The sequence below is a fragment of the Vanessa cardui genome, chromosome 16, assembly GCF_905220365.1.
Source record: "Vanessa cardui chromosome 16, ilVanCard2.1, whole genome shotgun sequence".
Lineage (NCBI taxonomy): Eukaryota > Metazoa > Arthropoda > Insecta > Lepidoptera > Nymphalidae > Vanessa > Vanessa cardui.
In genome coordinates this window covers 181,933-254,021 of record NC_061138.1, presented here as the reverse complement: position 1 = coordinate 254,021, position 72,089 = coordinate 181,933, and the positions used below count along the sequence as shown (strand labels likewise).

Here is a 72,089-nt window from a genome sequence, read left to right as displayed (position 1 = left end):
TGTATGTAACAGTTTTGACATATTCTTAATTATTCAAACTTATTTTAATACATGTTCTGAAGTAGTAAAAAAATTAAGTCCAACAAATAAGGCTAGTCGATTTATTAACAAATCTACTTCAGATTTTAATGAATAAAACCAAATTAAGATGGCTTTAACGTAGTAAATATATGAGTCTACATTTTCATAAAATAATAGAAATATTTATTTGTAATCTATAGCATCTTAAAGGAAGTTAATATAAAAAGCTTTCAATACTGTCGTCTGGTAGCAATGCGTATGACTTTTGAAACAAATATTTGCTACACGCAGAGCAGTTGTTGGCCGGCGCAGACCAAGTCGCCTTTTATTACGAGCGGAGAATGCAAATACTTTCGCTCTACAAACACACATTATATGACAGCCCGCGGCGACGCGCTCGTTGTGGATCTGTTGCTCGTAGACAACACCTACACAGGCGACTGCATCTACATATTTTCTACTACATCATATCTTCATTTTAGCTCTTACGGGTCGAAAAATAAGTTTTTGGGATTTTTTCGAAGTCTTGAAATTGAAAGAATTTAAAACTGTTTTCTTTTGACTGCACTTTTTCTGATCGTATTGAGTTTCGTGCCTAATTGGACTATGGTAGTAATTGAATAGAGACTCACTTATTCGCTACGATATATCCTACATATTTGGCCTCTCTTGAGAGTTATCCAGATCCAGATCCATTATAATCACCTCTAAATAGTTTTTGTTAAAAACATCAAATAAATATTGGTAGGAAAAATGCAAGAGAAACAAGGTAAGAATTTGTAATAAGTGAGAAAGAATATTGTATTTATTTCAATTTGTTATACTTATAAAAGTTGTAGAAAGGTAAGACTACATGCCTGCGGAAGGCGAGGAGAGACAATCGAGTTATCTTTTCAGATTGGAGGCACTCACCTGCTCGTAATTCAATTACCACTCAACAATATTATGCACACCCTTTGATCGCTTCCGCTTTCAGGAATTTCAATCTTAACGTCACAATAATAAAGTTCAAATCGAAATCCAATCGACTGACTTCTTGCTAGTTAAGCTAACCGGATTATAGTTTTACAAGTTCTTTTTTTGATTGAAGATTATTTTCCATGGCAATAATGTCTGGAATAGTTTTACGTCTAAGTGTGTCTTACAATGAATCCTCAATCAGAAACGTACAACTATATGACAAGGATATTATACAGCAAAATAAAAAAAATGTTTTCACGGAAAATGATTACTCAATAATTAAATTAAATTGTAGTTTTGATAAATATTGATTAGCTAACTGAAACTAAGTAATGACCTCGTCGCTCTTAAATAATATTATTATTAAAATGTTACTATTAATTGATTAACAATATAATATTGTGAGGTTAGGTGACGTCTTTAGGTATACATACAAATGTACCGGTAGGCATAATAAAAATTGAGACATTTCTCTAAAAATTTTTGTTAATGCTAAAATAAAATAAATTCGAGACTTATTTCAGACAATGAACATAAAAATATAAGCGGAGCAGTAATATACCACATCATAATGCTATTCAAAATTTCAGTCAGTCCGGAAGTCGCCGGTCGGAAGCGAAAACGGCCGACAGATGGCGCCTCTCCTCTTATTGCTGACCGCCACAAAGCCTGCTTTATATTAACTCCCGACATTTTTACATTAAAATCACACGAATTTGAACTTTATCCTCTCGTAATTATAAAGAACAAAACTGCATTTACAATATTGTGATGCTTTTAAAATGAACGCAACTAGTTTACAATTCAAATGTATTGCTTTATCCGAATTCCGTTAAAAGAGCTCTTATAGCATTTTAATAAGAGCTACAGGAGTGTGTGTCGGAAATGCGAAATTTGAAAAACGGATTGTTCCGAGCTAATATACTTCCGTGACAATGAAACTTGATCATTTTTGTTTTAATTTTACAAATCTTACGTGTAAAAATGAATGCAAGTCTCTACTCCATTTTAAAAAAGATTCCTTTTTGTTCACCCATTATTCGATAGCGGATGGATGATCCAAACTTTACTCTACATCGGTAGTTTTGTAGATAGTTCCAATACACACACAATACACAAACATTGAAAATAAAAGGGAAATATACATATTGAATAATAATATTGATAGCTTGTGGCGAGTTAATAATACATAAAAATACAGAAACAGTTTTGAAGTAAACCTCAAACATTTAAATAAAAAACCCCGAAAAGTTATCTTTAAACAAGTTATAACGTAAACTTCATTTTTATTTGCATTTATATGTTTCGGTATCGTTAAGTTAACTTTATGAGTTAAGCTAGTTAAATTTATCTAACTTTTTTTGTCACGTTAAAGCCTTCTAGTACCCTTTAAAAGAGGCGTTATAAAACCTATCTGAGAATCGGTAATGTAAACCAAAAACCGTTTATTAATTGAATATGGACAGCATGAAAATTAAATGATATTGAGAAATATCTGTACACAAAATGTAAATTCAACGATGAAGCTAAGCTATTCTTGACGGATCATGTTTATATTTGAGTTTAAAGTTTGTCATTTGTGTCCGAAATAAGATGAAAATTTACACATCGGTGGTAATCACAACGGAAACAGCGGTTATGTTTAAATATAATGTATACTCGTACATGCTCGGTTTTTTCAATTTATTCTATTACAGGTGTGTTGACAAAGGATTCGTCTAAATACTATACAGCATAATTACCTACAGTACAAAATCTTATTATTACTAAGTAAGGCAAAGCAAAAACTACTTTAATTACTGCAAAGATTAATATTAAACTCGTAAATAAAATAACCCAACTTTTAATAGAAGCAAAATCTTAAACGCGTTCCGTTAAACTTTACAAATTAATAATCCGAAGCTGTTACACAAACGTAAATTAAATGTTTACCGAGTAAAACACTTTAATACACTTTCCGTGCGAGTTTCCTACACTTGTGCATGAACATGTACATGTCATATTTCACGCGATGTTTTTCAATGCGCCGTTCCCTCGGGCCGCAGCGCCGCTGCGTAGGCTTTTACGTAGAGCCGCTACGGCACACGAAAACATAATACTATTGAGGTGGCAAAACTTGTATTAAATTTATGTGCCTATTTTTAATAAATGTATTTATTTATTATTTTGTCTACGTCATAAATTATTCTATCGCAAAACAATAATATTCTATACTGGTATAACTATAATATAAGATTTTAAATTAACATGGTTATTTTTATTATTAAAGTTATTCATTTCGGGATATTATCATGTTTTTTATTGTTGTTCGGTGGAGCTCGATATTGCCACATTCTTATAATGAATAATATAATATTATCGCAAACGAAATAAACTGACAGTGTACTGTTAAACTCAACGCGTAAACAATTAAGAAATTCAAAACAATTCTTTCGCCGTCCTGGCCCACCTTCCGTCAGTACTCAAATCTAATACCGAAAGAAAAACGACTACAGATGGCTAAGACAAAAATCAGCTGATAATATTCTCGCGTATACATTGACGACACAAGTTTTTAAAATAAAATACGAGTAAAGTTATGTCGGCATCACACGAGAGTAGTAATTACTCTTAATTATGTTTAATATTCGTTAACATTTTTTAACTCGCATACGAATATCTAAATGATCTTTTAAGGCATGTTTTGAGTAATGCCGCATCTACAAACCACACGCTCACTTCTCACATCCGGGGCGGATGATAGCGCCAGGTAGCACCAATACCTATGATGGAGTACTTGTTACGTGAACAGTCAAGGAAAAACTCGCACGACTTCACTTCTCTGATAAGCCCGCGAGATATTCCTCACTTATCAGCCGGATATTACATTATGTGCTGAAGCCGATAGATAGAGAATACCCTAAGAAACATAATAAGATTTCATGTATTTTATGATGTAATCTTTATAGTTTCGTAGCGAGAGTACGTGGTATCGGAACTTATTTTTATTTATTTCCATCCGAAGATCAATGTTTGAACCTTCGTCTTCATAAAGGTAGTGGTAGTGAGAGAGGTAGACATTGATAGCGGCTATAAAATTACTAGTGCTGTGAAAAGTGATGGCTTTACTTAATAGAGTTTATGAAGTTTTAGGGACACTCCGAACTTCCAGACTCCGGGTAGCTACTGATAATTTGTAAAGCTGATATATTTTTGAAACCTGATGGTAATTATGGATAATTTCTATAACTGATATATTCGATATCTGTTAACTGTCAATGACTAGATCTCATGTACACAATACCTCTGAATCTGCGGCCTTATAAACTAACTACTCGATATTGTTATGTAAGATATATATGAGCTATTTCTCGATACACCACCGGATATACTGGCTCAGTCCTACTTTACGTGGAAACGTAAGAGTATTGCTGTTTGGCGGAAGACAATTAGGGCTAATTTTTTCTAATAATTAAGAAAACCAAATTTGTTTAAACAAAATGTAGTTCAACATTTAATTACTTCTCTATATTCCAACATTACAAACACCTATATAATTTAATATGATTGAGATTCCTTAAGCGCTTTATTGAAACATTAATCATAGTCATGACCAGCAGTATGTAAATCAGCGATACCCTAAATTTGAACTATTTGGCAGCAGCTGTATTCAATATAAAATTAATACTCGCGCAAATTGATTATGAATGACAATGTAGTTTTTTGTACTAATATTATATCATACATCACTTAGCTTAAGGGCAACCGTTCACAGTGCTCGCTTTACAAAGATATACAATTTAATATCAACAAGAATTACTTTTATTTACAGCCTTTTTTTTAGTCTTAAGTAAATTGCCTTATTATTGTTGTACCCGGTTTGAATGGAACGCATATCTTACAGGATTATAGGTTGTTGTTTTCTGTCTTAAGTTTATCAAAGTGAGTTATATGAAACTGATAAAAATATATAGATTAAATGCTTATTTCAATTTCGAATATGGAGTGTGGAATGAATGTGAAGTGGGAAAACAGTGGTTTTTTTTATAAAAATTGTAAAATGATCTTCGTCAAGGAACGGCTGCCTGCTACGCAGTGAGACATCGACCTTAGCGGAGGTGTCGAAGCGTGTGACGTGGGTATAAAGAGCCCTTAGAGTTTGACGGGGAAGCGTCAAAATTCGCGTCTTTACTTACGCGAGCTGCTCGCAACCTTGATGAATGACACGAGCTCGCTTCAATTACCGCGCGTACCGTCTTAGCGAATTAAAGCTCGCGATAGATGCCTCCTACGTGACTTAAATACTTTTAAAATGTTCTGGAATTTTCATCTTATTTTAATACTCTATATACATGACGTAAATGCAGTCAGACTTTTTAATATTGAAAGTTTTGATATCATTTTAATTTGTCGTTTCGTGTCTGTGCTTTAGTAAATACTTATCAATGTTAAAATATTATAGCATTCATCATCATCATCATCATCATCAGCCAGTTTGGTCCACTGCTGGATATAGGCCTCTCCAAGTGCACGCCACTGTGGTCTTTGTCCGGCTACTCGCATCCAGCTCCTGCCTGCCGCTTTGCGTATATCATCACACCACAGTGCCTGAGGACGTCCTATACTACGTTTGCCGAGACGCGGTCTCCAATCTAGAACACGTGTTACCCAACGGTTGTCGGTTCTACGACAAATATGACCAGCCCACTGCCAATTCAGCTTACTATTCCGATTATAGCATTACAAGTATTTATTCTACACAAATTAGTTTATTTTAGTTTCATAATAAAAATTAAAACTCAAATGCAACGAAATCTTTGTATAAGATACACTATATTCATATACATGTATGAAATATGTCTCGTTGATTGGTACCCAAAATATAATTGATGGCATTATTAAATATGTGTCTATATTAACGTTTGCCGTGACTGCTTCATGAATATAAATTGCAGTATCAAATACTAATTTGGTAACAACATACACACGTTTTCATCAAGTCTAATTATTGAGGGAGCCTAGGCGACTTCGCAATATAGACTACCTACTATAAAGTGAAAGTATACTACAGACTACCCACTATAGAGTGAAAGCGAATCCGAATCGCGTGAAAAGAGTTAGAGACTTTCTGAGGCACAGAGTCGTAAACCAAATTCCAGACTATAGGCTGTTTCTTAAAATTTCAAGGCCGAAAGACCCTGGTTAACCTTGGCCGTGGGAATATGCCAAAAAAAAAACAAACAAAAAAAGCCTTAATAAGGCACATATTCGAAAATGATTTCCATCCAAATTAAGCACTCATATGACATACAGAACAAAGTATAGTTCTATATATTCAACCAAGTCGCAGTATCACAAACAAACAGTCATTACAACATAACAAGTAGAAAACTAACTGACCCAGTTGGTTATTATATTTTTATATACATTTTAATAATATATCTACCGTCAAGCAGGAACACTTTTTAATTTTTTGTTCCAGTTTGAGGGTGGGTGAGCCAGTAAAAGAGGCACAAGGGAAATAACATTTCAGTTCCCAAGGCTGTTGCCAGTGTGAGCATGGTTGCTTATTGTTGCGTGATACTTACCTACCACCAGGTCCACTTAATACTAGCGACGAGTAATCATCTACGACATCTAAAGTAAATTTGAATTCCATGCAATACGAGTTACAGAACTATAAAATAAACAAATGAACATACTCAGTGCACCAAAGAAAATACGAGAGAAAAGCCATTTCACGTGAAATTGTCAAGTGTACAAAAAATATTATAAAGTAAAGTCAAAAAGAAAAACGCTCTCGAAACGCAGAGATAAAGGAATGTACAAAACAATGCAAATATTATGTAAATTGTCGCGGAGTTTTTTCGAGTCAGAGCGCCCCAGAGGCACGGATTGCTAACTTCACGTTAATTTCTTACTGCAACTTCAGCCCAGCACGCAGTACGTAATTTTACTTAAGACATTTACATATTAAACACGACACCCGTATTGTTAACTCTGTGGGAATTTAAAAACTTAACCACGGAATGATACGACGAACGAGTCGCTATGTCAGATTTCTGCGAGTCGAATATTATACGAGTATTAAAAGACTAAGGAGGACGAGATGGCCCAGTGGTTAAAACGCGTGCATCTTAACCAATGATTTCGAATTTAAACCCAGGCAAGCACCGCTGATTCATGTCCTTAATTTGTCTTTATAATTCATCTCGTGCTCAGCGGTGAAGGAAAACATCGTGAGGAAACCTGCATGTGACAAATTTCATAGAAATTCTGCCACATGTGTATTCCACCAACCCGCATTGGAACAGCGTGGTGGAAAATGTTCCAAAACCTTCTCCTCAAAGGGAGAGGAGGCCTTTAGCCCAGCAGTGGGAATTTACAGGCTGTTGTTGTTGTTTGTTGTTGTATAAGACTAAATATAATATTTGACTAATTATAAACTTGATTGATCTGCATCAATCATTCAAACACACACAAACACACAAGCACTTTGTAAATTGTGTAATGATCAATTTCATTCATCTTTTATTTATTTCAAGCACATCAGTAATCAAGACAATTAGTAATCAAGATTTAGACATAGACAATTTTTCCATTTTATTTAAAACACAATTTTGTGGAAACATGGGTCCCAACAAGAGCATGTATTATGCTCACTGGAGAGACCCAACCTTAAATATGCTACGTGTACAGCGGTCAAGAATAAACATTTGTTTGGTTTTTTATTTGCTGTTAATCTTTTTGTCACGGGTTACTATTAAGCTTCTTATTCCTCGGTATGTATATTTCGAGTTGGTGTTTACCAGATTTTACCAGATTTTATGTCGTCACCGAACATTGCTAAAGCAATAAACCAAATGGAAACAAACGTATTTTCTCTCTCCCGAAGTACTCACAAAGTTCCACAATTTCGCGGTTATCGGATTATCCTTAACAACTTAACTCGAAAACTGGGATCTCGTCAATTATAACTTCAAAGGTGTGTAAAAAATATTCTCACTAATTACTCTGTTAAGAATTTTCTTACAAATTATCTTTTCCCGGCCTCGAGTTAAAACGAGTTTGTCCTATTCATTTATTCTCTCATTTTCCTTTTATTTATTTGGTTGAAAGCAAGCGATGGAAAGAATATTACGGAAAGGCATTTATAAACTTTTTTTTTTTTTTCAGAAATGTGGACGTTCAAATTGATTAATAATACTTAATATGTCTGCTCTCATGCTCTGTTTCTCCATTACTTACATAGAACATGTACATACATATATTATTCCCGATGTGCCTGTAGTTACACCTGCTCACCCGAAACATAACAAAATCAAAATAAACTTTATTCAAGTAGGCTTTTACAAGCACTTTTGAATCGTCATTTTAAAATTAAGTGAAGCTACCACCGGTTCGGAAAGTAGATTCTATCGAGAAGAACCGGCAAGACACTCAGTAGTTACTCTTTTTCAACATTATTGAAGATTATATATACGTACTATATATATATATATATATATATATATATATATATATATATATATATATATATATATATATATAGTACGAGTGGGTCGTACCTAACCAGGCAGGGTACCAGAACGTCCTACCACAGTGTACAAATATTGTGCATATTATATAACCATATCAATGCGCTCCTATAGATCATTTATATGATACATTTTATACGACTGCTCATAAAAGAAGTGTAATAATTAAGTGTATTTATACCACGATACCATTTAAAGGTTTGAACAGTTTTGCATTGGTTATCGTCACAATCCTCAAAATATCTCGACCAAGAGTATTACCTACTTATATATATTTGAAACTTATCGACTGGCAGTATTTTCAAAAGCCTGTCTTATGGCCGTGGTTTTGTAAATGGTAAGTGTTTAGATTTTTTTTAATTTGAGTTTAATATAAAACGAGCTAGTGTTATTATCGAATATCATCATTTTCATTATGAATGTACATCTTAATCCTGTATAATATAAATTATACAAAATAATACCCTCAGAGAATAATAACTCTGTTTTAACCATTGCATGAATCATTGATATTTGTAATTTAATTATGGTATAAAATTGTCCCATCATTCCAACAAATTGCTGTTAAAATATATTACAAGATCGTCAGTTTCCGTTCATGAAAAAATAATAAAACCTAATCTTTGATGTCAATTTTGTCGTAATTTTGGTAATTTAGCAGCAAGTGTCTGTCACCCTATTGCTTATATCCTTCCAGTGTAAGGTGGTCTCTGGCCCTGGTGTCATGTAACAAGTGCTTCGTCTTAATCCTGTACAATATACTCGTAGCATAGAAATGAAGATGTCCTGTATTGATAGTTATAATAAAAATAAGGTCTTATTTGTTGTTTTTTTCTTATTTGTTTAGTATGCTTTAACTTGTTTCAGGTAAATCGACGTAAATATACAACTGTTGGTAAGGTGAGACCAACATATCTAATTTGTATATACACACAACAATAATTTAAATAAAAATAAATTTAGTTGTAATAAAGTAAATTTAATGTTATAATTGCAGAAAGGATTTCCCAATTTAAAATGCCTGTAAGTTTTAATTTGTAAAATTCTCCTTAAGCAAAAAAAGCTTAAAAACTTAAAACAAAGCGCAGTGAAATTTGTCTTTCTTATATTCTAATGAAACGAAATCTGAAATCCAGGGGAGGCCAACCCTGAGTGGATTATAGCATCAGTGGCATCCGGCAGGGGTGACCAACCGCTCTGCAGGCTGCACACGTGCGCTGCAATTTCGAGGGACGACTAATGAAGTGGGGTTGCGCGCCCCTGAGCGGACCGGGCTCTAGTTGTAATAGGAAAGCGACGATTTTACTTTTCTAATAATATAATATTCTAGCGACCCGCCGTCATGTCTGACTGACTTTTTGAAGTCCTTTAAAACGTGTACGATACTGTTCTTTTGATCTATCTCGTAGAGTTTGCAATGTAAGAGCAAAGGATGTGTTTATTTACGGCATCAGCGGTAAGCGACTTTGTTTTATACTACATATGTAATGGTAATGATGAGTTTTTTTGTATTCATATGAAACATTTTTTTACGTAAGAAGCACTCACACTCGAACAAACGTTCCAAGTTTACTTCTGTATCTTTCATTCATCAGTATAACTAATAAAAGGCAATACTTACTTTATTGCTAATATTATCGCTCGCAGTAGTACGCCTGCTTTATTCTGTAACAGAAATACAATATCGTTACTTTACATTTGAATTGAAAAAAAAAACGCGCATGACTTCACATAGGTTGCGAAAACAAATTCATCTTAATTCAAGCAACTATTGTTATTGTAACAAATATATATTCAACGCTTGAAATGAAACGAAGTGTGAGGAAAAATGAAAGCCTAAATAAATACAGTGAAATTATGATTCATTGAAAAGGTAATTTTATATATCGCTTCCGTCATAAAACCTAACAATAAAGACGCGGTGGCGTCGTTTAAAATGGAACCACAGAAAATCGCTTAGTCCCTGACCCACCACTACAATACTGCACTATCACAAAAAAGTAATTCATTACGTGTTAATAAAGGACAGCACACAGTGAATCAATAAGTAAGGAGTCAATGGATGTACACAGAATAAGTAATTTCATCACGATATAACTTCGTTGGTAGTAGTTTGGAGTCGGTGAGGCTGCGAGGTATAAAACGATTCAATTCCCGAGTATGATAAAGTTTGAACGAGACGTTCTGACGCGAGCTATTTACAAGTCTTTGGCGTAAATTTCAAACAACACTTCGCGTGATCACTATTCCTTGGAAATAATTCCAATAAAGTAAGAAAGTGTTTTCATTTACAAATACAAATAAAATATATAAACGTATCAGATACATCATTAAAGAAAAGTTATACTTGGATTATATCACTGGAAATTATTATATAAATAATAATTAATGTTATGCCTTTATTTGTATTTGTGATATTAGTGAAATAAAACTTATGTTATTGTTAATAAATATGCATTTAACGTAATGAGTAAGTACTTTTATTGTTTATCAAAAACCATAGAGTATTATACTGAGAATAAAGAAATGAAAAAGAAGAATAATACAAAAAGCAGTCTAATCGCTATGAAAGCGCTGACTTCTAGACAACCTTTGAACAAGAATATGAGGCTGAATAAAACTCTAAGAATTACAGCTAACGTTAATGAAGACTTGCTTATTTTGATTACGGGCATAACTTTCGAGTAAAATTTATGACGTTCGAATTAACGGCTTTACTTTTAATAGTTTTAGGCTAAAATTCATTAAATAAGGCTGTATCAAATTTTTTGTATTGTGTCATCTGGTGGTAGGTGGTATCCACCGCCTGTAGACTTTGTAAAAAAAAAATTAATCATTCCTAACATCTCCCTTGCGCCACCAACTAGGGAAATTAAGTTATTATGTCCCTCATACCTGTTGTTACCTCATCCATTAAATTACATAAAAAAAAATTGTAAATACCTATTGCTGTTTGGCGGTAGAATATTTTATGAGTGATTGACATAAAATTAATGATGACTACACATATCAACAACGTATGAAGCTGATATATTTATTACTTAAAAATATTCTAGCTCGATAGTATTTTTAGAGAGTAGGTAGCTAACAAAGAACCAACCCGATTAACTAATCGAGCTGGTTCGTATTGTCTTATATTGTCATCTGCAACAAACACTCAGCTGCTGAAAATCTATCAGAGAAACCTTATACGTGTTATGCTTGCACCCTTTGATAGCTTGAGATCACTTTGAGATCAGATCAATAAGAATTTTCTTCTTGAACGAATAATAAAGCATTAAATAGAAACCATTATAGAAGTCGTATTTTTGTAAACAAGAAAACTATCAACGATTATGTTTATATATATATAAGAAAACTGTCAAATTAGACACCTGACGGTTTACGGTCACCATCGGCCATGGCGGTTAGTACACAAAGGGCCTCGGATAAGTTATACCATCAATATGATGAGAAGAACCGACAGAGAAATTAGGTTATTTTACAACTCCAAATGATCTGCCTAATTGTAAATAAAATTTAACGTCCTCCGAGCAGCCGCCTGACGGAGTCCTCGGATGGAACTCAAGAAGCATTGTAATGTAATATGCTCAATAATTGGTAACAATGGAGTGAAAACAAAGGAAACGCGTAATTCAGTTACCGAGCCCGCTCATCGCGAATTGCATTTAAAATAGCTCGAAGAAAAACCGCCAAAAAGACAACCTCTCTCGGAGGTCAGTTTAAACAATAATGGCTTATTGTCCGCCGCGGGCTCGTTATAACAATCGCTTGTTTAATTAAGCGACCCCGAGATCTGAACAAAGGATCTCTTGTTTTTCTTGCAGACGTATACTTTTTTTTCACTCAACTGTATACAAACAGCCACTAATACTCTAAATGGAAAAGTGTCAACGGTTTGAGGATAATGTCATTTATATTTGCGTTATTCGCCTCATAGTCTTTACTTAATGATTCTCAATTTGAATTTGGTAGAATTAGAAGAGGTTCTTGTAGTTCTTTTAAGAAACAAAGAACGCACAAAGGCAATGTGTGTATTATGATTGTTCTACTTTGTTTTATTCCAGCTTTGTATTCTTACACACATTTTGTTTAAAAAAATAGTTTATATTTATAGTGTATATTGCGTGTGTAGTTTCGACCATTGTCCAGTTACAATATATCATAAGTGAAACTATAAAATTATACCATAAGAAACAAATAGAACTATTTAAAAGTTTCTGGATGCACAGTAGTGCCCCGCCAAGACGTGCCATTTAATTATTCTTTTAAACGGTTTTTCAAACTGGTTGAGAGAAGCGGGCAGTGATGTCTCAATTTAAATTTATAATTGATGTTGCAATATTTCTTAATCAGGTACGTCGTTCGATTGTGCTTCATCGATAAACATATTGTTTAGTGGCGTAAGATATGATTACCTCATGGTTAATAATATAATTTTGCATTCATGATTTTCAGACCTCATTTTCCGTCTGTAATCATTTTTAATAAACACAAATATATTTGTCGCTCAATTTATTAAGCAATATTCATTGATTAGCTTAAACTTACAGAAAATAGTAATTTAACAGGCATAAAATTAAATTTATTTTTAATTGTGTATACACTTTAATATGTACTGAAGGAAACTAAAACTAGTTGAAATATTGTCACTTTATGAGGTAATAACCATCTCTCACATCATCAATGCACGGCAGTCTCGAAAACTAAGATGGTATGTCCCTGTTACAAATATTCAATAATGACAGCTCTACCGGTAAAATAAATATTATTTGTATTGGTTATACAATCAATAAAAGTGTATATCGCACTCGTCGCGGACAGCGCCGTCGCTTTGCGCGAGTCGAGCTCCTCAGTCCGTCGTGTATATCATTGCAAAGTCAATTGAGTCGTTGGCGATGCGCCAGACTAGCGGCTCCCATTGATAACTTCACCCTTTTATAGCTCTCGGCTTATTTTATCTTACGCTTCCTTTTGCGACATAAATACAAATATTTTATGAAAATTCCACTCAATACGAAATTTAATGACCTTTGAAATAAAACGAAACCATCAATATCTGCTTCAATCAAATTAAGACATTCAGTTCGAATCATTTTTAAATTTATAAATACTGTGATTGTAAAATACTAAAAAATTATGTACAATTCTTTAACAAACACTATAGAAAAAGCGTAGACGTCTGATTCTACTGGTCATCCAGACAAATTCGTTGTGAATATATTATATTAAGTTTAGTGAAATAAAACTAGCTATAACGGATTTGAATCGCGTATATTAATTATTTTTAACATCCCGACGTTTCGAGCACTTTACAGCGTCCGTGGTCACGGGTAGACTAAGGTGACATTTGTCTATTTGAAGAACAAAGGAAATATTATTTACAACTACCGCCAACGATTCCTCTTTCTATTTTTTCATTAATAATAATCTACAAACAATATTCCGTGTCTTTGGATCTGATTCATGATTTTTTTTTAGTCTAGTCTAATCTTATATGACTTGTAAGATTTAATATTTTCAACTAATTTCACTAGTTTAATTAGTCAAATTGTAAAAAAAATCACTGTTTGTCATATACTTATATAATTAACACATAAAAATATGTTTTAATCGTTTCATATTTATCTCTTTCAGCAATTCAAGTGAAGCAGTGTTGGCTTATCTCATAAGTCAACACATAGAAATCCTCGACTGCGGAAAACTATTCTCAAGGGGATCCTCAAAAATACTTTCGTGCTCACTTGTTCAAGCTCTTCGCGCAGTTTGTTCGTAATGTACATCCGCTATTAAGTTACCGATAGAGACGGATATTATTTACAAAAACACAAACCTTTAATCAACAAAAGAAAAGTTATTTAAAAAAACCTTTAATACGCATTTTAATGAACTCTTTTTTTTTACAAATAAAACCTAACAAAAAAATCTCATTTAAAAACACGAAAATCGTAAGAAAACTATTCCGCAGACGATTTACGGATTCATTAAAGTTCCTATACAAAAGGTTTACAGTCTGAGGGACAGTCATTAAAAATTCGAAATCCACAACAAAAAATAGAAGACTCCTTAATTAAAACAAATTTCTGCTGTAAGGGCTAGTTTAGACTGCGTTTCTCGAGGCGGTGAGGTGAGGCGAGGCGGAGGGGGATCTTTTAATTAATGTCGTTGTAAAGTAATTGCGAGCCGTCGCTTTGCGGCCGCGGACTCACGCCTCGCGTCTTGTTCTTATGCTTGAGATAAAGCCAGCGAATTATACTAACATGCCTTGCATTTATTCAAATGCATACTGGGTAAATATGTATGGACTTTTAATTACAGAATCTTTGTCACCGCAAACTCCTTACTAATGAATACCCATAGATAGACTACATTTAGTAAGTAACACCAAGAGGCTGATTTTATATACCGAGGAACTCTTATTTTAGTAACCTCTTTAATTTTCCCTTTATTTACTTTATTTTTTACCAGGGTACACGCGTCATATATACGTTAAGATGTAGGTACAGAAACTACATAAAAATTTTTTTTTAGTAAGAACCTTTTAAACCGGTGAGTATCGATATATTTACACTAAACTTTAAATATCTGTGGCGTATTTTGGACTTTTTTTTTAATAATAAAAACAGCTCCTGAATAACTGCGTAACTTAAACTAATCAAGTGTGATAAAACTTACGTAAACAATCGTCATTGAAATGTCCAATGACTGGTCACGGCATTCTGTCCTCTTAAAAAGAAGGTTTTTAACATTTACACACTGCTCTAACACATGAGTAAAGATAAAATAATTAATAAATAAATGTTGGACAACATCACATACATTACTCTGACCCCAATGTAAGTAGCTAAAGCACTCGTGTTATGGAAAATCAGAAGTAACGACGATACCACATATACCCAGACCCAGGGCAACATAGAAACTAATGAATTTTCTACATCGACTCGGCGGGGAATCGAACACGGGACCTCGGAATGGCGTACCCATGAAAACCGGTGTACACACTAGGTACTCAACCACAGAGGTTAAAGATATGTACATGACAAGAATTTCTTGTCACAAACACGTTCCGCACATTATTTTTCTTAAACGCCGAGTGCTTTATTCATTATAAGCATAAGTTTAAGTAATACAAAGTTTACTTAACGCTGACCATGTTACTTAACGGTCATCGAATTCGCAATTTCTGATTGACCTCTTGTTTTGCACTTTAAATGACCACATCTTTTAATAATGCTATATGATTAATTATATAAAGAAGTTACATGCGTGTAAAGTTAAACGATAAGATTAGAAGACGGAGGCTAAAGATGCAGTCAAATTAATAGTAAAAAACTAAGAGTAAACACAATAATATTATGGATATATTATGTTATTACTTTATATTATTATATTCAAGTTTGAAATAAAGTCGCTTTACGCATCTGAAAGATTTCATAACACCATTTATGTTCTTTTTAAAAAATATTTATTTTATTATATTTATTTATTTTACAAAAAAAAATCGTGTGTTAAAAATCAGAACTGGTGCAAAAGTGATTTAGTATCATATGAAAATAATACAGAATAAAAATCCTGCGTTATCATTTCTATTGTATGATGAATCTACAACTAAGCTATTTCACAGCTCTGGGGTCGTATTGACGCACGTGACAGATTTTAACTTTTAACGTTTTAACGTTTTCACCTCAGTTTAGGCATTTACCGATGTGATTTATACATTAGTATTGTTATTAAAAAGGAATTTAACAAGTCAGTAAAGGTGCTTTTTATTGTATTGTTAACTAATTCGTAAGACATGCTACTAATATTATATTGATCGTAGGCCGTTACCGAAAAGGATTATAAAGGAAACAATTTTTGTACCTAAATTAGTATGTATACAAAATGTCTCGTAAACAGACAAACGGTTTCATAATATGCTACGATTAACACTTCGTCCTCTTGTCAAGTGCATGAGATATACACAATCTAGATGTACGTACGTATCTATGTATATAGAAGTTTGCAGCTTTGTCAACTTCGGTTTTTTATACTTTGCAATTATTGTTACTTCTTAACAGTATACTGAAAACATAGATACTAGAATTGAATGTGTCACTTACGTTATTTGTGTTCTAGACAGATTACAAATTGAATATTTAGTAACTCGTTATATTTATTAAACGGAAACGAACTAATATGAAAAGGAAGCTGAACGCTTAATTTAAAACAGCTCACAGCGTAGGTTCAGGCGCATGAACGTATTGCGTAATTTGTATATTACATTAAAAGCATTAGTAATTAAAAATTAAAAACTCGCAACCTTAGCGCACGAAAACCTGAATTTCACTCTTGAAAGAGTAAAGGTTTTTGTAGTGCATCTCACTTCACACGCGGCGAGGCGGCGAGGCGGCGAGGCGGAGAGGCGGAGAGGTGAGGCGAGGCGGCGGCAAATAAGCCCGTGTGTAATTAGGCTTACAAGAAATTAACGCGACACTTCGTCGAATATGAGTTTAATAAAAAAACGTGCAAACGGTAAACGTCGCTACGGAATTTTTATTTTTTTTTCTATGAGAAACTGGAAGTGAGGCAAGAAAGATCGTGGGTGTAATTAATATTGAATGAGCCCTACAGCATTTTAAAAATATCCACACATACGCTCTGAGTAACTATCCATTTATAAATAGTTGTATTCTGCAGACCTGCTCCTGTAAAAGCTAACTTCTTATCTTACGACTTACAGTAACACGTTATTTTATTTCGAATATTTTATGGACTTGTTCTGCGCTTAAATTCGAGTTTTTTCCTACAAACTATAACTACAATTATTACGCAGCTACGCTCCGTAGACCGCGCTACATCCATAAGAAAACAGACATAATATTTGAATTACAAATTATACCCCTTGAAAAAAGGGACATCAAAACTAAACTTAAATATTTATTTTAAAAATAGCAATAAAGTGTTACAAATAAAATTCTCGCTTATGTTGAGATGTGTGAAATCATATTACATGGTTTTTTTTAGACAAAAAAAAATAAAATAGACTTTTAAAATATATAATTGTGTCCACTAGCAGGTATGTAGGTAGCTTGTTAATTATTTTGCACAATCGGAATTGCGATTTAACAGAAATATGCTTCTAGCATTCTTGACATTATTTCATGCGATCGTAATTTGTAGAGGACATATTTTTAGTTTTGATTCGTAGATAGTTAAGTGTAAGTAATGGTTTTATTCGGTTAATATTGCACCGTGACGTATAAAAGAGATTACACATATAAATGCATATAATTATATAGAGTCGATATAGTCTAAGTGCTAGAACACATGAATCCTAATCGACGACGACGAAAAGACTACCAAATTTACAAGTATTTATCTGTTGGTGAATTTTAATCACGTGGTAAACATTTTAAATTAAGCTGCAAACTGTTGAAGCCTTTACCCAGCAGTAGAACAGATACTGGTTGGCTATATATTTAACTCTTATTCACCTTCGTCTTGTATTCGCTTATTTGTTATGTCTACAGTTTGCGCAAAATAATAATGCTTTGTTTATTACACAGTGTATTATTCTCGTGTAATCCGTTTCGACCTGTCTCGTCTACATTCCGATCTCGTGCACGCGACTGCTTTCCACGTAAACAAAGGCAACCGACTACAATTTAATGACTTGTCCGACTTAATTAAAAATACTTGAAAAAATTCACAAAAACCATAATCTCCGAGCAAAGAAAATTTAGATCTTGAACCGAAAGAAACAAGTGAAAGAAGGAATATTGAAGAGTCGAATAAATATTTATTTCCTCGTTTGCGGAACGAGTAGCCTTGATTAAAACAAAGCAACGTCGAGGCCGACCGAGTGTTATGAAGTAAGTTGTGTCTAATTAATAAAGATCGCTGAGCCGAAGCCTCGAAATGCAATCATAAATTAACGGTTAAGCCACGGAGTACGCGATCGGCGTCTGCGCTGGAGTAAGCTCGCAGCTGCTGCCACATTCTGGGGATTTATGCTCTGCCCGTTTGTCTCTGGACCATTGAGCAATGCTAATGCTATCTTGGCGTTCGTTCAGTGTAAGGTTATCGGTTTAATTGTAATTTATTTTGCCAGTAATTGACACGAGCGTACGTGGATGTGACTAAAAATTACAACTTCAAATTCGGACATAAATCATGTGATATGTAACGTACTTGGTTTGTGTTCATAATCGCTTTAAAACTTGGAGTCAATTATACGTGATATGAATATCAACACGCCTTGAAAATCATGACAGTTTCAAATTATTGTCTTAAGAAAAAAGGCCTTACTCCGGCTCCGAGATATTTACGGGGTATTAGTAAGACGTACGAGGTTTATAAGTATCATTACTTTATTTTAATTGATAAATTCAAACAATCAGTTCAATGAACAGATAAATGAACTGACGGTGTCGTGCGTGGAAATTGGAACATACGTAATCAATATGCATTAAATGGTATTCCGTTCATCGGTTGTGTGCCGCCAGCATACCGGCTCGCTCACCTGTCAGAACACGAGTAATATTACTATGTTGCCTCCTTACGACTGAGCTTGCGAAGGGTAGCACGAAGCAATTATTTTAATGAACTAGGAACATACATAGTGTATGTTTTCGTTACGAAAGAAGACTCTTGTACCTATATTTTTTTTATGGTATAGGTTGGCGGACGAGCATATGGGCCACCTGATGGTAAGTGGTCACCATCACCCATAGAAAATGAAGCTGTAAGAAATATTAACTATCCTTACATCGTCAATGTGCCACCAACCTTGGGAACTAAGATGTTATGTCCCTTGTGCCTGTAGTTACACTGGCTCACTCACCCTTCAAACCGGAACACAACAATACTGAGTACTGTTATTTGGCGGTAGAATAACTGATGAGTAGGTGGTACCTACAGGCTTGCACAAAGCCCTACCACCAAGTAAATGTATATGATTCTGGACTACATTTTTGAATGAAGTTGAGAAATGAGATGATCACAATACATTAGTATTGTATATATCCCAATAATCCAGTCCCATTTTACGATTATAAAACCCTACCTGAATTATTGTGTTTAAGAAAATTATTATTATAAATTATGTTATCGTAATTTGTTGTGTACATAGAATTTACGACACGGCTTTACATATAAAGCCTAACATAAAGTAAATTAAATTAAATAATGTTATATCAACCTAAGTTTGAATACTTGGAACACACTATGCCTTGGTGACCACTCGAGGGAGTTAAGCGGTGTACACGCAGCTGATAAAGTTGTTACATCGAGAGCCTTGTCAACTGGCTGACACTTGTGGAGACACAACTGCGTGATAATGCCAGGATAACGCTGAGTGGGGCGGGAAAAGAAAACTCAACGAGAATATACAAAGTCGCATAGCTGACGGTAATGGTGTTATATATTATAGTAAGTTTTATTATTCTTTTAGATTTTATTATTATATTTTTTTTTGTTTGCTTGCGATGACATCAAGCAAAACTTTGACAAAACAATTTGTTCTATATCATATTATATCAGCACGCGTAAAGTTTTGTACTAAATAAAAAAAATTATTTAATTTTGATTTAAATACTACAGAACCATTTGGAGCCTTCCAAATCGTTTCTCAATCGAGCCTCTATTTAGTATTTTAGCTCTGTTGTCCATTTTATTATTTATTAGACCTGTACAAAACGTAGAAACGACTCTACGCCATTATAAGAAACAAAAATATGTATAAAATTACCTCCATCATGAGTGCAAATACATAATGAATATGTTTTTCAGCATTGCGTGTGTTTCGCGAATATTATACAATAATTATAAGAAAAATGTGACGTTCGTCGTATTTGCATAGATAGAGATTGCGTGTTGACTTTCATACGGCTTTCCTAATTGGTCCTAAAGGTGTTTCGATGCGTATAACGAAACAGTGCCGATAAGAAAATGGGAAATCGTTATTGATATGGAAATAATAATACGACGTGGATAAGTACGTCTGTGCCAAGTACTACGGCATATTGCGTTTCGAAGGCAGGATGTCTAATGATGAATAAACTAAGATTCACATCCATACATATGATATCATATCCAATGCGATTTGCGAAAAACTGCATCTATATTAAACACATCAAATGGTTCTTAATTTTTAATATGGATACATTACCACTACTGATATGATAGCATTTCTAATATTCTTCGACGAATCACAATAACTAGTACCATAGATTTTTAAGAGACATTAAAACTATTTATCATCTATAGTGTAAGCCTAAAAGTATTTTAAATATAATATTTATAAATAATCATTAAGGGTTGTATAACTTCTAGCTGTTGAGTTATATTCAGTCACAGAATTATATACATGTAATTGTTATTATATAAATAAAAGTAAAAATATAATATTATTGAATTTGACATGGGAATTGTTAATCCGGGTTTAAATACAGAAGATGATGGATGATTGTAGAGAAAACTGTAAAAATAAATATTGTAAACCATATTAAATATTGTTAATTATTTGATGTTCCTGTATATCTGAAGCTGGGTCTACAATAGCTATTAGATGATATCTGATATTGGCTTCCGATTCTAAAAAGAGTGAAGTTAACTATTTAGAACTTATATCATGACGTTATTGGAGAATAATGTATTTAAATAATCAGTAGTACTCATAAAACAGAATACAGCGAGTGTATTTATATTTTACAAGTCAAACAAACGCAGTGCAAAGGGCCGTTCAACTGGAAAGTCTGGCATAGTTTCTTGCGTAAAACGCTTGAACAATACAATGTAATAAATCTGTATCATACGAGTGTATTTAAACTTTAACAAATTCGAAATTATTATTTATATTGACAAGAAATTACAAAAATGTAGAGACACTTCTAAATAAAAAAAAATAGAAAAACATGAAAAATTACACGCCAGTTCATTTCAACTATAATAAATTAGTAATATTGATTATATATTCGCTGCATATTTGTACATTTTTATCGAAACAAAGTTCGTATGAAAGTATGTCGCTCAGAATGTAAATTTGAAATTGTCTCGTATGTATACAGCTTTATATTCGAACTGCATTCATGACTCAGCTTTTGTTAATGCGATTGAGACATTAAAGGGAATTAACTTAGTAAGGTTGATATCCTTTGAAAATGTATATTTGTATTATTAACACTTCTGTTTATAACTGAATTATAGCCTCATATAATAGAAAACGCATACACATCCATAAAATAATGAATTAAGGATTGTGATACATTATTATATTTCTTTATTTTTTACTTTTAGTGACAAATCTGATGCTCCAATTAAACAACATCAACCTAAGCCATTACAAAACCCTCATCACAACGACTCGTAAAATTGAATTATTTTTAGCAGTAAAGTATTAAAGAAACCGTTGTCTCAATCTGTCGCTGGCTTTACTCAGATCTGTAAATATATTAGAATTGCGACCCGCCCCGGCTTTGCACGGGTACAATACTGATTCTAAATGTACGATAGAATTTGTTTAATTACGACATCACTTTAGAAACTTCTCAAATTATCAGTGTTTCTTTACTATATTACCATGTATTATATACAAAAACCTTCCTCTCGAATCATTCTATCTATTAAAAAAACCGCATCAAAATCCATTGTGTAGTTTTACAGATTTAAGCATACAAAGGGACATAGAGACAGAGAAAGCGTATTTGTTTTATACGATACAAGATTTTGTAGATGATAAAAAAGCGTGGAATTAATACCTGTTGACTTCCAGGCAGGATATATTAATTTAATAATTGTATTAACTTAAAAATTAACTAACATGACTGTATTTTTTTAAATGTTGAAAAAGAGTAACTACTGAGTTTCTTGCCGGTTCTTCTCGGTAGAATCTACTTTCCGAACCGGTGGTAGCTTCACTTAATTGTTAAATGACGATTCAAAAGTGCTTGTAAAAGCCCACTTGAATAAAGTATACTTTGATTTTGATTTTTGACTATTTAGTGATGAGGAAAGCGCACATGAATAATTTTAAAAGATAGAATTGACAAATTCTTACAAGTATGGATAACTCGTCGCGGTAAAGCCGCCCCACTCGCAGTAACAAGGCACTTCGTGGAAGTAACGCGAGCCGAGAATGTTAGGTGTGAAGCAATACACATTACCACCCCTCGGCCACCGCGATCAATGTTACCGATTGCACCCACTTCGCACCCCGACCGACGGCGGAGCCGCGTGTGCATAAGCGGGACCGTCCGACTCTTTCAAATAAGTAAAGTATAATGTTTATTACCTTTTAGTTAACCCAAAAAGATAAAAATAATTAAGTCAATATCTCCTACAACCTATTCAAAATGAAGAAGTAAATCATTTATATGTTTAACTAGCCGCCCTTCCCGGCTTCGAACGGGTGGACATGAGTTTTTTTTTTTCATATTTTTACGTTCTAATTAAATATTTTTGTTGTTATTTTCCGACATTAACAATTGTCGTTCTATTTCAACGTATTTACACAAAAACCTTAATAAATTATATACTTAAACCTTCCTTATGAACCCTTCTGTCTATCAGTGAAAACCGTATGAAAATGCGCTCAGTAGTTTTAGAGTTTATGGCGAACATACAAAGAGACGCGGCCAGGGGACTTTGTTTTATAATATGTAATGATTTTGTCTTTAATAATAATAATCTTATATACTTGTCTACCACACATGTCATGTCAATGAAAAAAATTTTCTTGTCAATTTTCTAAAGGCATACTAATTCCCATGAGTTAGTCTGCCCATGGTAAGCTCTTGAAAAGTGGTAATATCGATTGTGTCCTTTCGATGCAACGTCAATGCAGATATCCGTAATTACACTGTCACTCACCCCTTAAGCTGAACTAGAGTTAGATTATTGCCACAGGCTCGGAAAAGCAATACCAGTAAAGTTTCACAGCACTTGAATACAGAATAAAATTAGTTTATCTTAAATGAAATAACGTGTTATGCAAATACTCGTACAGCTCTCAACTTGCTAGTGTGCCATCTGCATCCTTTATATGAAATTTCGGCAAACATGGGAAACTGTTTTAATTTGTTTTGTAATCAAAACTAATTGAATTGGCCTAAGATATCCTACAAAAATACGAATGCGAAAAAGTTAGTGTGGACCAACCTTAGGAACTAAGTCAATATATCCATTAAGCCTGAAGTTCCACTGTCTTACTCACCCTTTAAACCGGAACACAACATCTAAGTATTGCTTGTGGAGGTGGAATATATAACAAGTGGTTGACCCAAACGAGCTTGCACAAAGCTCTACCACATAGTAACTTTTAATTATTTTTTAATATAATAATTTTTAATTTTAAATTAATTGACATATTTATCGACAATCCATTTAGACGCTTCAGATTCTATACCATTTCTCTAAATCACGTCCCGATATTCTTTTTTCAAATTCCTGATACATATTGCATTAACCTTGCCACAATGAGTCAGCGCTTATGTTTTACAAAGCTAATAAGATTGGATCAGAAGTAGACAAATGTTCAGTGCGATATTACAGGGTTATCTTTAAATAAAGCGCTGCAAAAACTAGGGACATAATTTATAGAGCGCTTGTGGCTTAGTGCGGTCATCCTAGACTTTATTTATAGTTCGTTTACAGCGCACTGCGCTGAATCAGCTCTATTTTATTTTATATTGCACCCTATCGTCGCATAAAGGCATAGCAAGGATATCCCTATATATTTCACACAAGGGCGAATAATGATCAAAGTACACGAAGGACTTTATAATGGGAAAAACGACGGAAGTGCTGTTTCTTTAAAAGCTTAAGACAGTAAAACAACTATTAATTATTAAACCGACTTAAGGTACGTGCCGATTTTGTTTTACAAAAGACCTAGAGAAAATATATTTTTTTCATGATTTTTCCTCACTCTTTTAAGGCCTGTCATTAATTGGTGAATTCGAATAAATATTAATTTACTCACATTTTTTTACCGAAAACCACGAGATATTTAAAACATTATGGGAGAACTTGACTTGTCAATATCCATGATAAAACCACTGGGCTATCTCGGCACTAAAAAAAACGATTTTAAAAACTTTAAAGAAATTATATAAGATTTTAAATTAACATGGTTATTTTTATTCCTAAAGTTATTTATGACATTCGTAAATAATGTCGGAATATCGAGCTCCACCGAATAAAAATAAAAAACCTGGTAAATATCCCGCAATTAATAACTTTAAAGAAATTTCATTATATTTATAAAATAATTTAATTATTCTTAAAGCTTACCATTTAAATTCGTCTCTATTTCGCGTTAAAAAGACACGAACACGAAAGAAAACCGAGCCGGTAATCCCAAGGTGTGAAGCAATAGACACATTACGGCCCACGGCTCCGGTTACCGATCAATTGCACACGCGGCGCCCCTCGCTCGCTACATAAAAATGTTTAAAGTAGGGGCGGATGAGGCTTCATAATTAATAAACTAAGTTCGTAATACGTTTTCAGAAATTACTAAATAGTTCTAGTTGTTTCTTCATAAGAGATGTGATAGTTATCACGGGCGTAGTGTTATATAGTGTTACAGTATCAAATTAATAAATTGAGTTGTATTCCTCTGGATTTGAACTGGCGCTCCTCCATCCGATCTCTATTCTCGATACTATAACCATAGATGTATGTATTTAGACTATAATCTTAAAGCACTACCCCGCTATAATATTAGTATTAAGTCTTGAGTTATCACGCTGAGATTTTACTTTTATATAACAAATTAAATCCTGGTCAAAAATTATCTTTCCTGTTTTCTCGTAGAAGATTACAAATTTAATTTACCGCGCTACTTACTGTTGGTCGAATTTTCCGGAGCTTTATCAAGCTGTAATTTATTACAGAGTATTGGATTAAACATAAATTGAAAACATTAGAAATTCACTTGTGTGAAGCTACGTTCGCGATCTCGGGTTGCCATGTGATAACAAATGCGATAATAACGTCTTTACCGATTTTGTCAGAGCTGTTATTCTCGATTCTCGGTATCAAATGCCAATGTGTGTACAAGAACAAAAAAACTCTATTCCCTTACTCAAAAACGCTTCATGTATACTTTACTTGAATACAATTGACTTGGTTTGATATGATTACAATTATAATAAGATCGCATGACGCAAAATCCAACAAGTGCTTTCCGAGGCAACTGTTAGTTTCCAACTACAAAAGCAAATTTTCAGAAAATAACACTAAAACCAGTATTCGAACTCAACACTTATAGCAACTATAATAACTTAACTTCTATATGGGTATAACATTTCAGCTCGAAAAACATTGCAGTATTTAAAAGTTATTATGGCATTTAGCAGGGCCTTATCAAATGTACTCAAACTAATGATGGATTTAGTTTTGCCGATAAATCAAACCAGACATTAGCATTGTACTTACCTTATCTACGTACTGATATATTATATATTATCTATATTGCGCAATTGATAGCGTGATCCTCTCTACACGGGGGATTTGAATTTCGTTCAAATCCCTTGCTTAATTTTTCGCAGAAATAATTTATGCTACGACACCTGAATTTATGAGAACGTCCAACTAAGCTGAAATCATTTGAGTGTGATCTGAATGTCAAAAATGAGCTTGCGCTGAGCCAGAATGTGAGCCTGAACCTAAAGTTAGTCATCGGTTTAAAAGTTAGATGTTTTAAACACAACAAATTGGCTTAGCAAGCGAGTTCCTATGACAGAGAAGAGGATACCACCCGTGATACCGCAAACATCTTCAACAATATTTTCTGCGCAGATGACTTGTCTTCGAGACTGGTCGCCATAGCTAAATTCGGTCAGGAGGATATTGTATATTTCAAATAACAAGACGTTATAAACACAGTTTGCAATATGAAACGGCTTCCAAAATACTTAACAGGTTGCCTTCACAATAACTCTTATTTAAAGTATTCACCCTCACGTATTAAAATAAAAGTTATGATAAGTAAAGGGTGCGTCTCGTGAGGGGTAAGGTGTCGGAGAGATATTAAGAATACCGCAAGTGGCTCCGTCGGTTCGCGTCTGTGACTTAACCTGTCATTGTAAGGACAGCCTTGCGCTAAATCATTTCTTGAACTTTATAATCATTATTTTATTAGTAAATGACATACGGCGCCGAAACATGAAGCGCGATACACGTATAGAGCGAGCTATTCTTGGAGTATTTTTAAAAAATACAATTATATATTTTTTATGGCATAGGTGGCAAATAAGCAGGAGGCTCAGTTGATTGAAAGTGACTACCACCGCCCATGGACATCTGCAACACCAGGGGGCTTGCAGATGCGTTGCCAGACTTTAAGAAAGGTGTACACTCTTTTCTTGAAGGTTCAAATATTATCCGGGGATCTTGAGAAGCAAGGGACACCAATATATCTTGTAAAATTAGGAAATTAAACGGGTCGAGACGACGACGACGAGTCAAAGAGTAGAACCTGTGGATCGTCGCCAAACAAAGCGTGAGGCGCCCAGCGACGTGGGCCGATGACCTAACAGGCTGATATGTCTTTAGCGAACGCTAGAACATGTGATTCGTAACCGAAAGCTGCGGGGTCAAGCTCAGGCAAGGACTACTTCTTCAGTTCACTTCTACTTCAGTTGCTCAACGCCATAAGATAGCATGTAGAGGAAACTTGGACGATTTGAAAGGAGAAGATACCTTCATAAAACTTAACTATACATAACAGTATTATAATATCGCATAAAACTTTCCCAATATTGGTACACAATCAATTATATGTATACAGCCGTAAAGCTTAAAAATAAAAACCTTTACATTGTTGTAAAATGAAACAATTGTGCGGACCGTTGTCGTTTAGTATAAAATATTAGTACAGACAATGTTATGAATTACAATGAAAAAGTGAAACTTTTACACACAAACATACACTCACACACCTACAGTCACACAACTTAGAATTGTTACGAGCTGGCATCGCAATACTATCTATGGTTTAAGTAGAACTGTGTATTACGAAACATTCTTTATTGTATGATGTTTACAAACTGTTAAATATGTATACCTCTATTAGTAGCATAACAAAAGGAACTAAGAATAAATTTAATACTTTATTGAAGTATGTATGGAAGCGATATTAATCGCTTATTGCTATTAAATGTAGGTAAGTATAAATTTATACCCAGTGAGGCACCCTAAAGTAATTGCAGAAATAAGCCCCATTTCAGGGACGAGGCCTCTACGCTGGCCGCCGTTACCATAGCGACGGGGTCAACGACCCACGCTTCACCTGAACCTAATGCACATCACTTTCATAATAAACAGTTTATGTCTTTATCGGAGTAGAAACTTATACTTAACATAATACTCACCTTTAGTTTTATACTCTCCTAGTTCTATATTTGTTTTTTCTTATAATATTTCAAAGTATTGTTGATTATAGCTAGTATTTATTATTATAAACTTTATTAATAAAAGTTTTCTAAAGTTAATATATCGTATACAAGTAACAGGCCACCGATAAAATTAGTTCCCAACACTGTAAACAAAAACTATTTGCACTATTGTCACACGGAAAACACTGGCCACTCCATTTCTATCAGTTCAAAAAGTCAACGTCACATTAAAAAAAACTAATATTCGAAAAAAGAATGAAACAAAAACATTCGCGTGCCGGTACATGTCAACGAATGCGGCCGGCGGCTTGTGTTCCAAGCGTGCAAAGCAACACTTTCAAATTGCACCATTAAAATCATACCTTTGACAAATATAACCCTTATTTCAAAGGCCATAAATGTAAACACAAGACGAAGGAAAGCAACGGTAACGTGGCTTTGGTTTTCAGTTGAATTCCATTTTCAAATTCTGCCGCGGAAAACTGGCTTTTCTACTCTCGATGTAAATGCCAATTTCCTTTCAACAGTTCCTGATCAAATAAAATTCAACTTTAGGAATATGTGTTTAGATTTTAAATTATATTTCGGTGTGGGTTCAGACAATGCGCCACGCAATGACGTTTCCACTGTAAGGGACAGAAGTATGTTTTCTTATGAATGAAAAAGAGACGGACAATCCCGAGGGAAGGTAACACTAGGGGTGCATTTGCGCGTCTGAAACGTCAGGGAAGCTATAAAGAATCGATCTTGAAGACGCTTTGCTAAAATTTGTAGAAGTAGTTATTGTAAAATTTATAGTTGTTTGATAGTTTTTAGTGGCCGTTATAAGTTTTATGGGGGACATGTAGTATAAATAAGGGGTTATGGATTTATTGGTTTAATTAAATTTTGTAAGTGTGAAGAGGTTCTTATAATAACAATAAAATTGTAAGGTTCATTTTGTCGCCTTGGTGAAGCTGCTACATACTTATGTATATACGTTATGTTATGTTACTCACTGCCTCGTTGGTAGCGGTTAGCGGTTAGTATACAGCCGCAAATCCCGAGGTCCTGGGTTTCAAACCCAGTCATTCTCACTATCAATCTTGAAATTGGAATTGAGAATAAGACACAGGATACCTCGGAAAGCGCGTGAAGCCGTTGCACTTGCGTCTTAACTGTTACCGTCTTGAATTTGCCGATACATCGTATTATTTCGAGAATTAGAGGAAAAAGAGTGCCCTATATGATCCAAGAAGACAAGACAAGTCTCTTGAGATTGGCCACCGAGGCCGAAATTGTACGGATAGACCTCAACTTCGTAGTCAATAAGAATAGATTATATTCTAAGTTTGTTGAATTGTACTAACGACTATTACGTGATCGTGTATATTTATCAAATGATCATTTTGAACATAAGATTTAAAGTTAATAATCGACAAATTACAAATGAGAATCATTTGGTTTCGGAGTTCTTCATACAATAAAATGTACTACGACCTCTAAGCGTCGGCCTCTGTGCCACGCGCCCGCAGTCGATGCTAAGACGCAGGCAAAGGGAATGCTAGATGAAGCAATCGCCGTATCTTCCCTGAAATTCACTAGCGGAATGCAAACAGTGATTTTTCAGCTCATATCACGTTATTTACTCGCGCCCTTTTAGCTTATGACTTGCCTTAGTCTTTTTGGATTGGTACTAACACTAAAAACATCATTACTTATGATCTATTTATTATCGAGTCATTGGGATAAGTATAATGTTTTATCAATTGTTTTAAATTATGTCATGATGGATGAAAAACTTGATCAAAAATTTATATTTACCAACTAAAAATACAATCTGCTTTATAGAAGAGAATTGAGCCCAGCAATGGGATTTAAATGCCTCACTTCCGCAGTAAAGTAAACTCGTAACCTTTGCACTTTATACAAATATAAGCTTTAGAAATGGTCGTCATATCTAATAACAAACAGCAATTCTTAGAACCATTAAGCTATAGTTACAAGGGTGGGTGACCCAGTGTAGCTGCAGGTACAAACTACAAGAGGCATCATATCACAGCAGTCACCAAGATGATGATGTGCATTCGCGCTGTGAGCTATAAGTTCATATTTCTTACAGTGTCTTTGGGTGGTGGTGGTCTAATCAGATGCCAGTCTGCCAAAACATTTTCGATGAAAAAGATACATTCTGAGATGCAAATGTATATATTTACAAAATGTATGGTTGCGAAAACACATAGTTTTAAGACTTTTGGTATGAAATATTTCCTCGCGCATATGTTAACATATTTGAGTGTTGATGGCGTGTACATACGGTCTCCACATCATTTTCCACACACAAAGGATACTCTGACAGGTTCTGGAATCCCGATCGCATTGACTCGTTGGGTCGGAAAGATCTCATCAGATGACACGCGCCTTAAGGGATACGCGAGTAATTGTGTTTTACTATATTTCTAAAACTATTTATTTTTTGTAATCATAATATTACTTTTATTTCAACATTTTGTATTCGATATATCACTAAAAATCATCATTATAAATGAAAAATATTATATAATTCTACCCGAAAATTACAGTTACGCGTAGTTTCGAGTCGACTCATTTCTTAGAAATCTTTCTGTATAAAAAATACAACGGAGTAATATGTACAACAGCAAATATACTCTGCAAGCGTTAGCGTTGGCAAAGTTTTTGGTCATGACAAATCAATCCTAAGCTAATTTATTTTAAAAATAATTTTAAAAAAATTGTATTAGTATTTTAATGTATGAGCAATCTATCCGCCCCTATTGTGCTTATTCATATCACTTGTTAACATTTTACTAATATTTTATACTAAAATAAAAGAGAACATACACATCACATAGTATATTTATTTTACACAACACATTCTAAACATTAATACATTTTAACTAAATACAACGAACATTACATATTTATGTATGATACATATTATTTATTTTTAAATAGCTTACACGCTAAACAACTCGTATCGTAGTTTTCTTAGTAAAACTTGTAAACTAGGGAAATCAATTATATTTATACACAGGTCATTTAAATTAATTTTATTGTTATCAAATTGAATTATTCTGTAACTAAATATTAGACCAGCTAGTTTTTTTGGAATGAAAAAAAAATGTTTAAAAAATCACTGTACTACATATAAATGAGAATATATTATTTAATATTATGAGAATATATTATATAATATATTATTTAATATTAATATTTAGGTGCCACTGACGATAAAATTGTTTAATATTTAATAATTTAGAAGGAATATGTTCATGCAATAGACTAGAAAAATAAATGAGGGTACACACCAAATTTCCAGTTACCAGCATCATCATCTGGACACAATCAAACAGGAAACTGCAGCTCCCGAAATCCCTGTCCGTACGACGTACCTCCTGCAACACAAAATAAACAGGTTCAATAATTACGTTATTAACCAAAAAATGAAAAATAAGCATGATTTTAAATTGTAAATCCTAAACTCCTACTCTGAAAACTTAAAGTAACGTGAATCATTAAAATGGGTTAACAAATACTGTAAACCACACAAATTTAACATGACATCGACTTTCAGAATTCCTAACTATGGCTTAATAAGTACTTCAAGTAAAAACAAAAATTAAAGACTTACTTTTTTATAGATCGGTCGGAACACATTATATTCGTTCTATTCGGATAACTCACCGATTACTCACTCACATAACTAACTCACTCAGTATATCGAATTTAAAATTTGAATTCAGTGCTAAGCCGCCGATAGAAACCTTTTTGCATTTTTAGAACTTTGAAAGGGGATAGTGAGTATGACCAATGTCACTACAATAATACCCTCACAAAAGAATTTAAGATATATTTCTATATTTTTGTCTACATTTTAAATATATATATAGATATATATATATATATATCTATATATATATGCAGTAATTAATTATAGAAATAGCCACTTAAGTACCTAAGGCAAAATAAATCAGTCAATAAATATTTAAAATAAATTTTAATTCAAATACTAATCCCTATACTGAAAGACAAGTAATAAATTGATATGAAAAAAAAAATGTATACAAGAATTTTTTAATGTATCAACGTCTTAACGACAAATAATAACTTAGATAAACTTGTAATAAACTTGTAAAGCGTGTTTTAAGTAAATGTGCCTACAAGATTGATGCATACATAGTATAATAAAAAAGTTATATAATATATACATGCTTGGACATTAAATTCAGAGCAAATAATCATAAAAATTAAGAAACCTAATATAACCCGGACGCACGTTTGGATAAATTAATCCATACTAAAAATAATCAACAAATTCAAACATAAGATATCCTGATCTAATTGTACTTGTGATGGTACTTCATATTTGCTAATAAACATAAGAGATGTGCTCTCCTTGAGGTCTCTTGTTATCACACGCCCTTCAAACAAGAACACAATAATACAAGCATACGATAGAATAAATACTCTCTACTAAAATAATACACAGTCTGTCTGCGATTTTGTACGCGATTATTTTAATATATACACTAATTGTCATCCGTGGCTTTATTTATGTTTTAGGGTTTAATCTTTAAGTATTACTATTAGTCCTAAGGGTTTAAGCTTGCTTATTTCATCAAATTGTTTCAAGCGTTCACAGATTTCGCATTTACTAAAAGTTCTAAGAGACAAAAAAACTCTCATTAAAATTATACTACGATTCGTGGACAAATGAAATAGTAACGTCACAGCTGTACGATGAGATCAAATACAATCGTAATCACAACGAGGAATACTGAGACAAACTGCCGGCTTCGATACAACAGGTATCAAAGACCGCCTTCACAAAGGTCTAGCTAATTACCACGTGAAATCCAAACCTATCCCAGCTAATTAACAACATGGCCTGCCTGCAAGTGGATTGGTACATCATTATCGTTCGACTACTAATGTCGAGATCATAAGTTTTGTTTGTTAGGTTGTTTTCTGTGACGATTTATGTACAGTTTCATGATAATCTAAACTACAAATATATGTGTGCTAGTTACATAATAAAAATAATCATTATTTCAATATATGGAAAATTTTAAGTATGAATATCACATAGATAAATTTGTAAACTTTTAAACTATAAAAGAAATGACAAAACTGTTTTTGCAGTTCGAGCGTATTGAAATAATGATTAAAACGGTGTAACAATCGATGAATATAAAAAAACACAGCGACTTTAGCAGGAGCAACGACGATATGAATATCTTCATATTATTAATGGTCGAAATTCTTCACTTTTTTTAATAATTAGTGTGATACTATTACTGTAGGTGCAATCTCTAAATTATTATTTTTATTTTCAACCACGCTGTTCCAATGCGTGTTGGTGGAATACACATGTAGTAGAATTTTTATGACATTAGACAGATGCGGGTTTTGATGTTTTCCTTCACCGCCGAGCACGAGATTAATTATAAACACAAATTAAGCACGTGAATATTCAGTGGTGCTTGCCTGGGTTTGAACCCGCAATCGATGTTTAAAATGCACGCGTTCTAACTACTGGGCCATTTTGGCTCTTTTAATCTATGTCGCTTATTTTTTTTAAAGTATATTTACAACATGCATCATATGCTCAGCTGAAGAGCTATTTTAATGATAATTGTATTATTTGCAAAACAAACATTTAAACTCGACTGCATTTAAAAAAAAAAGTAATTTACCTGGTCATCACTGTAAGCCAAAAGCCTCTCTCGTAAAAAAAAGCATTTTGCAACGCTACAACAAATAAAATAAATTCCTTGTAAAGTATAGTAACTTAAGGGCGCGACAAAGTTTTTTTATCAGAAAATTTAATTTTCATGTCAGTAATAGTTAAAAATCCTTTGTTACAATTTTAGTTTACTTTACGAATATTTAATGACAATAGAAGTATATTTTATGCTATTATTATAAATATGATTCCTTAAGGGAATATAATATGACATGCTATTATGTACATAGACTTATTAATTAAATTTAACGTATCATTCATTAGAATACTATTTATTATACTCTATAGCTTTTACAACTAGTTTTCGCTTTTTCATATTGAATATTTTATTCTTTATTGGTTTTATGATTTCTGAAAGTCAATATGAATAAATATTTTTCATTTTAATTAATTTAATAAAAACAAATGTTGTACTTAAAATAACTAACTGATTGCGAAGTACCTTCTATTCTACAATAACTATCTTATAAATTAAATGAAATCAATAAAAAATGTGTTCATTTAAGTTGTAAAATCTCTTTGCAAAAAAAAGTAAAAAAATGTCTATAGCCAAAGAGCTCGGCAATAGTTTTAAGTGGCCAGTCGAAACGCAGGCAGAGCGGCGCACATCAAAGGACCGAGTAATGGCTTTTAAGCGGGGCGAGGGGTGGGGGGTTCAACTTGAAGTAGTTAGGGCGAATTGTTGCGTACACTCGTTTTTGTTTCGGGGCTTGTTGTCTAATGAAAGTCACTCGTGTGTAGTGCCGCCGATGAGAAAGGGACAGACCGTTTGACATCGGCGACGTCGCAGGACTTGAACTGCCAGGAGTATACTCACAGTTCGACGTTAATTTCCTTTTCAACTTGCAAATGTTTCTATAATGGATGGAATCGGATGCGTGTGTGTATCGCTGTGGAGGACTGTTTGAGTTTACATAAATATTGTTTGTTTTTAATACATAAAAAAACGCTAAGTTCCATTAGACGGAGAGGCTTCTTGTTCGCTCAAGGAAAGGGCTTGGAGAGAGTCTATTCCATCAGACTGCTCTAATGCGCATCGGAAGATACACATTTGACATTATTTCTTTGAAATTTCAGGTTTTCTCGCGATATTTCACTTCACCGGCAAGCATGATGTAATCAGCAAGTCAAAATCAATGACGCTTGTCTAAAATCAAAGCTCTGATCTTCAGTCATATCTAAAATAAAAATGTGTTTTAAATTCTCGAATTGTAAACGGTTAATGTGAGCGCTTCTGACACAGGTAGTTTAAAATATCAAAGGAGGCTGTATAAAGTTGGTGGAAACGGATTCCAGAGCGCCCTGCCGGTTATTTGCGCGCACAAATTATACTCTCAAAGGGCTGAGTCCGAGAACAGTACTTATTCTGGAAACCGCCCTCAAGACGATCGCAATTTTTTCTCGAGCCTTTAGTTTTCTTTCCTTAAACGGTGGAAGGTTGTGTAATTTCGGAAAAAGTGCTCGAAACTTCATCTTAAAACGTCGAGCGTTTTGATTGTGCTGTAAGTGTGAAATGCGTTTGCATTTTAAACTCGTTACGCCTACAATTGTTGCTGGAAAATAAATTATATTCAAATCTGAATTTTTATTTATGTTATATATAAACAGTAATCATTTGAAACTTGATGAAAGATATAATACCAATTTTCATAAGAGATTTATTTCAACATATAAAAGAGCTTGCTTAAGAGACCACATAGGAAACTTTCTTCTGTATATCCTCTGCTCTCTGTACGATCCATCTTTATGTAAGCCAATTTGCAATTACATTTCGTGATTAAATAGACGGTAACTAAAAATAAGAGCGCTTAATCGCTCCACTTATGGATACTGTGTTTCCTAATATGAGGATGACTCCATTGGTCACATTTAATCTTCTTCGTGATGTTTATCAAAAATTAATTCTGCGCTCGAAAAATGTATAAGAAATCAACGCTATTTTCCTTAATTCGAGACCATGATTTTCAGTTATTTCAAAAAGTTCACTCAATAAAATACACACGTTTAAATAGCTCATTACATCCGAGCCCATCGCGGAAGCCAGCAGAACGTGTAGAAACAATTTCGGCGTGTCTCAACGAAACCCCCTCCATGAAGGATTTATTGACAATCCAATTAAAACTATTTTATCGTCGAGAGCCGATGGCCTCGACCGGAATTATTAATTGGATGACTTTCGTATTTATTATTATGCCGAAAAATCATAAACCACCTGACGGTTTTTGCTGTTTAAATTGCTTGGAACGAGGACCGTCCTTGCCTCTCGTCGATGCTTTGAAAAATGCCAAATATTAAAATACTTATTTGTTTAACAGGTCTAAGAGCCGTTATTTTTATTGGGGTTTTAACCACTGCACTTTTTCCTTTAGTTCCGTATAATACAATTTATGATTATTTTTTCATTGAAAATGTACCACACATTTATTGATTCTCAATCAGTAAAGAGTTTTAAATACGTGATATAATAATGTTTCCTTACTTATACATATACTTTTTATACTTATATTAACGTAGAAGATATCACAATACACAAGTATAGAAACCAATGGAACGGCAGGCTACTATCACAAGAAAGAGATCAATCACAGCCCTATGTTTTGTTTCAAGCATGAGTGTTATCATTTTTCAGTGGCGTAGCTAGGTGAGGAAGGGCCCCGGTGCATAGAAAAATAATCGGGCCTCTCTTGAAGAAATCTTGCGAGCAGGGTCGTGATTTTCTAGCTTCAGAAGCTTAAGGTTTAGTTTAGGGGGCCCCCTGAACTCCGGGGTCCTGGTGCACTGCACCACCTGGCCCTACGATAGCTACGCTTTATCGTAGGTCATTTTTCAAGCTTCGGATTGTTATTGAGAATTTCTTCACAATTAAACTCAATACCAATTACAACTTGTTATTAAAATACCTTAGACGCACAATAGACATAATCCTCGGGATTTTAATTTATTAGACGTTCTCGATAGGGGTTACTCGTCGATAAAACGATAGTTTATAAAATGTTTATGATTTATTTTTTTACATTTTTATTTACTTCTCGTATCAATTTACTTTTTCTTTATTAAACTCACTACGAACCAGTGTTATCCTGAAAACAGAACATTACGTACAAAATATTATGCAACACACTCTGCTGCGACTATCGATGTGAGTAAGTATAATCTAATTTGCATTTTTTTTTTCATTTTATTCTTACATAGTCTCACGCACACAAACACATCAAGTACAAGCGTCAACTCAAGCGGTAATTTAACGTGGAGGGGCGCGCCTTCGCGAGTGAATTGATTGATTCGGATATCGGTAAGGGACACCGAGTGAGGCACTGAGCACAACATAAATTAATTTTATCAATACTTCTGCCTATTAGTGAAAACTTATGAAAATCTAGACAGACTAATATTCTAAACCTTATCAAATAAATTATCTTATTACTGTTTAACAGTACATCAAAATCTATAACTTAGTCTCGCTGAAACAGAAATAACGATAATACGGAGAGTTGCGGAGAGCGACGTTATTTTATATTATTTATATATCTATTATGAGGATTCTCTTGCATTTCAGTGATTATTCATCAAGTGTTAGACATAATAAGTAACCTATTTCCTTTCTTGCTTCATACCAAATTTCACCAAACTCCGTTCAATGGCTTGGTCGTAAAAGAACAAAAGATAGGTTATATTACTTACGCATTTATAATATTAGAACACTTTAGTATAGATTTATACGTCTGGGTAAGTACGCATTAGTAGTACGGCTTGAATGTTTATGTAAAGCAAGGAATCTCGTATAATTTCCCCGTCGTAATATTGCCGACTTGATCAGAATACGTTCCCGCGTCGGCGTCGACGGCGGCGACCTACATCCTTTCAGCTCATTTGTGCTATCGCTGTTTGTCGTCGCAATCCCGCGACTCATTCGTTCTGAAGAAAACCGTCCCATGTTACTTGTGTGAGCTGCAAAGCGAATCGACGCACTTCATAACTCATTACACTACGGATCTTATATATTTAAACGAATTTTGTTATATCAGTTTGCAAATAAGTTACTTCGGCACGTTTTGACAGATTAAAATTCAAATATGTTTGTATACTATTCATTTTGTATCAACTCGCCACTTGCGATCACATTTTCAATATGTATGCACATATTAATCGCTAAATCCAGCCTTAAATACAAAATTAAAATATGCGCCCAACTGTTAATTTCTATTATAACATAACCAAACTTATGTTAATTATTTTGTATGCCTTTTAATGAGACGGACTGGATTGGGCCACCTAATCACCCTATTGTATATATATATATTTTATGACATAGGTGGCAAACGAGCGGGAGGCTCACCTGATGGAAAGTGACTACCACCGCCCATGGACATCTGCAACACCAGGGGATTGCCGGCCTTTAAGGAAGGAGTACATTCCTTTCGTGAAGATTCCCATGTACGTATCGGTTCGAAAAAACCGCCAGCGAAAGCTGGTTCAAAAAAGTGGTTGTGCGAGGCAGAAAATGTCTAAGAAATCGGAATATTGTAATGAAAAATCAAAAATGTTTACAGGATCGTTCCTGTAATCGACATCGAGTAACCGTTTACTCGATCAAAGTCTTGGTAATTTAGTTAAATTAGTTATATTATTGTTATGTATTTATATTAATATAGTAAACAGCCTTAGCATACATGAGAATTACTCTTGTTACGTTTTTCTCATGAAATAGGACAGTAAACAATAGTCGTAATAACGCAGCGAGTATTCTGTCCATCTCTTCTGAGGGGGCGTATCGTAAAGGAGGCACTCTCGTGTCCACATTTGATATATTGACTTCTATTCCCTTTCGCATTACCTACATAAATATTGAGTTAGGCATTCAGCCTCCGGTAAGGCTGATTCTATACTGAATTAATAGCTAGATCTTCGAAGAGATTTGTTTAAATATATGTAGAATACCTTATTAAAAATCAACAATAAGAAAATACTGCGAGTATATTAAAAAATTACTAATAATACTACTAAGTCGAAAGGAACAGAAATATAAGTAACTTTTAACGTATAACGTAGTAACTTTGACCTATTCGTAATTCTGTCCCCAATTCGTGATGCAGCCTCTTAAGCACAACAAGTGCATGAACGCCAATAGTGTTCTATCGCCAGAACAATACCTGACCCGATATTTGCACACGACGATGTTCCACTTACCATTCTTATGACCGGCAATAATTAAATCCACGTTTTTAGAGTTCAACTTGTGATTACCATCATCATTTCGTCAATCTAAAAAAAATGGAAATTAAGACATATCAGTATATATATCTACATATCTCAGGTAAGTGTACCTCATTTTAAGATTAATTATATATTCCATAGGTATGACATGTACCTATGGAATATATAATTAATCTTAAAATTGAATTTTGCGAAATATGACAAAAATACAATTTGGAATTTAAGCTGTCGTTGTACGTTAAGTTTTTTTACTGTCGGTTTTCTTAATAATATTAATATCTGTTGTTGTCTTGTGTTAGGCAAAAAAAGTAGCCTTGTCCTTTCTTAAAGTTCATGTTTGCTTCATACCAAATTTCATGAAATTCTGTCAGCGGTTTTGTCGTGATAAAACGAGAGACAGATAGACAGACAGATAATAAAGATTTAATTGCTAAAAATATACTGTTCGGAGCTATGTAGTGTCAACACTGGACAGGAAGCCTTAAGCAAAATACAGTACAATTACATAGGAAACTATTAATTTTATCACCATCTAATTTCACGCTATTATGCGTCTTATATCATCGAGATAAGGGTGTTTGCGTTGAGCAAATGAAGCGTGTGTTAGTTCGCGATATTGACAGAAAATACAATTTCCGGTGGAGCGTGGGTAAGCAAACAGTTCTTCTGCACAATTTGCGTCTAATTGCTATCGTTTTCGAGCCCCCGTTCGCGGTGGAGGAATTGATGATGTTTATTAAACAATTTGTAAACATTCATTTACAATCATAGTTAAAAAGTATATGCATATTTTTTTCCAAATTTAATCCTTTAACCTATCTGACTGTAAATACAATATTTATAGTACACACAGTACAAATATAATTATTAGAACAAACTTTTTTAAAGATTTTAAATTTTGTGTGTATCTGTGGATGATCGATTTATCGCCAAGACTAAACGTGGGTACAAAATGTGTTACAAGTTGCATGACATAATGATCATTATGCGAATAAAATAATTAAAAAAATATCAATTTCCTAGTTATGGTTTACGTTTCGTAGTCTATACGCATAAAATGATCCCATTTCTAAATATTGTTCTACCGCTGCAGGGTGAACGTGGAACCTTAAAGATTTGATAAAACGAATACTCCAATGTATCCCACATTTCAGTATTCATTTTATGAAATGGATGCATGAGACAAAATTTTATTTTATCACGAGCTGATTTCCTCACAACGTTTTCTTACCGCTGAACAAATCATTTATAAACACTAACAAAGTACATTAAAATCGAAGCCGCAATTTTCGGTTAACATTTAGGTACGAGTTTTAACCTCTCTATTAAATTATATTTCAAAATAATAAGTGATATATGCATATGATCCTTAAGTAAGTTACATAATATTTATTAGTGTCATAAACAGTCTGAATACAGATAAATAATAACTTTAATTATATCACAATATAAGCCTATTATGTTAATCTACATGTTCTCCGCTTATAATGAACACAAACCCGTATCGCATCCTTTGTCTACAAAATATATAGTCACAACTCACAATAAACAGTTACGATGTGCCGGAGGGGTAGAAATGCGAAACGATGAATTATCTCAGTGATTCGCTTTCAAGGATGTTCAAACACTGTATTAGGGAACTGTTCAGAGATTGGTTTTCAAGTGTTTCTTTTTAATTTACGGCGAAATAGATAAATTATGTTGTTTGATTTTACGTTAATAAACTAGTCGCGCCATCTATTGGTGAGTTGCGAAAATAATAGTAATTCCAATTCGACATCGATAATGTATAAATTGACATGACATTTCTAAGTAATATATTCATTTAGCATGTTTTATTTGTTTCATTGGTTATTAATTCACTTAATAGAAATTCTTACTAAAAACAAAAGTGATTTACATAAAAAACATTGAAATAAACAAACTTTTACATTACGATTTATATATACATATTATATAGTAGATAACGTTAAAAAACTTATTCTACTTATATACTTAAAGTACTCATCATCATCGACAAATAATTTGATAAAGAGAAAAAATATACAAAAAGTGTGCGTTGGCCGGGAATCGAACCCGGATCAACTGCTTGGAAGGCAACTATGCTGACCATTACACCACCAACGCAGCTGACAGAGGCGGCGAAATTTATTGTCATTTTTTAAGTTTTAATTATATAGCATTATTATATTTTAACTAAATAATTGAGCATTTCTACATAATTATAATTATTGTATTCAAATTATTACAATTATTATTTTAGTCACAACTGACGCATCCGTATTAAACTTGATGTGGTTTCATTTTTAATATAAGTGAAATTTTCGAATAAGATTGCTATGTACAAGACTTTCATTCACAAACAGGTACATGAATCATAACATTGTCTATCTAACGGAACGGCATATTTACCGGCTCATAACATGAGACAGGGCTCTTGAGCCTAACGGCTCTTAGTTCAAAGCTACCTGTAATACCAAGCTAAAAACCTCAAAAAACTCACAGAGCTAATTAAACTTGCAATGGCTCTAGAGCGCATCTTAACCCGTTGGATACGCGGGAGACAATGCGCGCGACGCGTTCGGGGTGAGAGAGACCCTCCAGCGACGCTGTAATCAGGGCTAATAGAAGCTCGTGTGCTTTGATCTGCGGCTCAAAGGGCGCCGACGACCTCAACAACCGATAGAAACGGCCCGCCTTAATAATAAATTATTAAACAAATCAGTATTTTAATGTTAAGAAATCATTTGTAGTTGACTAGAATGATATATTGTCTCACACATACAATAAAAAAACCGTTATTTACGTATTTGTACATATATACACGTTTTGCTATAAAGAGTAAGTATAGGTATTCAACTCCTATTATATACACATATTGATTGGTAAATTAAATGTGTAAAAGGCCTTCATTAAGTACTTTACTATATAGATCAAATGAAAATATAGTAAATGGCATATCTTGTAACATATTTAGATTATCTATTACTGCGGTCTCTAGCCCTGCATAGGGCTACGTCGCAAGGTGCACAGAGAATCGTGAAGAGGCGAAACGCGGGAGCGATATTGTTTTCTTTCTGCTTTGCGCGACGCGGAGGCAGGCGCGGCGGGTAATTGATTCCTTTGTGGGGTAACCGCGGGCAGATCGCATCGGTCATGTAGACCCGCACTAAGTATTCAAGGGTTAAGCCATGTTTGTAATGTTATTGTTTCCGTGATTGGCTGGTCTTTCGTATTCAGCAGCGATTCAAAAACAGTTTTCGCTTAGAACTAAGGATTATGGTAATCTTGTATAACGGAATAAATATCTTCCAAACTAAACGATTACAAACAGTAATGATGCTCATAACTTCTTTGATAAACTTACCTGAGTTTTATCAAAATCAAATATATAACTAAAGTAAATCTTAATGTTGATATCAGTATAAAATTGATTTGTTGTAACTTTTAAACGGATTTCCGATTAGCTGCCGCTTATCTCGTTCTAATATTTACTCGAACGCCAAAAAACACGATTCGACGTCTTTGATTTCTGTTTTAGGTTTAATAAGTACAAGTTGAAATTCAATTGAAGTACATATATTTTACACAATAGAAAACCAGCTTAGATCGTACATATATGTACTACTATGATTTAAGCTATATCATAGTATACATATATGGATAGATTGTCTTTTTTTTTTAAGAATACTGTTGTATTAAGATGACCTGTGCATCTCGTACCTAAAGGCATTATAATCGGCTTGTGAAAAGATTTATCGAATGTGATATGATTTATCCATAAATAATTGCGTTTACGTTGGAAATCAACGCTTAACTATAACGTAACGCTTAGACTGTTTCTTAAGTGAACGCAATATTAATAAACCCAGTAAGGTTTGAAAAAGTGCTTATTATCTATAGATTGTTCAGCCCTGTTCACAATCAAAAAAACTTCTCATCGATACCAAGTGAACGTTATCTAATAAACGATTACAATTCTTAAACATTCCTCCAAACGCTCGAACAAAACTCGGCTCAGAGTCGGTCGCGCCACAGATAGTGAATATCGGTAGTACCTCCTTATCGGTACATTGGGTACACGTGTTAGCAAACAGACGGCCTAAAAAGGAAATAATCCCTCTATTAAACGTCTGGATTATCAAATGTAAATACTATTTTTATCGTCACTTCGGACATTGATTGATTGGACGAATATTTGCCTCGCACATACGATCGGTTGGGATCGAGTTCATATCGGACATGTATTCGCAGCCGCTTCGTAAAAAAACTTGAATTAGATATGTATATTTAGCGAAATACGTAGTTTGTACAAAATAAGAAGCCTCGGTAACCATACAATGTATCAAATGATTGATAATGATAATAACGTTCAAATGATGATATAATAATAATAATAACAAATTCAAAAGTGCTTTTAAAAGCCTACTTGAATAAAGTTTATTTTGATTTGATTTGAACAGTTTTAATTATTACATTCAATCGTAGTGATTGTCTATGACCCAAACTGGTATAATACAGATTATAAAACTAATATTATAATAATAATATTATATAATTCACTGAGAAGAACAGCTGCATGTGGTGGTTATAATTAATAAATATTATTTGGGGATGGTTATAAAAAATGACATCAGAATTTTAACCGTTTATATTTATATATTTTTATATGCATTGTTGTCATGACACTTTTCGATCACAATCGAATATATATTATTTACGCACTATACACTCTATATTTTTATAGTTTTTAAGCTAATATAGATCAAGTTTGATGGTGTATACGGTTAATTGAATCACGACTGATTCATTAGAAAATCGTATCTTAGCACGATATGTCATAATATTTTTCGAGACTAAGGTATTCATTATGACAGTTCACATAACAATATATTTACTGTTTCTTTAGCAGTTAATCATTACAGATTATAATAAATACGAAGGTACCTATAATGTTGGAAAAAAAAAGTTTTATATAGATGTTTTGTGCATGTCTCTCTACGTAGGTACCACCCACTCATCTTATAACCTACCGTCAAACAACAATACTGAGAAATATTGTGCAGAATTTGTGTGTAGTCACCATCAGGTGCCATTTGCATGGCATAAAAAACCAATGAAGATAAATGTGAGTAAGGTAAAGGAAAATATCAATTAACATATTATGTAACAACGCTCGTTTACTAAATATTGTACAAAGGCGAGAGCCAAACCATAGAATCAATAGTATATCACAGCACAGGCTATGCGTGTATGAGCGAGGTATGACAGTATAAATAAATATTAACATGATAACTTTACGTTAAAATAACGATAGATATTAACCTTGGTCCATAAAAACAAATGAGATAGTATACCATTAGCGCGTCATCGAGGCTGCAAGCTGCGCCGGCGCAGTAATAACAAATGGAAGGAATTATTGTCCAAACTGTTTCCCGTTATTTAGTGAAAGCCAATAATGTATTGTGACGTTCACGAAAACCAGACCGTACGGACCGATCGGCGACCATAATGCTGTCAGTGAGCCAGTTCCTAAGCAATGAGCATCTGAACAAACAAACACACTAAAGTATGATTGCCTAACTAAATATGTTCATACAATTATCTACTCTAACTGGATGTGTTAAGGTATATATTCCGGTAAAATTGTTCGTTTTCGTTTAATTCTAACACTTATTTATGATACATAAACGCGATATAACTTACGTTTCTTAGGCAATTTGTTTGATTAATGTATTTCAAAGTAATAACTTTTTATAAAGAATTCGCTGATTCTATTATTATTTTGTACAATAATAGATGTAAATCTCTAACATGTCAGATTATAGAATATTCTTACCTACATAATACGGTTTTTATATTTAAACCGTCATTGTAAATTTAAACAATTAAACTGGTTGTCAAATGATATACTTTGTTGTCTGTTACTTAAGTAGTGAAAACTGTTTGAAACTTTCCCTTTTTTAATCTAATAAAGAAATTTAATTGAACTGTGTAACGAAATTAAATATGCGTCATATTGCACAAACTTAAAGCAATATGGCCGATGTTCGGAAACTCGCACCGGCATCGTTCTATACTGACGGCGTCTGCAATTTCCGAACTGTCACTCACTGGTCGCTTCCTATCACTAATCTAACTTGAAGTATAGCTTTGGATTGTATAATATTGTGGTATTTAAAACTTGTATCTGTATCATGCTCACGACAGCTGAAATAAATAAAAATATATTTCTTGAAATACGGTCTTGAGGTACGGCTTAAGGCTCCTATATATTTTTTTTTATTTTACAAGATTTTTAAACTTATCACTTGTGTAAAAAAAAACTATTAAATTGAATAGTAATATAGTTATATATATAAAAGGTTTTTATTAAATTTAATTCTAACATATTCAAATTACCGATGTCATATTTTGGCGCCACTTTATCATTTTCTAATTGTTGCATTTTTTTGCCAAGCCCAAAGAATTTACCACGATGAATCACTTATAAAATCAAATTCGTTTAACGGAATAAAATTATAATTAATTGCGTGAGAATTATAATTTTTGAATAATAATAAAATAAAGTTGCGAGTAGTTGAAAAACGTGATACCTATGTGTAATTTTGATTTCAATAGTTTCTACGAGTTTACTTTGAAATATTACAATTTTAATTATTTTTAAACAAGTTTTAATTGTATTGAATGCCTTGTGTATTGTATGCCCCAGAAATAATGTATGGTGGGCTTGATAACATCAATGAAATATAAAAATATTTGTCAATGATAAATAATACTTGATTTGAGGATGATAAGAGCAATTTGAAGATTCTTTCGGAAAATAACTACAATCCCATAAATTGTTTTGAAAAGACCTATTAATATCAGACCATTAAGATCACTATCAATATACATACATATTTTGTAACGTTTTAAATTAATATAAAATATTCTTTTAAAAATAACTGACTTTTCTATTTCTTTTTTTTTTATGAATTTAAAGTTTTAGCGAAACTGATTAAACGCTATAAATAAAAAAATATAAAATTAAGAATAAAAATAATCGCCCCCGGGTGGGCTCGAACCACCAACCTTTCGGTTAACAGCCGAACGCGCTAGCCGATTGCGCCACGGAGGCTCTTGTGAATGCAGCGAAAAATAATAGTCATTATCTGTTGCTTCATAAAAGACAGAGATAGATATATCTTTGTAATCTACCTGGACAAAACATAAACCTGTTCTGTCTTTACAACCGTTTTCAATACCGAGACACAGAGAAAACGTATATACACAGAGACGAATATTGCTAAAAACATCTAAGGCACAATGCATAGTTGGAATAGCGTGCGTCAAATTGAAGCTTAGTATGAGAAGCTACGGTAACTTTAAGGTTATGTTGACAAGTTAGCTTGTTGTAAGCTTTTAAGGAAAAAATAAATAAAACGCCTTTAAAGTACTATGACAGATTAATTTGACTTTTTTAAAGTGTAAATTTCGATAATTTGTGCTGGGATTCTTTTGTAGTTCGGTATTAAAACCGCTTCGAGAAGTTTGTGTTTAATTAACTTTACGTGTTATTATTTGTGATGTAACGTTACTGTGATAAGATCGTATTGAGTGATAATGGTTCAAAATAAATAATAACAGTATTCTCGCTAACGTACCTTCATAATTCAAAGAATAAAATATAAAACTTAATAAAACTTGTTGAAAATTATACATAATTTCGTAATTATATGTCAAAAAGGCTAAATCCCTGGACTTGTGAACTGTGACAATGGCTAACAGAGTGACCGGGACTTGCTGCACTGCTTCCGTAGAGCGGGCTGGGCTGCCGGGTCTTCTACGAGATCTGCAGCGACTCTCCGAAGACCAGGACTCAGCTGACATCGTGTTCATACTGGGAACGGCTGAGGAGAAGGTCTATGCACACAAGATAATCTTGATAGCCAGGTGAAAAACCCTTTTGCATATATACTTTTCTATATATTTTAAATATAATAATAACAATATACTTTCTACAATTTTAATAGACTAACATTATGTTTACTTTCATATTTTGATTAAAGTCTATTTTAATGATGGAAACACGACAATATTATATTTTTTGCTGTCATTTGTTTTGTTTATTTGACACACTTATTGCTACTTTAATGACGTGCAGTCTCCCAGTCATGTTGCATTACATGAAATATAAAAATTGGAATATCTATTCAATTACGAAGGCTCTCCCCTCCACTTTAAATTGTTGTCGGCTTGCATTAGGCTGAGTGTGACCGTTTTTAATAAACACTATCGTAAGTCGACTAAAAGTAAAGATAGCGAAAAATGCAAATCGTATTATATTGAAATATATTTTATACGTAAATAGATAAGTTAACGTGGAGGGATCTTTGTGAATGAATACATTATAACGTAATCTAGTAAATTAGACTTGCCTAAATTCGCCACATAAGAGCAAACTGAACGGTCACTATGTGTATTACTTATTCACTTTGGTAGGTTATACACAATATTTTTTATTCGTTCAATTTGAATTTCATATATAATGTTCTAATTAAGTCATAATTAAATTCATCAAATTTTGCAGCGCAAGAGTTAAAAGGAGAAAACAATTAAATGATTAGCGCCATCTATTGTTGAGTTCTTGAAATTAAAATGATTTCCATAGATGGCGTGACTTTCAGTAGTATTATGAATTTAATAGGAAATAACTCTTGTATCTAGTCCGTTCTATAGCCATAATGGTAAACACAAGCACATATTATAACCATTATTACAATATTAATTCTAAGAAAATAAAATATATAATATTTTAAATATACTTTTCAAAAGTTTAAAATCATTTAAATAAAAAAAACGAACATATTTATAAAACCAGAACTTTATAATATGAACATATTAAAATTATCTTTATCCGTTCCCACTTATTAAACTGGTTATATTTGTGTCTAATGATTATTACATAACATTTTTGATAAGTACATAAAAAGAAAACAAAACATTTTTCTTAATTTGTTTAGTTTAGTTCAGTTTAGATTGTATATTTCAATTATTTTTCCAATGATATAAGTAACAACATTATTGTAGTAGGTACCCACTGTGTCTCCGGTAATAGATTACTTATAACAAAATATAATACTTTGCAAAAAAATATGAATGAATAAGATACTTACTAGGTACTTCTAGAACTATTTTTGCCATAATACTACAATTTATGTTCTTAATAAAAGACATACTTACTAAGTACATAAACACAATAACAAAAGAAATAATTTATCTCATAGAATACAGTATGCTAATACAGAGTCTGGTCCGTGCTTCGAAATTATTCAGTCCGTAACGAAAATATTATTGTCCAAGATGGTCGCAAAAACCTCCTAAGCGATTTGCATCAAAATGGCCGCTCAGTTTCAAAACATGTGGTGTTGTTAGGGTAACCATGTTTTGTATTTTCCAAAGATATTTTCTTTGTTCGAACATTTCTAAACAAACATTTCTAAAAGAAATCGTATAACTTTTAAATATTTTCCTGCTTGAGTATTCTTTTATTTTCCAAAACAGGATATGTTATATGCAAACATTAAGAGAATTAATCCTCAACATTGATAAAAAATATATATTTCTGTTTCATTATGAAATAAAAATAGACTGAGATTAATTAACTAGATATTATAGTGGTCTGATGTCATGCAAAACATAGGGTCACTCTCTATTCCCCTACTCTTATAAGCCGATGGTAAAGCAAATTAGAGACGACCGTAAAGAAAAAGGCTCAGGCTCAAAGACCGTGTTTCCAGGGGTTGAGGAATGGGAGAATAAGAACTACGAACTTCCAGAATCCGACTGCTACTGCAGAGTCCGACTCGATTCGTACCAAAGTTATCTGGATCAATAACCTAATAAACTTGCTACTAGAACAACTAGGCATTCCGTTTTTATTTAATTTTTTTTTTTAAGTATTTTAGTAAATACTATTTTCAAGTCATAGAAGTGGTTACCGTTTCCTTTAAGATAAGGTCAGTGGAGAGCAGAAAAATGGTACGATATAATTCGACAAACTGAATAAAGTTATGCGGGAACTTAGGAGACTGCCTATTTGTACAGAGATATTGGAAAAATAACTCGGTATTCCTTTCCGCTTCTATTCTACTATGCGTGATATATGATGTTAGTTTTATTACGTGCTGTTTGGCTGTGATTTGTGAGGTTTTTTTGTTAAGCAAGACATAGATTATTTACTTATACTTCGTAGGTTAATAAATCTTTTCTACATGTTATTTTCCAGAAAACTCCATAATTTACTTAATGTATTTAGTATCTAAGAGCTTAAACGAGTGCCTACTTATGTTTCAATAAAAAATCATGTTCAAGTATTTCATTTTTACTATTTAATTCATTCAGATTAAATAGTAAAAACAGTCTGTAAAACATATTGCTCATCTGAAAATTAGTATTTCTCTCTAAATTATTGGAATAGCTAAAATACTTTTCTTAATGGTAATATGATTATATGAAATAAAGTCATGCTGCATACCTGTTAAACGTACTAGAATCTTCGTGTTATAATAATAATTGTAGGATAACTCACCGGATCTAGTTATGTAGTTATATCTAGTATTATTATATGGTTTTTAATTATTTTTTTTTTGATAGATTTTATTAAATACTAGCTATTGAGATTATAAACGAGTATATATGAAGTTATTTAAAATTTTAATAATATATTGCATTAACATCCTTACCTATTTTGTATGCAATTTATAAATTACGTTTAAATTCGATACTTTTGCTGTAGATTTTAATGAAGAACCCTCAAAAATAACGAAAAGAGTAAGGTTGGCTTTAGACAAAGAAGTAAGATAAAGAGGTATGTTGCGATTACAAAATATGGATACCATGGATGAATAAAATGGCCATATCAATTTTAATCTTATAAAATGTTAGGGTCTTATTATCTTAGTCGCTCAAACTACACAACATATTTATTATCGATAATTTATTTTAAATTATTATATTTGCATTTGGTGGCATTTAGTGTGTTAATTTTAATTAAAGACACCTACTATTTTTTATAATATAATTATTCATCTGACAACATCCCTTCTTTCTCGTACCCGTTGTTTAGAGTCAAAACAAGAACAATATTATTAATCAAAATAAATATTAATAAAAAAAATCTGTTGAGGTAACAATATATTTGTAGATTATAGTTTATGATTAAAATATTGTATATTTCCGCTTCATTAAAACAATTTATCTAAATCTACATATAGTATAAGTCGGCGACAAAGACTTCTAATTAACTACTAAAATTGAAGTTCACCTTCTGTATATACATATTTATATGGTAATTTTATATGAATTATTTTCATTTTTAATTTGCTTTGCAGGATATTTATGTGTTATTATTACTTAAAAAGCCTGGAACGGTACGGATGATACGATATTTACGTGTTGTTTATTTAAGAAAATAAACAACACGTAAACGTTATACAGTTGTGTTAAAGCCTGCTCTTCTGTTAAAAAGAAGATTTGGGGCTTACTGCACCACACTGCTCCAGCAAGGGCTGGAGGAAACACATGTGGCAGAATTTAATCCTGCATGTGTAATGTAGTTTTCCAGACGACATATTGCTTTACCACAGAAGACTTCAAACGTTGTATTTAAATAAAAAAATATCTATAACCTAGTAACTAAGTAGTTATACAAGTATGTGGTTTTCGGATAAAATTAACATAATTTATTCACCATTCTATTTAAGCTCTTACTTAACATATTGTTTTAGTAATGACTCAAATCTGTTTACTGATGAGAAACATTTTTATAAAGTCGGCTAAAAAATCAATGATAAATAGTATAAAACCGCAACCGGCAATAGAACTTTATGTTTGTACATGTATCATAAATATCTCCGTTATAATAAAACAAAGTTTAAATGCATTAACTGTACTATTAGTTTTAACAAGCGATGTAAATCATTTTTTCCATTATTTACTGTAAAACAGGTGCACTTATTTGCTGTACATAATGTATGTTACATTGTTAACCGCAACACAACGTGCGGGAAACGGCAGCTGCGGCCGTGCTCTTGCGAGATGATAAATTTATAAAGTTTCGTGCCTACCAGCTATCAATCTTTGTGATATGCGGCTTTTATTAATATAATACTTTGTTGTCTCTACTTAACCCAAACTTTGGCATGTTTTAATTATTATTGTATTTACATGCGGATTATTAAAAAAAATGAAAAATAAACGTAATGTCCTGTATTTTAAATGTTAATTCGACTTAAGACTAAACAAATTTGAAAGGCATTAGTTAAAATTAATATTTCTAAAACGATGATACGCCTATGGTAAAATTTATTTCACAGTGTAGATGATCCTGATTTGATATATCAGTATAAAAATTCAGGAAAGCTCGCGATGTTGTAACATTTATAACTCGTCTGAAAATTTGCTAATGGCATGTAATTTTCCACGATCCTGAAACTACATAATTTCGTGTCTAAACTTAGAGTGGAGGTTATAAATTCGCTAAGCGGCCGTGCGTTGATCGCGATACCATCAATCAACACCCCTCCTCCGTGCCCTACCGCCTCCCTCCACTTCTGTAATTAAGTCTCGTATTATCTGCTATAGCAGAGTATGTACGGTGCGGGATTACAGGGAACATTATGAAGTTGCTAATTAGTTCATAATCATGAAAGTCATCAGCGGGTCTCTTTGAATCGGCTGCAAATTGCAAATAGACTGAGCCCATTGAAGAGGCTGAGTCGAGACTATTCTGTAAACATAAATTAACTTGTATTCAAAGCTCCAGAGTTCGGCTACCGGAAATACTTGGAAGACACTTGTGAATGCCGTACTAATATTGTGTTATCAGTTATTGAATGTATTATCAGTTCCTTCGATATATTGTTCACCAACCATTATTTACATATATTGTTTATATTGAAACCTCAGGGTCATTTCTAGCGAATTCTATAAACGAAATAACGAAACAGTGCGCATTACCAAGTTAAATGAAAACGTTCATACATAGTAACGCTCCCCACGTTATTGTGACGATAAAAGTAACAGTCTAGCGAGTTTTATTTTTAAATCCCGCAGCCGACATCATTGACAACAATTTACAATACAAATAACACGTCGGATTACCGAAGCAAGTTGTACAATTGTTGGGTTAAATGAGAAAAGTTGGAGCGCACAAAAACAATGCGTGACGTGCTGCGCCGCGCCCGCGATTGTAAAAACAAACTCACGTGTAATTACAACTTTACGTACATGCGAACACCTCTTCCAGGGTGACCACGCTACTGTAATTGCATTTTACATGGAATTTCTATTGCGATTCTGACGGCTCAACCTAATGGACAAAAACTTGTACCACGGTTCGTTTTATAAATGAAAATTGCTAATGCGTATTTAAGTAAATAAATGATTATTAAAGTACAATGACCTGTAAAGAAACATTATTTTTTGTATCATGGCAAGGACTACGTACATTTATGCAAGAATATTTATAGCAAAAAGCAAACATGCAATCACGATCCACAAACAATTACAAAAGTTCTTGAACATTTGACGAACAACAAAAAGCGAGCTATTTGAAGCACATTTCAGGCAATTTGCATAAATATTTCTTGATAAGTCTACTGGAGCCAGCGATTTGCATGCCGAAACCAGCGGCTTGCAACAGCTGCTCACCGAAAATGGATTATCTCACGTTTGCAAGAATTTTAAGTTGCATTTTCATTTTCAGAAACATAACTTTTTTCGTTCATAGTTAAAATTTTCATATTTCATTTATTATGAATCTTAACAGTTATTCGCTTCGTTATTTTGTAGATATGTATTTAATATATTTAATAAGTAGATATTCATAAGTAATTGCATTTAAATAACTTCTCAACTTCAATCTCGAAAATCAATGGAAAGGTTTATGATCGGATATTTCCTGCGAGATCTAAGTAGAAACGATAAAATCCAAAGGCGAACCAAATTAACTGACATAGTTTCTTTTTTTTCTATTGAAGTGGTAGTGGCGGGTTATGTCGCTAGCATAACTGGGGGCTCCTGGGACCGAGACTTATCCGAATAGCGACCACGAACTGGAAGACGCAGTGTGGGTAGACTAACTTGTAGCATGCAGATAGCACAAGACAGGCTATCGTGAAAATCCTTAGAGGAAAACTTTGTCAAACAGAAGACTTATTCCGGCTGATACGAAGATGATAATCATCATAAATAATATCCAGTTCTAATCTACATATATTTTAACATAAATAACTTGTTGTTTTTAATCTAACAGTGCTCATTTGTAAATAAGAAAACTATATAAAACTTAGACTAGCCAAACTATTTTTAAATTACTATCTTAAGGCAAGTATACCCAAAGGTGAGTTCTTCATAAATCTAGCTTTAATAAAAGTTCTCGTAAACCTGGTTTCATCTCCAAATAAAGCAATCTCGTGCGATATTGGTACTTTCCTGTGATATCCTATATTTTAAGATCGCAGTCGTATTAGATATTTTCCTCAAAGGTAAAATTGTCTTCGATTTACTTTGGTATTTTAAATCAAAACCTAACTACTTTTACTCTTGCTTTCTGATGTTTTAGAATTAATTTTGTTTTATTTATAAAAATGCAAGTAAGAAAATCATGAAATAAACAAAATCATAATACCATCAATGATGGGCAAGCCATAAAAGATTTTATTTCCTTTATGTAGGCTGTATTCGAAGACACAGTTTATCAAACTAAATAATTAAAAAAAAATTAAAACTACGAAATTGAAATTTCGTTGTGACGTGAAATGTGTAAGGATTTTAAGCGAAGGAAATTTTAAGAAAACGTTCGTTCGAGATTCCTTTGTTACGAACCGTAAATTGGATCTGCACTGCGCCCGACGTCTTATTAAAAGCACACGTTGGGTTTACTTTAAGAAAACCGCATAAGAACTGTTATAAAATCATTATACTTTTATGTTATTATTCTCTAAAATATATTACTCTATATTAACCATCAATTTGAAATTTAAATTAACGTATTAATCTCTAATACACATTAATCGTTGTCACCCTATTATATGTGACAAGTCATAAATAATTGTGTTAAATTAATTAAAAAGAGTCAAATTAATTTTTGTAGTAGTTGCATTAAGCTGAAAATAATATTCAAAATGACTATGATTTTGATCTTGGAAAACAAATACTATAAATATTTATCGTACTGTATCGCTTGTAAGGCAGTAAGGCGTTGTCCACACTACGCTTAGACGTCTATTCAATCTCATGGAGGTCTGAGTTTCCATCAGACATGAATTACAATTATTGACTATCTAGACTGGCTTGACAATATAGCAAACCCGTCGGAAGCCCATCATGTTGAGGAAATTTGGAATAATTAATAACTTGCTTAATAAGATGAATATCGTAAAGAAACTTGTGTATCAGATGAAATTCTGCCACATGTGTGCCTATCAGTATTGGAGCAGCATCGTGCTGTAAGTCTTCACCTCATAAAGAGGCGGCCTTAGTAGTACTCATACTATTATGGATTGTTCGACAGTCATAAGCTATGTTATACAAAGAAAGTTTAACTAGACAATTTTACAGGAATATTGTTTTTAATAAATTTTATCGCGAACACATTTATCCAATAATAAGTTGAGTGCGGAATGATTCTCTGTACGGTAGATACCGTACACGTTTCTCCGCAAATACAGGGTACAGGATGTTTGAGGTATCCGCAAAGGTTTGAGCAAATAAAGACCTAACCACCTTAATTTCGAATATTATTTTCAATAATTCACTAGTATTGTTATACAATAAAGTAAAAAAAAAAAGTAAAGTAACAGCCTGTAAATTTTCCACTGCTGAGATATGCTGCTGTTTGGAACATATTCCACAACGCTGTTCCAATGCGGGTTGGTGGAATGCACATGTGGCAGAATTTCGATGAAATTAGACAAATGCAGGTTTCCTCACGATATTTTTCTTCATCGCCGATCACGATGAATTTTAAAAACAAATTAAGCACATATATATAGTGGTGCTTGCCTGGGTCTGAACCCGTAAACATCGGTTATGATGCACGCGTTCTAACCACTGGGCCATCTCAGCTCAGTTATACAATAGCTTGACCAAAATTTTCAGTACATTTACATAATTTCGACAAGGATAATTCCGAAGACCGGCGTCACTATCGTGCCGTCTTGCAATGGAAAAATCTCTATTGTCGGTTACCGCAAATTGTGTTTCTCGCCTGCTCCTGACGTCTCATTAGCTAACGTCATGTTATATTTATATAATACTAGCGAATAAACCAGACCAGACATTATCCCACGTATGATATTTTAATAAAATCGACATGTGTGGATACATCGCAGTTATTAACTTACTTGTATTAATTACCTACCAAGTATGGGATACAGAAAAATTACGTTCTTAAATCTTTTTAAAGACTAAATCGTTTAGGTTTAAAGATTTAACCAGATATAAATTGATGATTTAATATTCATTTTCATTATTATATTCAGATAAATTATATTTATCAAAGGGAATGCTTAGCTCATGTCTGTCAATACGATTAATGTTACAGATAATTTAACTAATTTTCGTTTTTGTCAACAAATGTCAAATCACAGATAAATCACAATTAAATACCTATGTTCAAATTAAAATTATAATACAAAAAAGCATAGCAAATATTATCTATTATTTTACGATATTTTTATTACGATTGTTTAATTTTTATTTCGTATTATTTATATTGAAAAGAAAAATAACGTGTTAATTGAAAGCTTAAAATTACAGCCGTAATTATAACGGCAATACAAACGTAGAGAATTAAAGGAAGCTGAAAATATAGAGGGTTATTCATTATCAACACAGGGCTCTAATTCAAGGCGCCATCCGATGTGCCTTGAATGGCGGCAAACTAGAATGTTGCCAGTCGCCTATAGATTAACCGTTATTGAAGTTGGCCATACTGAATGCCGAACACGATTAAATTAATAGAGCTCCATGATGGTAGGTTTGAAGATTCTATTCAGAATTATTTCATGATAAAGCTGGGGAGAAATTGCCTCTAACTTATTTATTTTTATATAGAGTAAACGTAACTTCATAACGTAAAGTTGTAGTCGGATAGATAAACATGTACATATTAAAAAAATACTTCATAATAATTATGAATGTTAAATAGCCACAAAATTTTTTTCACTTGCCGCTTGTATTTCAGTGTATAATAATAGTTAAAATTAGTTGTATAGTACGAGTAGTTACATACATATATACATGTACGTGAAACTTACTAAAGCAACGAAATGGTCTTGAATATATATCGTCGATCAAAATTTGATTGACAAAAGCTTCAGTCAAGTAAAACATAAACGATCAACTAATATTCTAAATATCGTAAAAAATTGAGAAGACGATTAATCGTTGTCACAGGCTGTACCGCAGACGCGGCAGGCGCCATTAATCGCGATAATGCAGATTGCGTGGTGCGGCGCTACCGCGACAGCGCCGCGCGGGTGTCGCCTGCGTCATCAATCATGGCCGCCCGCTGCGACCGCTGATACAAATTACGTTTAGCATCCTTGAGTAATTACCTGTTGACTAACTATCGTGTAATCGAAATTGAAGAAATATTTAGCTTTATCGTATTTATTTTTGCTTTATATCATTACTATACATAGTACATACATACATTTCAAAACAATAATCTGTTTTCTGAAAGGCTCGAGCGATAAAAAAAGTAGATATATTACAATGTTTCTGAGTGTGGCAGTATGTAATAAAAACGCACTAATATAAAATTATAAATACAATTCTAGTGTAATTGTTAGTGCATTACATCCCTTCCGATTACAAAATAATTTCAATCTATCGTCAAGTAAATGATAATTGGATATTCGAGAAGCAGGAATGGCAACACTATTAAAACTTGTCGTGTTGCCGTCAGCTGCAATGGCGGGAAGCCGCATCATTATAAATCTGTTTTGAACACCAACTTTATAACTCCTTGTAACATGCCATGCTTACATGATTGGATCTTAATAACATGACTCTTCGATATTTGATTGAAATATTCACGACAAAATCAATTTATTGGCATAAATTAAAATCGAGCACTTACCTAACATCAGATGCGAATCTCATTCCTATATTATGTAGTTTTGATATCGTCTAATAGACTCAGAGCTGAGATGGCGCTGTGGTTAGAACGCGTGCATCTTAACCGATGATTGCGTGTTCAAACCCAGGCAAGCACCACTTCGTATTCGCACATATTCATATGCTTCGTGCTCGGCGGTGAAGGGAAACATCGAGAGGAAACCTAATTTCATCGAAATTCTGCCACATGTGCATTACACCAACCCACATTGGAACAGTGTGAGGGAATATATTCTAAATCCTCTCCTTAATGAGAGAGGAGGCCTTATCCCAGCAGTGGGAAATTTACAGGCTGTTACTGTTACTTACTTAACTTTACTAATATTTTATACTTTGATTTGATTTGATTTAATAAGCTCTCGGCTTACTGTAATTTTATCACATTGAATTTATTACTTCAGCTTCAGTTGGTAGTAATATTTTTTATTTCGAAGTATTATGAAACTATTATGAACGAGATGTCTGTTCATACAAGCCTTTTGTGATTATCGTTTTATTCGTAATAATATTAATAATTCGTCATATCACCAATGTGCCAACATTGCCCTTGTGTCACTCACCTATCAAACTGAAACACAGCAATAATGAATATTGCTTTTTGGCGGTAGATTATATGAGTGGACCTACCCTGCACCTAACCAGACGAGCTTGTACAATCTAAGCTTTTTGGGCTATTGAGATTATGTTTTATAAAGAAGTGTATGAATTTAATCCGCTGTAATAAAATAATATAATCCATCGGCAGATGCTGGATGAAGTTCTCAATTATGATTCGGCTTGGCTGATAGATCGTGACGACAAACAGCATTATGTTGTCTTTAATGAAACACACGTAATTAAAAATATTTGTAACGTAAACAATACAGCAAGGAACGTCTCGATGGTAGTGTGACAAAATTAATCACCGCCGGAGATAAAATCTCGAATGATTAATGCTGTTGTCAAACATCGGGCTCGCCGTGATTACACCGCCAGCTCGATTAATTATCTAAAACCTTCGTCCCGTTTCATTACTCTTCTGTCTAGAGGTGGATCAGACTAAGACGTGTTCCTAAGAACAGTTTTAATAGTCCAGTTTAGCGTATAGGATTAGAATATCAACACTTCATATCATCACGTAATTGTTATCAGGATTGTGTTGGTGGTGTAGTATTTTGTTGATAAAGCCCCAGAGTTTCATAAACAACGATTTAAATAGGTAATTTTTAACGTTAATATAGCCCAATTATTTAATTCCATGAAAAAATACTACATATGGACACATAGTTACAATGAGTATACCGCGGAATGTCTAAACCGGAAAAATAATTCCTGAAATGTTTAGTCACCTTTGTTAGGATCCTACAGCGACGACGAGGAAAATAATTCCGGCGAAATTACAAACTACATAACATGCACGTTTTCTTACAATGGGCCAAAGCTGAAGAAGTGGTAAATTAATTATATGTACAAGTCAAACTCGTAAAAACCCAGTTATGCCTTTCGATTATCTTCCACTTGCTCAATCCTGGATGACTGATGAGGATTACTTGGCATAAATTTGAGTAAATACAATATATGTTCGAATAACAACAGCCTGTCTATTTCACCACGCTGTTCCAATGTGGGTTGGTGGAATACACATGTGGTAGAATTTATATGAAATTCGATACATGCAGGTATACTCTCGATGTTTTCCTTCAACGCCAAGCACGAGATTAATTATAAACACAAATTAAACTCATGAATATTCAGTGATTATTGCCTGAACCCATGTGCTGAACCACTGGGCCGTCTAAGCTTATGTTCGAATGTTTGAAAAATATTAATGAACTTGGAGAAAAGAAGACCGCCGCAAATTGAGTATCAAATACAAACACAAGATCATTACAACAACTACTACAAACAACTACACAACGAGACAAAAAAAAACCCTTACGTCCTTCTTTTCGGTTCGGGTATTTTCTTTCCCGAACCCGCTGTTATTTATTTTAAGTTTGTACTATGACTATGGCTATCATGCTATGTGCAAACGCTGCCACTCATAATAATGCTTTCTCCACCCGCTTAATTTTAATATAATTATTGCCAAAATATCGTACCTAATCTTTTTTTGACGAATTTACTCAAGAGACAGGTGCCAGGTAAGCAAGATGCAATTAAAAAATATGCTAAATTCTGAATAATTATGCTGATTAGTAATTATGCAATTAACGAGTTCGTAAACACATAACGTTTTTTTCAAAGTTCGTATAAAATTCTTTCACTTTATAAATTGGTTCAAAGTTTTCAGTTAACGATGAAGTATTTATTTAAAACGTTCTGGTGGTGTCATTACAGGATAAAAATAGCCTTTTTTACTTAAACAAATTTAGTGATTTCAAGAGTAGCTATTTTTAATTTTAATTTACTAAACATATTTCATGTGTATGTAATAAATTGCTATAATTAATATATAATTTTCAATTTTAGGTTATAATATAGTGGATAAATATAGTATTCCAGGATTTCCTCAGTGTTGAAGACTTAGCTGTGTATGATATGTATATATTAAGGGTATTTTTTGTTCAGTTAGAAAATTGTTATATTTGCTAAATTTAATCTAAAATATATTGCTATTCAAATGAACTAAACCTACTTATAAAACGGGCCTACTCGAATAGATGTATGTATCTTACTGAAATTGTATAAAGATTTTGTATAATATTCATTTAATATACTATAGTGTAAAAAAAAAAATATTGAAAAGTATAAAAATAGCAGACTTAAAGGGTTGCTGTAAATACAAACTGGTGCAAAGTTTAGGCATAAGGTACTTTAGTCCACAGTTAAAAACGAGTTTCCGAAGTCTGGCGCTCACTTCAACTTCACAGCCACGTCTTTGCTGAAAGATTATCGGTTTTTAATTACGCGATGATACTCACAGACAGTGCGCTTCAACTACTTAAAAAGTTTCCAAGCGCCAATGAATTTTATTATTTTGTTTAGGTCTTATGGACATTCCATTGTTATTTTAAAATTGTAAAATGTTTCTATTGTGTATTTTCTTTTCATTAAAACTTCAAGTTATACCAACATTTGTGGAAAATAATAGCTAATAATTTATAATATTTGACAAAAGAGATATGAACCCTTAATTATTCGGAAAAATATATATATTTTTTGTTCTGTAATCAGACGACAATGTCTAACTTGAAAACTACAACGACTAGCGCCATCTATTGACGAATAGCTTTCCAACATAGAATATTTAAATAATATAATTTATTATTATTTTAAAATTCCAATATATCTTAGTAAAAACAAGTATAGACTAAAATTTTTGAATATTTTGGCAGATGCAAAAGTTTTCAAAATACGAAGCGTGGGGAGGTGTGCCGAATACCCGGCTGCACCGTGACGCCATCTGCCGGCCCACAACCAACTCCGATACGAATGCCACATGTTCAGCCTGAAACTTTTCGGCTTTTTATCCAATATGTATACACAGGAAAGGTAATATTTTAACAAAAGGTAACATCTCTACGAAGATTAAAATAATATAATATTTTCATATTTGTAATTTAAATAATTTTAGAATAATTTTAAAAGAAAAACTATACTTAAGTTGTAAATGTCTAATGTTTTATTTTATTTAGTTACTGCTTCAAGATTCTGGGGTTTTTGAAATGATGACCCTAGCTGCAGACCTTGGCGTAGAAGACCTCCGAGCTGCTTGCGAGGATCATGTCACTTCGACTTTGAGTGTAGAAAGTGCTTGTACTCTGCTAGCTGCTGCTATGGAAATTCAGGATAGACCAGGCAAGTACTGTCTTTAATATTAAAATATAAGAATATAAATTGGTATCATATACAATCTATACTTTAAATTTAACCCACCTCTCAGCGGCGATGGTGGTGTAATGGTCAGCATAGTTGCCTTCCAAGCAGTTGATCCGGGTTCGATTCCCGGCCATCGCACACTTTTTGTAATATTAAATATTTTTAATTAACGTTTTTTTTATGAAGTATAACTTCTTTTTTATACCTATTGTATAATCACCTTAGATTTAGATTTCATATGTTTATATATCATTTTTCATAAGTATTACTTGACGTACAAAAATAACGTAAACAATAAAGTAAAAAATTTAAATTAATGACAGCAATTTAAATATATTATAATATTCGTTCTTTTTTTTTTTAATTCGGGAATAATGTAAAATATAACTGGTGTATATATATTTTTTAAATACAATATTATAATCTGTAATGGCGGCCATTTTGATTGCTCTATCATTGTCTTTGACATTGCTAGTTCCATATCTGACGTACAAAAACGACGCCGGCTTTGGCGGTTTTTGTTTTTAACAAATTATCATTTCACTTCTAAGAATAAAACATAACAATGGCTTACAAAGGCCCACCGAAAGTTCAAAAGGTGATGGTACAACCCATCAACCTTATATTTAGGTATTTACAAAATAGAAGCCGTGTACAAATTTGGCTTTACGAGAACGTGAACCTGAGAATCGAGGGCCACATCGTGGGCTTTGACGAATATATGAACATTGTATTAGATGAAGCCGAAGAAGTGCATATGAAAACCAAAAATCGAAAACAAATCGGCCGCATAATGATGAAAGGCGATAATATAACATTAATCCAAAATGTCAATCCAAACGCTACGGTGTGAAATAGGTTATAAGAACCAAACGAACATTCCTAGCTGATAAGTGTGATGGTCACTAATTGTGAATTGTGAAAGTGTTCTACTGCTAACCTCACGATATTTTTTTATTAAATTTAAGATCTAAATCGGCTTTTATTTTCTAACCTTTTAAAGACAATTTATTTTCCTCATTAATGTTCGTATATTTGTGTAAAATTTTAAATCTAAAGACAAACATCTGATATTGATCTAAAATAATACATGTCAATGTTGATATGATTTAAAATGAGAAATTAATTTTTATTGAAATAAGATGGTATCTAAAATTAATTAAATAAATAGAATCTCATTTGTGCATACAAAAGCTACAAGCATTCAATAGTTACTATCATTTATGTTTAAGTATGTAACATGAACTTAAATAAACTTTACACTTGATGAGAAAAGGTGGGTCGAAAATACAGCAATAATATGTCTTCTGGGTGATTTACTTTGATGTAATAATTAGTGTTACAAATATTAATTTTCAGGGGGAAAAAGTGCATCATCTTTCATGGAACGCTGTATTGCATTCATTGGGGACAATGCATCGGACTGTGTCAAGACAAATTCCTTCTTAAATCTGCCGAAAGATGCTCTCATCAAGCTTATATCTTCAGACTTTGTTAGTATTAATTAACTTTCAACATTTATATGTGGCATTTCCGTTTTCATGAAATAAATAGCAGTTCTCTAAAGAACAATTATGTTATTCTGTAACAAGAAATTCAATCACAATCACAGTAGAACATTTTTTTCAATTGTCAGAATGTGATGACACCATTGACTATAATTATTAAATAAATAATAGGTTACACATAACACATTGATGTATCAATTCTTGGTGTTAGGGCTATGTGCAACCCTGTCTGGGTAGGTACCACCCACTCATCAGTTATTCTACCACGAAACAACAGAACTCAGTATTGTTGTGTTCTGGTTTGAAGTGTGAGTGAGCCACTGTTACTACAGGCACAAGGGACATAATATCTTAGTTCCCAAGGTTAGTGGCGCATTGACGATTTAAGGAATAGTTAATATATCTTACATCGTTATTGTCTATGAGTAATGGTGACCATTTACCATCAGGTGGCCCATATGCTCGTCCGCAAACCTATATCATAAAGAAAAAGAAATGTTTAATTGTAAGCTATTTGTCAATATTTTACCTGGGAGATAAGAAGTGATTTCTCACATACTTCAGCTGTTGAGTCACTCATAGTCATGTATATTTACAATATTATTGTAATTGTTTGTTGTAAAATTATGCAAAAACAGGGAAGTAAGTAAAAAATTATTAACTCCACATAAAGAAATGTATCCATCCTAGTGAAATTGAATCACTGCACATACATTTACAATAGCTGCTAAATATTTTAAGGTTGAATTTTAAAATCAACAACAACAACAACAGCCTGTAAATTCCCACTGCTGGGCTAAAGGCCTCCTCTCCCTTTGAGGAGAATGTTTGGAACATATTCCACCACACTGTTCAATGCGGGTTGGTTGTATACACATGTGGCAGAATTTCAATGAAATTTGACTCATGATGTTTTCTTTCACCGCTGAGCACGAGATGAATTATAAAGACAAATTAAGCACATGAAACAGCGGTGCTTGCCTGGCTTTGAACCCGCAATCATCGGTTAAGATGCACGCGTTCTAACCACTGGGCCATCTCGGCTCAAATTTAAAATCATTATTATTATCATCGGAATTTTTTCCAGTTGTACTTGGAGGAGGAGGAAGTGTGGCGCTGCGCTCTGGCGTGGGCCAAGCAGCGAGCTGGAGTGGCGCAGCCCACCGCGCACTGGACGGAGGAGGAGCGCGCTCGCGTCTGCCACCACTTGGCGCCGCTCATGCAGCACATGCGTCTACTGCTGATTGGTAAGCGACCAAACCTCTAAACGCAATCTACACTGTGACGTATTGTAATGTACAGCTGTGCCGCAGACAGCACGGTGTTTGCGGAGGTGGAGCCGACTGTCTCACAGTAGAACATATTTTTCAATTGTCAGAATGTGATGACACCATTGACTATAATTATTAAAAAAATAATAGGTTACACATATCACATTCTTGGTGTTAGGGCTATGTGCAACCCTGTCTGGGTAGGTACCACCCACTCATCAGTTATTCTATCGCCAAACAACAGTACTCAATATTGTTGTGTTCTGGTTTGAAGTGTGAGTGAGCCAGTGTAACTACAGGCACAATGATATCTTATTTCCCAAGGTTAGTGGCGCATTGACGATTTAAGGAATAGTTAATATATCTTACAGCGTCATTGTCTATGGGTAATGGTGACCACTTACCATCAGGTGGCCCATATGCTCGTCCGTCAACCTATACCATAAAAAAAAAAAACAAAAATCAAAATCAAAGTATACTTTATTCAAGTAAGCTTTTACAAGCACTTTTGAATCGTCATTTAACAATTAAGTGAAGCTACCACCGGTTCGGAAAGTAGATTCTACACTGACATGTATCGTAATGTACCGCTGTGTTGCAGACAGCACGGTGTTTGCGGAGGAGGTGGAGCCGACTGGCGCGGTTCCGATGGAGCTGTCGCTGGAGAGGTACCGGCGCGCCGCGCTGCACGCCGCGCCGCGCCTGGAGCCGCGACACGAGCCCGACAAGCGCACGCAGCCACGGTACGAACTGACTGTATCATTTGGGGGAATATGTTCATATATAAAATAAATCTTTTGCATATTATTTTACTATATTTATATGTGTTATCCTCATTTGTTTGTTACATTTCTGTAGATATTTTATACATCTAAAATATATAACTATAATCAAACTAGTATTTCATCATAATTATATAATCTCAACAATTAACCATCATCTTTTATAGCTTGGCAGTAAACATGTTCGCCGGCTCAGTGATCCTGCAACAAGACAAGAGCGCCTTCCAGTCTCTCATCAACAGCTGGTAATATGCTATTCATTCACAATGCAATTTAAATGAGAACATTTTAGACTATATTTTGTGGTATTGCAACACTGGACATTACACAGGTGCGGCAACCCGAAGCAGTCGTGGCGGCTGGTGTTTCGCGCCTCCACGCACGGGTTCTCTGCGCAGGCCTTCCACTCGCACTGCGACGGTATCGCGCCGGTGCTAGTGCTCGTGCAGGTAACAATCAGTGACACTGACCACTTGGCCACGGGAAATTCGCGGACGCGAATATTCGCGCGGTGCGAACGGCGAAGCGTCTTGCGAATGAAACAAACGTATAGCAATGTACTGAGCATGCCACGCGCAGCGGCGACCGGCGAAGCGACCGGCCAATTGTAACGAGCGAAACGCGCGCGCGATCTGCGGCGCGGCTGGCGAGCTACACGAAAAGTATGAATCAGTACGGCGTAAACCACGGAGTCGGCGGCAGTCGCGGCGAATTCTCGTATTTCTTGTGGAATTCCCCGTCTATACCCCGATTTTTATTTAAGCCATGTAGTCCACAATCACTTCCAAATATTAGGTGTTGAACCAAAAAGCGATTACTATCTAAACAATATCGAGATAATTTAGATAAAGACATTTTGCCGTCGGACGTCCTCACTATTCGCGGCGGCGAACGTCTCTGCCCGTGGCCTGCAAACGGCGCCGCGCGAATTGTCGATTCGCAATTCGCACCGCCATTCGCGCCGCCGATCCCCGTGGCCAGGCCGTGAGCCAGATTACGGTTAGTCGACTGAGGCTTGATACTCACTGTCTTATTACAACTAGGGATATATATGAAGGGTAGTTATATAAAAATATCATACATAGATCGGGTTGCATAAAGCTGTACCACAAGAAGTGTTGTAAGTGTTGTCAGTGCTCGGCACAAAAGTCATGAGAGCGTGTTGGCAGCCGAGCCGCGGGCCGGCGCTGGGCGGCGTGTGCAGCGCGGGCTGGGCGGCGGGCGCGGGAGCGGGCTACGTGAGCGCCGAGCGCGCGTGCCTGTTCGCGCTGTCCGACCCGCCCGCGCTCTACCCGCTCGCCAAGAAGGCATTCGCGCTCTGCTACCACCCCGAGTGAGTTACATATGTTCTGTGCCTTGAAGTTAGAAGGACTTAAGTCCATTTATGAGTAACAAGTAAACCACATTTTGTCATCTGCCAAATCATTTAAGAAAACTATATAATCTTATATGGTTTGACACTTTTTATATGGTACAACTGATATCTGATAATTATTTCTATTCTTTATTAATTAAAAGTCGAGATGGCCCAGTGGTTAGAACGCGTGCATCTTAACCGATGATTGCGGGTTCAAACCCAGGCAAGCACCGCTGATTCATGTGCTTAATTTGTCTTTATAATTCATCTCGTGCTCAGCGGTGAAGGAAAACATCGTGAGGAAACCTGCATGTGACAAATTTCATAGAAATTCTGCCACATGTGTATTCCACCAACCCGCATTGGAACAGCGTGGTGGAATATGTTCCAAACCTTCTCCTCAAAGGGAGAGGAGGCCTTTAGCCCAGCAGTGGTAATTTACAGGCTTTTGTTGTTGTTGTTATTTCTATTCTTATTATAAAAATTGAGGTTTATTGATATCAGAAGTTATCGTGATGCATTTTATTATAACAAAGATATCACCATTCATTAATACTCATATGGGTACCCCCTCAGCTGCGGGCCGATATTCGGCGCGGGCGCGGACCTGTTCATTTCCAGCAACTGCCACGCCAACAGCGACAGCTACAGCAACCTGCACTCGTACGGCGACGCGCTGGCGCCCGCCACGCTGGCGCCCGACTACAACTTCACCGTGCGCGACTACGAACTCTTCACGTACGGCCACAACTAGTTGTACCTCGACACGAGACGCCGTTATCCTTTTGTCCTATTAAACTTATATCCATAGCAAAATTAAATATATACATGAAATTATAATTATTTGATACACCTTATTATGTAAGAATTATTTTAATAATTATGTGATTATCAGGAGATACTGCATTGAGATTTCGGATCCTGGTTTCCCATAACTACCGATTCAGAAGATGAAAATGATGAGTAGGAAAATTAAAGCTGTTTTAAAACTATTCTAGAATATAATTTGTACGATTATCAGTCTATTAAAATTTCGACGGTAAATATTTTTATATTTTTAAAAATAAATAAATTTAAATTACTATTTTGGTGTTTATATTTACTCCCGTAGTTTTGATTTAATTATACACTTTGGTACACTTTGATGGAATGTGTTCTCAGCGAATTTAATGATTGGATGAATTAATCTTGGACCATACTTTAGAATGTCAGTTCAACATCACATAACCCTTTGAATCGTATCAATTAATTCATTGTCATAATATTTTCAAGATTTATAACAGATGGTATAGTACTGTATTGGATACAGATGGTAATGTACATTTGCACGATGAAAATTATATTTTTTTTACCATGTCAAGCAATTTATTTATGTCTGTGTACAAGTGATACATTTATTGCGTTTTGATCAGTTTTGATTTGCTTAGTGTTCGTGTAAGTTTCGATTCCTATAAGCACAGTTTGCATATATTGATTACTACACGTCCGCGTCGATTTAAATTAAAAAGCATGACTTTGAAGTTCAAGCTTGCTTCGTAACAAATTTATTATATTCGGGATAGCCTGTTGCTCATATACAATATACGAAGTTAGTTTTTCTTTATAATATTAATATAGATGTTTCTATACAGTTTGTGGCTTGTATAATTATTAGATTCAACTAATATTTCTTGTAAATGACTGCGCGCATCATGTTTAATACTTAACTATCCAGGCATTTACTATAGGTAAAGTAGGACACAAATTAGATGTAGCATCGGAAAATGAAATGCAATGAAAATAAAACCGATTACTGCCGATTTACACAACCAATAGAAATAGCTCCCTATCGCGCCATTCGACGCTATTCGTCGCTATAGATTCACGCGTCAGAGAAAGCAAGTCATGTTAATCGACGCGTCAAATTGACGAATATATTAGGTCACATGATATTACAAGTTATTACTTTTGGGCAAAAATCATATTCGCATGAAAAATAAATATTGATAATTTGGGATAGCGAATTTTGCCGATGCGACATATAAGTTGTGTCGTACTATACCTACTTATTATTAAAAATGTACTACTTATAAATTAACACGTATAGAATGGGAACAAAAACACCATTATATTTTCAGGATAATTATGTAAGGAATAATTTTTTTATAAATAAATTTTAAGGCCAAAAAATATTTTTCTTTAATTATTATTTATCGATTTCAACAGAATCGCCATCTATCGATGATGTGGGTATTGAAAGAGGTAAATAGCGGCTGTGGCGTTGTGAAAAGGATGCTGCGATGTTTACTTAACCAGTCAATAGATGTCGTAAGCAGTATTTTAAGAAGCTTAACCAAATTGTTTAAGCTTTTATAATTTTTGTGTCATTTAATTATTTAAAAAAACAAAGTAAATGATGGACCTTTTATTTAATTTAATAATATTGATAGACCTTTTAATATTATTGATAGAACTTTTTTTTTTTGTTGACGCAGGGTAAATCTTCATAGATACCCGAACTCCTGGGGGGGAGGCCGGGTTATGTGAGATTGTACTCACTAAAACCCCCTGCGATGGCCGCCACAGCACAGAAAACGGAGAGGCTACGGGATCTTTCGCAGCACGTCCGCGGCCTCTCCCGTGCGTTGCTCCGCTCGTGGCTTGCGGAGCCCTTCTCAGGAGGGCGAGGATGGTCTCGCCCTCCCCGCACCCCTCGCTGGTGCGTACACCGGCAGTTCGGGGCCATACCGGACTGCGGTCCTCCTCTCGGCCGTATGAAAACGGATGCGTGAGACCCCCATCTCACGCATCCACGGCCGGAGATTATTGATAGACCAAACATATCTTTTTACCACAAAGGTCGAATATTTCACAATAGGCTATTGGACTGGTTGTTAAAATCCATTTTATATTATTAATTAGAAGTTAAGGAACCCAATAAAAGTCGACTTTTTTATTTCTAGTACATATTTGCCGAAAAATATCATATTAGAAAAATTTTCAACTTCCGTTTTATTTTATTTATTTAAATGCTTTATTGAACACCATGTATTTATATATATATATATATATATATGGGACAAAGGGCGGACTTACCTAATGCCTGATGGCATTCTCTGCCAGTCAACCATTAGGCTAATCAGGCGTCACCGCCTTCTTTTGCTTTTCTGATTCTTCTAATTCTTCTAATAAGTAAATAAATAACAATATAAAACAATATATGGATATACATACTTAATATAAATATAAATCTAAATAAAAATAAAACATATATATAAATATTGATCTATACTGTCTATTGTAAATATATATATACCTAATAACAGAAGTCATAAGTGCTAGGGGCTGTCTGACAATATGTGCTCACGTAAACGAGCTCTAAAAGTAAATTTAGAGGTAGCTTTTCTAATATATTCGGGTAGTTTATTCCATAATCGGATAGCTTGAACGGAGTAGGAATTAGAGAGGAAACCGGAAGAGTGATTAGGGACAGAAAGAAGGTAAGAATCCTTAGAACGTAGTTGACGATTATGATTATCACTAAGAAATTTGAATTTACCTTTCAAATACGGAGAGAGAGGATCAAAGAGAATAGAGAAAAGAGATGAAAGTAATCGGAAGTAGGTAAATAACCATTTTTAAACTCATAATATGCATTGATTACAATAATTCACAAATTATTTTTCGCATTGCCATATAGCCTATTGTCAAAAGAAAAGGAAAAAATAATCTTGAAATTTAATTTCATTAACTGTGAAATACTTTTATGGAATGTTTATATATTTAGCCAGAAATTTCTCTCAGTCTTAATTTAAGACTTAATATATCTTTTTAATTTTATTAAAATCCAGTTTTATTGTTTTCATATTAGTTTATAGGTTTTAATTTAACTTTTATTTAGCCACCGATCATTTTATGTAGGGTAACTAGCTAAAAGATAGGCCGTCTTAAGGCATAGTTTTAATTTTATAAATTATCAGGTTTAATATTTAAGAATATTTCAACAATTCATCCAATGTAAACTATTAAGCTGTTTTTTTAAATCAATCTATAATCAAATTAATTTACTTCTTAGATATAATTATTTGCTTAGTTATAGTATCGCAGCTTTATAGATAACGTGTGATATTAATTGTCATACGATATCGATATAATAATAAGTGACATATGGGTGTTGTGATTTACCTCTCTTATTGATTTAAGCTTATTAAGTCAAGATGATAGTAGGGAAATGAACTGATCGTCGTTTGGATGGCGCTTGTTCTTAAAAACTTGCAAGACGCGTTGGCTCCATTTCGTGTTAGGGAAATTATCACGGGCCAGAGAAAAAAGTTTGAAGCGAACAAGTGAGTAATAAAATGATACATTTATGACGTTTGCCGGTAAAACACTCAGAGTAATAGTGAAAAAACAACACTAAAAGTGAGACATCATAACACACCTCGTCAGATCGCCTTCTCTGGTGACAGGAGGGCTAGTACATTTTTTCCAGAGAGTCGTTACTACGAATCAACGGTATAATGCTGCAAGCCTTCTTATCTTAGCGTTCTTATTATATATTTTATTTATTTGTGTCGAATTATTAATCTTCTATAGCCTATTTCAATAAAAGATGGAATAAGCAAACGTAGCCTTTACGAATTCCACGTGATTATCTAATGGCTCTGCTATGTTGGGCATTACTGACAGTTTTTGTTTAACATATCGTTATTTATTTATACAATACCATTCCACTTATCTCCTTATATGCACTTTAATTTTACTTCCAAAATTCTGATAACAGTTTCTCCGACGTTCAAAACGCCATTTTTTCGCAAAACCATAATTAATATTAAAGATTATTCAAGCCCTCGACCAATGATAACGCAACAAATCGTTATGACATTTGGTTTATTTGGCTTTGTAATTTCTTATAGTGATACTGAAAACATTGATTGAAATTCGTTGTTGAAGTCGGGTCTTGAACTCTTTATATTACTTCTATTTAAATACGAATACTCATAAATTATTTACGATATATCACCGGGTTTTATGTACATATCCGCAAACAATTATAATTTCAAATGGGGTATTTGGAGATAGTAAATGTACAAAACATTCAAAGCTAGTAACCGAACAGATACTTTTGGGGCAAAACCTAAATCGAAGGTTTTCCGCGGAAAAGCGGGTTATTTGGAATACCCTAAACATTTTCCGGGCATTTCCCTCATAATCAATGCATCATGATCTAAATGCATAATTGTATTCAATAAATGCAAATAAAACCCGCATTCACGGCCGACGGATACATTGACGTTCGTTACCCAATCAGATATCATACATATCGATTACATTATATATCTACATTTTGTATGTCATTATGTATACATTGACAAATGGACCACCTGTTGAGTGGCCCATTGCTACTGTTAAAATAATCATAATTGCGCTATAAGTGTTTACCTTTTCATAAATTCTACCAAAAGAAAACTGCAATAAATGAAATATCAGTAGTTAATCCTTTTCTCGAATGAAATATATAACTGATTTGTTTTTTTATTTTTATTGTCTTCTGCGCGCGTTGTGTGGAATTATGCCACATTTATAACTAATAAATAGTAATTTATTAATATAACTACAACTCACTATCGAAGCTTAAATGCATTTATTTATGTAATTTTAATTCCTTATTTCCGTGTGAACTGAAACTTTACCATCCAACAATACAACACAAATTGACCTGAAGTCGGGCAATTTAAGATTTTCTCCGAACTTGAAATTTTAAAACACAATCAAATAATGACCGCAATGTGGTTTCACACTTATCATTTGTAAGTGTGAAACCACAGGAAGCCGAAGAATCAGTAGTTAACAAACAATAGAATTACAAATATTTCATTAGGTAAGTAGTGAATACCTAACTCCCAATTTTACAATGGAAGATTTCTTTAATGGAAGCAGAACACTAATCAGGTCACAAATTTACTTTTGTACTAAATTAAGACTGAGGACGAGGTGTTTTTGCATCATTACCAGTGGCAAACTCCTCATTATAATGTTTATATATAATACTGATGATTAGCCAGCGAGCTCGATGCAAGTAAACCCAGTTGCAGGTGCGCAGCGAGTTCGGTACGAATAAAGCTAATAATAAAATAATCCTTCAAGAACATAATTAAGTACTAAAGTACATATATACTATTAGTAACATAAAAGTTAAACATTATCATTTTATATACAGGGTTATTCGATGTATTCCCGTTAGGAGGTAACGGGCTATTTGCGATAATTTATAAATAAGGCTCCTATGTATCATGATGATGCAAGATGAGTCAAATTGCAACTTCAAAAAATTATTTCAGGAAAGTATCAATTAAAATCTATTTATTCTTCTGATTTAT

General features: G+C 33.7%; 2 protein-coding genes and 3 non-coding genes across 5 annotated transcripts; 3 read left to right on the top strand and 2 right to left on the bottom strand.

The window, feature by feature from the left end:
• Positions 1–40,895: 40,895 nt before the first annotated feature.
• On the bottom strand, positions 40,896–40,967 carry Trnag-ucc. Its single transcript has one exon. It is a non-coding gene; the product is annotated as a tRNA-Gly (tRNA).
• A 4,919-nt stretch (positions 40,968–45,886) lies between these two features.
• Trnan-guu lies at positions 45,887–45,960 on the bottom strand. The gene has a single exon. It is a non-coding gene; the product is annotated as a tRNA-Asn (tRNA).
• A 202-nt stretch (positions 45,961–46,162) lies between these two features.
• LOC124536335 (BTB/POZ domain-containing protein 19) lies at positions 46,163–66,615 on the top strand. Its single transcript, XM_047112864.1, has 10 exons — positions 46,163–46,775; positions 60,329–60,485; positions 60,629–60,791; positions 62,172–62,305; positions 63,408–63,567; positions 64,193–64,334; positions 64,541–64,618; positions 64,705–64,822; positions 65,543–65,706; positions 66,307–66,615. Exons 1-10 carry the CDS (start codon positions 46,600–46,602, stop codon positions 66,482–66,484), a joined length of 1,470 nt encoding a protein of 489 aa, XP_046968820.1. The 5' UTR covers positions 46,163–46,599; the 3' UTR covers positions 66,485–66,615.
• Positions 60,879–60,950, top strand: Trnag-ucc. Its single transcript has one exon. It is a non-coding gene; the product is annotated as a tRNA-Gly (tRNA).
• Positions 61,266–61,787, top strand: LOC124536336 (probable small nuclear ribonucleoprotein E). The gene has a single exon (XM_047112865.1). It carries the CDS (start codon positions 61,378–61,380, stop codon positions 61,663–61,665), a length of 288 nt encoding a protein of 95 aa, XP_046968821.1. The 5' UTR covers positions 61,266–61,377; the 3' UTR covers positions 61,666–61,787.
• Positions 66,616–72,089: the final 5,474 nt, after the last annotated feature.

Excerpts from the sequence above, each read along its gene's own strand:
- LOC124536335 (XM_047112864.1), top strand. The coding sequence starts at position 46,600 with ATGGCTAACAGAGTGACCGGGACTTGCTGCACTGCTTCCGTAGAGCGG. Across the intron at positions 64,619-64,704 it reads CAGTCTCTCATCAACAGCTG|GTGCGGCAACCCGAAGCAGT; the intron begins GTAATATGCTAT and ends GACATTACACAG. Across the intron at positions 64,823-65,542 it reads CGGTGCTAGTGCTCGTGCAG|CCGAGCCGCGGGCCGGCGCT; the intron begins GTAACAATCAGT and ends GCGTGTTGGCAG.
- LOC124536336 (XM_047112865.1), top strand. The coding sequence starts at position 61,378 with ATGGCTTACAAAGGCCCACCGAAAGTTCAAAAGGTGATGGTACAACCC.